At 43.3% G+C, this 60,948-nt stretch overlaps 5 protein-coding genes and 1 long non-coding RNA gene across 8 annotated transcripts; 2 read left to right on the forward strand and 4 right to left on the reverse strand.

Annotated features, from left to right (window-relative positions):
- Nucleotides 1-3,957: 3,957 nt before the first annotated feature.
- Nucleotides 3,958-5,665, reverse strand: LOC130598115 (uncharacterized). Its single transcript, XR_008971945.1, has 3 exons — nucleotides 5,537-5,665; nucleotides 5,269-5,401; nucleotides 3,958-5,158 (listed from the first exon to the last, which is right to left on the reverse strand). It is a non-coding gene; the product is annotated as an uncharacterized LOC130598115 (long non-coding RNA).
- Nucleotides 5,666-7,508: 1,843 nt separating this feature from the next.
- TTLL10 (tubulin tyrosine ligase like 10) lies at nucleotides 7,509-19,262 on the forward strand. The gene is given in 11 exon segments (XM_057407312.1): nucleotides 7,509-7,714; nucleotides 8,646-8,692; nucleotides 8,695-8,763; nucleotides 10,783-10,844; nucleotides 11,156-11,320; nucleotides 12,964-13,098; nucleotides 14,272-14,340; nucleotides 14,342-14,390; nucleotides 18,693-18,741; nucleotides 18,743-18,783; nucleotides 18,964-19,262. Coding segments are annotated over 11 exon segments (1,191 nt in total).
- A 4,966-nt stretch (nucleotides 19,263-24,228) lies between these two features.
- Nucleotides 24,229-29,150, reverse strand: TNFRSF18 (TNF receptor superfamily member 18). Its single transcript, XM_057407235.1, has 6 exons — nucleotides 28,411-29,150; nucleotides 26,276-26,410; nucleotides 25,682-25,769; nucleotides 25,125-25,213; nucleotides 24,799-24,939; nucleotides 24,229-24,579 (listed from the first exon to the last, which is right to left on the reverse strand). Exons 1-6 carry the CDS (start codon nucleotides 28,727-28,729, stop codon nucleotides 24,428-24,430), a joined length of 924 nt encoding a protein of 307 aa, XP_057263218.1. The 5' UTR covers nucleotides 28,730-29,150; the 3' UTR covers nucleotides 24,229-24,427.
- Nucleotides 29,151-34,379: 5,229 nt separating this feature from the next.
- Nucleotides 34,380-42,780, reverse strand: TNFRSF4 (TNF receptor superfamily member 4). 3 transcript variants are annotated; one of them, XM_057407245.1, is made up of 7 exons: nucleotides 42,498-42,780; nucleotides 38,098-38,220; nucleotides 37,657-37,758; nucleotides 37,165-37,231; nucleotides 36,773-37,002; nucleotides 36,347-36,472; nucleotides 34,380-35,620 (listed from the first exon to the last, which is right to left on the reverse strand). In XM_057407245.1, the coding sequence occupies exons 1-7, from the start codon at nucleotides 42,511-42,513 to the stop codon at nucleotides 35,550-35,552; spliced, it is 735 nt and encodes a 244-aa protein (XP_057263228.1). In that variant the 5' UTR covers nucleotides 42,514-42,780; the 3' UTR covers nucleotides 34,380-35,549. The 3 variants fall into 3 exon arrangements, with proteins under 3 accessions (XP_057263228.1, XP_057263227.1, XP_057263230.1); XM_057407244.1 differs by lacking the exon at nucleotides 42,498-42,780 and adding an exon at nucleotides 40,131-40,989; XM_057407247.1 differs by lacking the exon at nucleotides 42,498-42,780 and having other exon boundaries at nucleotides 38,094-39,810.
- A 782-nt stretch (nucleotides 42,781-43,562) lies between these two features.
- Nucleotides 43,563-56,822, reverse strand: SDF4 (stromal cell derived factor 4). The gene is made up of 7 exons (XM_057407241.1): nucleotides 56,588-56,822; nucleotides 55,503-55,871; nucleotides 50,530-50,666; nucleotides 49,957-50,070; nucleotides 47,668-47,826; nucleotides 46,415-46,590; nucleotides 43,563-44,910 (listed from the first exon to the last, which is right to left on the reverse strand). The coding sequence occupies exons 2-7, from the start codon at nucleotides 55,808-55,810 to the stop codon at nucleotides 44,734-44,736; spliced, it is 1,071 nt and encodes a 356-aa protein (XP_057263224.1). The 5' UTR covers nucleotides 55,811-55,871; nucleotides 56,588-56,822; the 3' UTR covers nucleotides 43,563-44,733.
- Nucleotides 56,823-58,018: 1,196 nt separating this feature from the next.
- Nucleotides 58,019-59,417, forward strand: B3GALT6 (beta-1,3-galactosyltransferase 6). Its single transcript, XM_057407242.1, has one exon. It carries the CDS (start codon nucleotides 58,088-58,090, stop codon nucleotides 59,129-59,131), a length of 1,044 nt encoding a protein of 347 aa, XP_057263225.1. The 5' UTR covers nucleotides 58,019-58,087; the 3' UTR covers nucleotides 59,132-59,417.
- The last annotated feature ends 1,531 nt before the right edge of the window (nucleotides 59,418-60,948 follow it).

Below are 60,948 nucleotides of genomic sequence, written 5' to 3' on the forward strand. Positions count from 1 at the left end.
AGCTTTGTGTCAGAATTGGGGCTTAATCATTAATTTCCACATGTCTATGGCCTGCTGTGCAGGGGGAGACAAGGCCAGACTAATAAGCTTCTCTGGGAAAGCTGCTGTATGTTGTACTGCTTCCTATTGTTTCCCTGTGGTACTGAAATAAAACCTACACACACCACAATCAAGCTGCAGCTCAGTTCAGGATGGGGACCACATAGTTCACTAGTGGGAGGCCCAAGCATGTGTTGTTCAACAAACATATCCAATAATTATCTGTTCTTGTCCACAACATGTAAAAACTGGGGTTTTCCCTTGTACAGGTGGGAAAACTGAAGTCTAGACAAGTTTTCCTGTCTCCTGCAGTGGCTTTCTTGCAGGGCCAAGAGGAGATGATGCTTTCTGACCCCTACAACTCTGCTGCACACTCAAGAACATCACAGAATAGTCCAGGTTGGAAGGGACCTCATTCAGTTCTAACCCCCTGCAATGAGCAGGGGTATCTTCATCTAGATCAGTTTGCTCAGAACCACATCCAACCTAGCCCTGAATGCATCCAGGGATGGTGTATCCACCACCTCTCTGGGCAACCTGTGTCAATGCTTCAGCACCCTCCTTGTATAAAACAGCATGCACAGTCCTTCCAGGCTGCCTCCACAAGGCAAGTTTATTCCTCCTAGATCATGCTGTGACCCCCCTGCAAGAAACACTGCTCCCATTGGAAAGCAGCAATGGCAAGCTAGGAAAAACCTGCTTGGAACTGACCTCCAGAGATACTTTGGGAATTAGCTTATGTAAGGGTGGGAGCAGCCTCCAAACGTGATTAAAACATTGTTCTCTGAGAGACGTGTTGTTCTGCCCCTCCAGTTAGCTGTGGGAAAGGGCACTGGGAGCACACACACCACCAGCACATGAGTCACTGCTCAAAAATCCTTCAATGAAAGAGATTGTCCAGATAGCGCTGCTCTCCCACGAGAGGGCTGGAGCTGGTACCCAGCCCTGAGTGCTGGGTTTGGCTCAGTGGCTTTGGGATGGAACAGTGCTGCTCACCTGAACTCCGGGATGATCAGGAGCAGGAGCTGCTAAAGCATCTCTCATAAGCCACTGAAACAGTAGTTTTCATCCTCAACTTGCATCTATTCAGAAAGAGAAGCATTAAAAAGCATTCCTGCAGTAGAGCTGAGATTGGTTTCTTCAGCAAGCAAACATTAGCACTTTTATGTAGCTCGCTTCCTTCCAGAGGATGGTTTGTGAAACCAATCTCTGCTTACAAAAACTGAGGGAATTCCAGACCCTCTGAGACCTGCTGTCTCCCTGCAGCATGTGTGACATTAGTTCTCTATTCCATGCTTTTCCTGGCTGCTGAATAACAAGGCTCCATTGCTTGACTCAAGGTTCTGCATAAGTAATGATGTAGAACATTATTTTTTGAAGGAATTTTCCATGGTTTAATATTTGACTTTTTACTGGGCTTTGTTGGATACAGCGCTCCTTGGATTTCATGAGCACCTTGAAAAAGAATTATAACCTGATTATTGCATCTTCTAGCAAGGAAATAGATGTCTTATATAAATCTTGATATATCTTATAGTCAAGGGACTAGCTTGTTATAGTTGTATTTCACATGGATCCCATAAGGTCTTCAGAAACAGGAATCCAAAAGGGCTTTTCACATCAAAACTTTCCAGCTTTACGCACTTAAACAAGAGACCAAATGCAGCAGCAAGCTGTCCCACTGCCTGATTCCCAAACCTGATGCCTCAAATGGCACCTGTAAAGATGATCAAGTCGCCGAAAGCCTTTGAAGAGTGAATTAAACACGCTCTGTCTCCATCTGTACCTGTGTTGGCAGCCCACATTCTTCTCTATTGCAGTTTTTCCTAGCCTGGTTTTCCAGGATAATAAGGATTACACAGGCACTTTGCCATTGCTTACTCTAATGACTTTTAAAGCTATTGATGAAGTTCTACAAACCTCAGTTTTTAGAGGCCTTTACATTCATGTAACAAAGCAGAATAGGATAGGTAGAAGAGGGAGAAGTGATGAATGCCCCTTCCTCATCCCATGCAAAGGAAAACCTCTGTTGTTCTTTGAATTACATGCTCAGCACTGGAGATTCAAACAGAAAAGGGTGGAGAAATAGCATCCAAAGTGCATTTAAAAAGGGAAACAGGGCAAATACACAGTTGAGTCTTCTCTGGTAATTCCCTATGGAATATCTCATTTCACTGTACGCAAAGCAACACATACGGGCATTTTGAGTGAAGGAAACTCCTCTCTTAGCCCTATACCTGTCAACCTCTCCCCTTCTCCAACAATTAGGCAATATTTCCTAGAGGGTGTAACGTTTGCTGAAGGTATTTGCAGTCGCAGGTTGCAACACTGCCATCCTCCCACTCCGAGCTGCTCTCTATATGACCAGAGAGATTAAGGTTGGGAGGGTTGGCTGTGAGAGGTAATCCAGGAAGGCTGAAGGTAAGGCAAGGTCAGGATCCCGACTGGCTCCGTGCGAGCACTGGAGCTAATCAGAGGCATTGTGTATGAACAGGAAAATAGAATGTTCCTGAAGGTCACCGTGACCGGCAGGGAGGAGTGCCAGGGCATTCACACCGGCTTGGCACGGCCACGCTGGAGGATGCAGGGCCAACAGAGAGGCTGAATGGAAGCCAAATTCCACCTCCCATCAATGTTTCTCATCCCTTTTAGTCCGGGGGTGATAGGGGAGTTACCACATAAGAAAACACAGGCCCAGCTCTCTCAGCCTGTTTCCAGAGCAGAGCTGCTCCAGCCTTCAGAGCATCTCCATGGCCTCACTCCAGCAGCTCCACATCCCTCTTGTGCTGGGGCCACAAAGCTGAACACAATACTCCAGGAAAACTGGAGTGCATTTCCAGCACCAGAACCCCTTGCGTGAACAGCACCAGTCTCCAGGCAGCTGTTGCCAGGGGATCAGACTGTGTTTAAAGCACTGAAGGTTTTCTGACCCTCCCAGACAGGCACGGCAGACTCGGAACAAAGCAGAAGCAATCTGAGTTGCTGAGCCTCTGCTTGCTGCTGTGGATGCACTGTGCTTCTATCCATGAAGTAAGGCAGGCTGTACTGTCCACAGGATGTTTTGCTTCTTTAGAAGCAATTTGTGGCCTGACTAGAAGTCAAGTGCAAGTTCTCTGAAGGCAGACGAGGTACAGTTAGAGCTCTGCTAAAGTGTTTAGGAACTGCCAAGCAAAGGTTAGAATTTTCACACCTTCTTGTTGGCTTAAGATGTAGTTTTAGCCCCTGAAAGAGGGGGCTAAAAGGCATGAAGTTGTGATTGTACAGAATACCTCTAATCTCCATGAAGATACGGGGCAGAGGGGTTTATCAGTAAGATGCTGAAGCTATTTTGTGTCATCTCATGACAGCAGTGCTGGCTTACACACTGAACAGCTATTTGCATCTCCAGTATGATACTTGGATTGAAGGTTCCAGGCCCTTACTCCAAACATGATTCGGCAAATCCTCAAAGCCTCAGTTCTCATCAGACCACCAAAACTGGGATCACCAACCTGCTGTCATCAGATATCCTTTGGTAAAAACACTGAGCTGCTTTGAGGTGTTGCAGAACTACCCCTCCAGACAAGGAAGATGATGCCTAAAATGTTCTTCTCTGATATCAAAGGCTTTACATAAATTCTGGATGCAGAAGCACCATCACTTTATTATCACCAGCAATCACTGTTTGTATTAGTGCCTGTTACTGAGAAAGTGCTACAGAGACATCATTAAACAGAAAGACATAAGGATGATGATCCTTTTGCAGGCCAGGCTGAGATGGCCTTTGTGCAAGATGCAAGGAAGCTACCAACAGGCTGGATCCTTATCAGCTATCAGAGGTGAATATTGTATCATGGTTTAGCTATTGATTGTACTAAGTCTTATGACCAGGTTCTCATCTGATGCCAGAGTTACCTCTTCTTATACCACCCATAGAGCATGAATTCCCCACGTACTGCACATAATTTACACCATTTTCATTTAAACCCTGAGAAAATATAAGCCCATCTCTTTGCTTCTAAAATAGTTCAAGACCAAAATTACTGATATTGGCTGACAAATACCTAATGAAATTAAATTATTTCATACCAACATTTTGACTGTTTCATTGAAAACATGAACAGAAACACAAGCCATCCATTAGCAAGCAGCTCCTTTGAAAAGCAACCATTGCTTTGGAGGGAGAATTTGGCTGAAATGCCCCAAATCTTTCAATGCCCAAACCAAGAGCATTATTTCTGTGACACGTTTGTTGTTGAGCTCAGCTCTGTGCTTTGGCAATAAGAAATAGATGTATTTGTTTCAAATGAAAACCTTTTTAGTACAGAAGTAATCTCTAGGTCTTGTCTTTAGGAAGATGTTTAGCTCATTTGGTGTTCTTAAATGCAAATTGCAGCTACATTCTGGGGAAATCAGTCAGCTTCTACACTGTTAAACCTTCCTTTACGTGGAAAAAGGAAGGTCTGTCTTCTAAACTCTGCTTTGTTCCCTTTGGTACCAAATGACACAAAGCAGCCTGCATCTCCCTGCCCATGTTCATCCCCATGGGCACTGAAAGCAGAGCTGAGATAGGAGCTGCTGGTACACATGCTGCCAACATGCAATTCCCAAAGAAATTAATGAGCCAGATTCAGGATTGTCTCAAGCAATGCAATTCACTGGTGACGCCCGCTGTGAAGATAACATCTGTGGGGGCTCTCTGGAAGGGAATCGTGCTGTTTCATTCCATGCTGCTAGTCACTGTGACAAGTAAAAGACTGTTTCCCCAATGGGTCTTCCCCCTCTCCACCACAAACACCTTCTGGAAAGAGAAACAGCCCAGAGCCGAGTTCAGATGCACAAACTCAGCCTCTGGAATACCCACTCCCCTCTGGTGATGAAGTGTGCAAGCCAAGCCACTCTGTTCTTTCCTAAGAGCTCAGGTCCCAGGAAGCATCTAATCCCATCTCTGATAAACAAGGGAAGAGGCCCTTGCCTCAAATTTATGCAATCAAGCAACAGGAATACGCCCTGCATCCCCGTTTCTCCTTACCCTGATGCAAAACACACAAGCAAATGAAGACTTAAGAGGGCTCTTGCTTAAATAATACGTGTCAAAAGATTCAGTGAAACGAAGATTCATCTTGAATACTGGGAGATTCTATAATTAGACAGAAGAGATGATAAAAGGCTCCCACCCCATGGGTCTCTGTATAAAGATTAGAGAGGGAGAGACAAGTACGTGTTCAGACTAATGGAAGAATACCTTACCAGCACTTCAATCACTGCAGGATATTTCACGTGTCCATGTCTCGGGATAAATGGGACTGTTTAAAATTGGTTAATCTCTTAGCAATCCAGGCAAGGAGGGAAGTGGTAAAAGAGCCCAAAGCTCTGGCAGGATCTAGGAACAAGCAATTAAACGTTAAAAATAGAGAAATCAATATTTACATTCCCATATCAAAGAATAACAAGAGCAGCACTTTAACATCCCGTGTTAAGGCAGAGGAGAGAGACCAACCCCACTGGTGGAAGATACCAGTAGCTGGAGGGGTGGGACTGCTTCATGGTACAACCTTTGTATAACAAGCTCTGGGTTTAGGAAGCAGCTGAGCTGCACTGCTTTCCTGCATGGCTTTTTATTTCCCTGATGCTTATGCATAATGCATTAACCTGCCTTCAAACAGCCTGTCCAAAAATTGGCTGAGTCGCCAATAACAGCCTCTTCTAGAGGAGGACAGAGCGTGTTTTTGTTTGGTCTGGTGCTCTGATGGCAAAAGGAGAGCGACACAAGAGCCAGGCACTGCTCCCTGCTGGAGATCCTCTTCAATGCAACTGTCCCACCATCCTGCAGGGAGCAACTGAAGTCTGCAGCTGGATGTTGACTGTGGAAAAAGCTCGTTCCAGTTGGTTACAAGACATTGCGGAGGCAGGGTTCTCCATCGTGGACGCTGTGCCCTGGCTTGTCTGAACTGGTTGTTTAGTGTGCTCTTTTGGTTTGTTTTGGTTTGAATTTAAGGAGGAACTTTAAGGCAGGAGTCCAGGGATTAGCACTGATAATGCTGCAGTGTGTAACAACACTGAGGCTTTTAGTGGTAGAACCTTTTGGTGCCAAGGATTACGTGAAGCAGGAATTTACAGCAAGTCTTGCCTCAAAGAATTTGCAATCTACTTCCTTTATTCCAAAGCAAAGTGAACCAGGTGTGGGAGCCTGCTGGGAAATCCAATAATTGGGCACAGAGTTCACTATGCACTGCACCTGTGCTCATAGGTGGAGTGCAGCAAAGACATAAAACAACTGCTTGTAAAATAAGAGAGATAACAGCATCCAATACCTTTGCTCCACTTATGGCAAAGGAGTTTTGTCATTGAGATAGAAGTTTTTACTCATGTAGCCACAGGATGTACTACAATAACAATAAAAGAACAGTCTGAGGAGGAGGTGACTCCAGTTTCCTGCTCCTCCTTCCCACCTAATTCCATGGGAACAGAACTAGGACAGGGGGGACTTTTTCTTCTATTCACGTGTTGTTCCAAAAAGTTTGGGGCATGGCCAAGTTGAAGAGACAACAGAGGCATAGCTTCTGGAAGTATTAAACCTTTGTATGTTTTCCATAAGTCTGGAGAAGAGGGTATTGATATCCCAAATATACATTATAAAGCACAGGGTTAGACCTCTGGGCCTGTATCTCTGTACGGGTGAGATGGTACTTGAGTTGTTTCAGCTACTTTAGAACCCGATTGCAGACTGCAGCAGAGAATTGTCTGTGCTGTATGAAGAACATCAGAGACCTGAAATACAGACAAAGCATGAAGGAAAAGTGATGAAGTCTCATTTTGCCTTGTGAAAGAAAAGCTTTTGCTATGTATTATAGAGAAAAAACACTTGACAGGAAGGATTTGGAAGTGATGCTTTTGGTTTAGTTTATCCTTCCTAGAAAGCCAAGAAGTTGGAAGATCTTCACAACTGCTAAAGCTAGATACAAGCTCTGACATTCTCCACCCAACAGCACTTGTTAGGCAGATCCATTCACTTTATACTTAGAAAGTATTATTATCCTCTACAAATCCACCAGCTTTTGAGCCCTGGGGCTTTAGAATAAGCACCAGAACCCCTGCAAGACTGAACTGATTAGCTACCAGTTTGAAGTTTCCCATTCCCACCCCTCCAGTCATTGTCACACCAGTTCACATGTGCCACCCCACTTTGTGCTGCCTGTCAGGGGACCTCAGAGCTGTCACATCATGGGCTTGTCAAAATTCCTATAGGCTTTACAGTTGAAAGAGAATCTGTTTCAATGCATAGTGTATGGCTAATGCCTTTTAGGAGGCTCTTCTTGGTCTTCTCCCTTTGTACCTCCACACCTCTCTAGACCTTGCAGTCTGTCAGACTCTGTCATAGCCACCCCCAGCTTTCCATCTGGAATAACTTGTACTCAGCTCATGCAATGGCTATAAACCCAACTGAAGCAGTTACCTTACAGTGTCTTCTACCAGCTGTCTCCCTAGAGATGGATTTTATGGAGAAGATCCCAGCTCATCTGAAGTTTCTCCATTTCCAATTTTGCAGCTACTTTTCAAGTGCAGCTCAAGAAAGCCAAGAACGACAAGATCAGAACACGGGTAAGGCAAACCCTCAAGAAAAACAGCCAAAAGAAGAGATCCTGAAAGCACCAGGACCGTATTTTTATATCAGTGGATCTAATGGAGCTAGGCTGTAAGTAGGTCCTCCCAGCAGATTCTTATGAACAGCAGTATGACCAGATATGAAGTGATGCAGTATTATCCATTAAATAACTTTCCTTTGATTTCCTATCTTTTTGGAGGGTTAAACCTGGGGAACCATTTAAAGATAAATCAGATAGAAAGTACCCATAGGAAGGCCACTAGTGGTGAAGCAGCTAACTGCATCTTTGCAAGGGAATGAAGTACTTCTATTTGTTTAATGAGAGCTCCTCTGTTTGAGCTGTGCAAAAATCACTTTGCTACACCATGTAGGAAAGCTGCTAGCATCACCACTAGAGCTAGCAACCCCTGTTGTTGATCAACATTCTGTTGTGCTAAATGCAGAGCAAGCAAAAAAGAAGAAGAGATTCCTGCCCAAGAAAAACTGTCACATCAGAAGTTCCATGCCTTCCTTTCTGAGCTCTTTCCAGCATGTTGGCATTCTTCTCTGGATGTTGTCACCACCAAGCACCACAGAATCTCTGCTGCAAGCAGCACTTCTTTGCTATGTTTCCATAGGCTACAAACAGCTTTTTCTATTGCTGTTTGTCATCTCTCCCTACACTCCTCAGCAGAGAAGCTCCTTATTAAGACTGGACTCTGAACATTTCTATTCCATGGGTACCAGCTCCATCCTAATTGGAAAAACCCTGCTGAAATGGTACAAGGTCTCATTAGAGCTGCTGAATCATAATGTTCTTTAGCATCCTCAGCTACTCCCCCGGCCCCTCTCAAGTTCAGACCAACAGGTCCACTAGCAGCAGTTCTAATGAATGCTTTCCACCTTATCCCCCACCCAGGGCCTCCTGGGTATATTAGGTCAGACTGCCATGGAAAATTATTAGGAGTTCAAGGGATATGAGCTAAGTAAGTATTTGTTATTAGAAGGGAGGATCCTCTTCTATTTTGTTTTCCTTATGTAGTGTGAGCATCTATTGCCAGCTAAGAGGCTGGCAGCGTATCTATGACACACAAGAGAGGATTATGCACTGAAATGGTGTGAAATCAAGTGCCAGGAGACCTATTACCATTTCAAAGAAGGTAAAGGTGCCTGTGGGCCCTGAGCAGGAGAGGGTGGTGGGAAAAACTTGGGAATGCTGGAGTTGTGATTCCCAGGGCAAAGGAGGTCACCTGAGGGTAGGAGAAACAGGAAACCTCGACTTCCTGACAGAGTTTGGAGGGGACATCAGAGATTGCAATGGTGATTAAAGGGTTATTCAAGGAAACAGCCTTGGGAGAAAGGATACCACTGAAATGGACTAAGGAGAGTAAAATGAGCAGTAGAGATTTAAACACAAACCGTAAGTCATGTTAGAAACAGTCCTCCCTCCTCCTCAGGCTTGTTGAATTGCTCTTTACCTTTGGTCTGATAGGACCATCCCGACTCCCCAGCTTTCCCACCATTAAAGCATAAACCCAAGGTCTCCCAAAGCAACACCTCTGCCTGGCACCCTCAGAGCAGTACTTTGCACAACAAACACAAACTCCCTAAGCACAGCCCCTGGGGCAATTCTTTTACTCCTAGGGAGCTGGTCAGGACCTGTGCCCTGGCAAGCCTGAGCACCACAGCACATTGCTGCAGGCTTCTCTGTGGTAGAAAGAGTGGTACCACTGCCCTTCCAGTCCATGTACAGCAGCCACCTTTCCCTTTTCCATCCTACCAGCTCTCCTGGCAGCTGTTTGTCAGGCTGCCCCACGACAGCAGTTGGCAGTGCAGAAGGGGTATGTTTCAGTGCAATTCTGCAGCTCGAATGCTGTGACAGCAGTGGCACCGTTGAGTGAGCAAGGGACGTGCTTACCTTTGTCTGGAAGCTTAAGAATGGTTTCAAAAGGCCAGATGCTATGGGTCTGTACAGGAGGTCTATATATAAAGCCTTGTGGAAAGCAATTTAAATGAGATATAATCCCAGCTTCTTATACAAAGCTGGCATTTTACAAGCGATACAGATGCAGTATCTGTTCCCTGCAGTATAATAAAGCCTCCCAAATACCTTCTTAACTCTGCTTCAATGCTGCAAAAGTCTAGACCTCAATCAACAGGCAGGGGCTACCAGTCACTAACATTTTGGGTTGGGGTGGGTTTACATTTCATTCTTTGCATGAATTAACTATGCAGGTTCTTCTTTGTGTACTATATACACTAAAAGCCACTATTAGAATGTTTGTAGAAAGCAGCAGCAGGAAAAGGAAGGGAAAAATAAGGCAGCAGAAGTCACGAGAAGAGTTTCAGCAACTCAACACTACTTGTGTTCTATTAACTCCACTTCCCTGTGCCTCCCTTAGCTGAGGAATGCATTATAATTAAATCACTTCAGTGCTTTGAGATGAGTGAATAAACCTTTCAAAGAGGAATGCAAGAGAGATCAATTATCCCAGGAGCTGCACTTCCCAGCTGCCTTTGGTGTGCACAGCTAGGCATGCAGGGCTCTCTAAACTTCATGGTGCCCGGCCAGGCATGGCATTGTCATGACAGTGTGATACAGTCGTGATAACACTGTAGTACTGGCATGGCAAAAGCACATTTTGCCATGGAGTGATCACTGCATGTCCTGGCAAAGTGGTGATACCAGTTCCTCACACTGACCCCGTGTCATATCCCTGACATTCTGCTCTCCTGGCTTGGCATCTTTATCTTGCAAAAGAACACAGCACACACAGCAACCTTTCCAAGGGCTTCCCTGCCCAAAGCAAGCAATGTTCTCCGTTTCCATTCATCCACACATGTCTTCTTGTTACAAAGGAAGGGTTGGCTTCATTGCAAAGGGTAAGAGAGACTTGCAAGATGATGATCTTACAGGTTAGACTGTGTTTATGCAGCAACCATCGCATGGAGCAAAACAACATCTGCCTAAGAAAACCAGACCAAGGGCCTCAGTTAGACCAAAATGTGGTCTCTGACATGGACAAGTGCTAGGGGAGAAAGTGGTTGGACCCTATCTTAGATCCCATCTTGGTTTCTAGCAGTGAGAAATGGCTTTTGCTCTAAGGGGCTCCATTCACCTTTGAAAACTATTAGCATTGTTTTAAGAGCATATCCTTGTTATTTCTGTGGCCATCCAGCAACCTTTGATGATAAAAGGAAACAATTCCCAGATTACATCACTCTGGCAATAAAAGCAATGGTGCTGCATGAAGGGCTCTTTGTGTCCAAACATAAACTTTGTGTATTCTCCAGTAAATATTAGTAAATCTTTAATTACCTCCTGCTCCTGTCCTCGGAGCAGCTTCTATTCCTCTTACACGGAGCTGCTCTTGGCGTCTTTATCCTCTCCTACAAGCGCCCTCTGCTGCCACTCACCTTAAAACCTGAGAGAAAGGGACAAAGAGATGAATTCTATGGGGTGCCTGAACTGGCTGTGGGTTTGTGTGAGCTCTGAGTGGTCATGGATTACAGCTGCCTGCTGTGACACGTGTTGAAATACTGCTCTCATAGGTACACTCAGCACCCCTGGAAGGGAAGAAGTCTGATGTCTGCTCTTACCTCCTCATTGCCTGCACAGCACCATACCTGTTATTCTTTGCCCAGGGTTATGTCAGGCTGACCTGTGTCAACTATGATGCTGCTTCTGATGATCTGACTGCTCATCTGACCAACCAGGTAAGCTGAGGTCACCCAGCGCAGCAGAAGGGGAGGGTGAGATTGACAGATGGGAAGCAAAAAAGGACTTTTGGAAGGCTAAAAATAAGGGTTTCATGCATGCAAAATCTCTGCAGCCAGGAAATGCACTTGGGCTTGTGGTCAGGCACGGCAATGGAGCAGCACAGAAGCCTTACCAAAGCAGGCTCTGTTCTCTGCCATGGACCAGCTCCCTGCTTACCTGACACTTTCTCTCCCTAGCCCTCTTTTTCCTGCCATTCTTCTCTCTTGTATCTGCAGACCGTAAGCTTCTTAGGGCAAGAAGCCTTTGACTGCAGCTACCTAGCTCAAAGGAGCCTTAATCTTGGCTAAGGATTTTGCTGATCCCATTGTGCTGAAATACAATAATCATAATGATGCAAGACGCAGATGTGTTCTCTGAGAGCCATCATTCTTAAATCGTCATCTTTGCTCGTCCTCCTTCTCAACTGTGAGCTGCCACAGAACAAAACTGTTGTGGCATTTAACCCCCTACAAAACTGAAGCCTTCCTTGCTCCAGTTTTTACTTCAAATGAAGCCTGTAAGCTGTTAGAAGTGGCCCTGATAAAAGAGAATTAAAAGAAGGAAGAAAACAGTTTGCTTTTAAAGCCCTTCTGTGCTCCCCCAAGTATGCTGGGTTCTGAGAACTAGCAAAATACACATTAGGGAGGCATCAGACAAGCCCACTTTGGTTGGAGTTTTACTGTTCCTATAGAAGTGCAGTTCAGGACAGCAGATTATAGCTGCTTCCTGCAATATATGCTACTATCAGTGTGCCACTTGTTTTCCTGGAATAGTTTGTTTGCTCAGCTACAGAGCTATCCCCATGGGAATTCAGGTGCTGGGGTAGGATCCCAGGGCACAGGTGATAATAAACAGAGGACAGGTGCTTATTAGCAGAACACAAATTAACTGGGATCCTGCTGGGAAGAGGGAAAGGAAAGTTGCAGGAGCAGCTGGTAATAGGCCAGACTTCTTCAAATGACAGCTGATTCTGCTCTCCTTCCCTTCCTGCCCTGGCATCCCACCTGGAATCAGCCATTTTCCTAGTGTCTTTCCAAAAGACAAGCTTCAGGAGGCACATCACTAACCAGCAGCTTTGCAACCTCATAGTAAAGGTCCCACAGTTGAGTTGGGAAGCAAAAAAAAAGACTTCTGGAAGACTTAACTCCATCTGACAAAGGGATTAATGAGCAGAAGAGAGAAGCCCTCACCTTGGTTCCCTCTGGTGATCCATCCATCCATCTCTCCCAGATGTAGGAGACTTCCAGGCACTGGAACTGGATTTAGTCCAAAGAACATCATGTCTGTGACTTGAAAGCACCTCTTCCTGTCACACAACACTGCTTTGACCTTGGGTAATTGTCACTACAGCATCCACGTGGGTCAGGCACATTATTCTGCTTGTGGTAGTGTTGTACAACGGGAGTCAAGACATTGGCTCAGCTTTAGCTCTGCTAGTGAGGAGCTCTATTCCCTCCACCTCTATTTTGTGATCCTGGGGCTCATCCCAACTCCAGATGCCTGGAACAACTCAGGGCAGCTGGATGCCTGCCGTGCAAGGCCATTACTCTTCAGTGCCAGAAATCTAATCCTCCCTTTGCTGTGTTTCCCCACCTCTCAGTACATGCAGAACTCCCTGTACAGCCAGCTGAAAGATGAGACCATTTGGCGGATGGAGCATTTCAACAGCTACATTAATGAGAAGTTCAGAAAGTCCAAAGGGCTCCCCAAAGACTGGGGTTTCACTGTGTTTACTGTAAGTGGATGGTGTGCTCATCTGCCTCATTAGGGTGACAGGAATAGCAGGAAGACACATCACTTCCCCCAAGGAAACACATACACTGAGCGAGAAGGTATTGACGGTCCCATAGTACCCATTTATCTGCAGATGCTAAACACAGAAGTGAAGACACAGAGTTTAGTTTTAATAACAAGCAGCTGAGAAAAAGAGTGCAATTGTAAATGTTAGCTCTAAAAATGCTATTATGGCCTTCATGTTCCTGGGCAATGCTGTGGTCCTGCATCAAGTACACATCATAGAGCTCTCCAGCCTGTCAGCCTGGAAAGAGACTACACTTTTAGTGGTCTCTTTCCTGTTTAACTTGGTCTCACCATTCACTCTGTCTGATTTTGCCCCATGAAAATCATGTCAGGGCCTTAAATCTTCTCTAGCATGGAGGAGAGAGAGGAAGATTCAGATTCTGACCACCTTCTTATCTCACTGAAGAAATTATCTGAGTCCCTGAGACTTCATCAGCCTGAGTCTAATGATGCATCAGTTCCCTACATGACTTGCTAGGTGAAAAGGGCACAGGACAGAGCTTTCTCAGGTCAACTTTGGAAATGGGGTAGTTTAAAGCCAAACACAAAGAAAATTAATTGTTAAAATACATCGTTCAGAAAAAAGGCTCAGAAGAAAACGTAGTTGAATTTGCCAAATTTCTCAGGGGATCAGAAACTTTTCAGCCAATTTTAGGGTATCTCTCTCCACTCAGCAATTCCCCACAGTGCATTTCAGCTCCAAACTGACTGAAGCTTAGCATCCCCTACTAGAAGTTGCTGTCACTCACCAGGCTTCTTTAAAACACCATGTCCAGCACAGCTGTGAGGGGCTTCTGAAGCATCACTGTCAGAAATGGCTGTGTTCAGCTCACATCCAGGTGCCCCCAAGGAGTAAATGAATTAACACTGCTAAACATTGTCCAGACAGCTCATTCAGATTAAGGCACAAGGGCTGAGATTCCTCCATGCATCACTGCAGTAGTCTGGAGAACCAAGTTCAAGACAGGGTTTCATTCCACTCAGTCTAGAGAGAAGCTCTGCAGGAAGCAGGGGAAGGACGAGTGTCCCTAAACCTAGAGGACACCTCTGACTTCTGCTGGCTCCTTCCCAATGATCAGTTTCCACCTTTCCCTGTCTTCCATTCCAGAAAAGGATGAAGCAGATCATTTTGCAGTGCTTCCTGGCAGCCAAGCACAAACTGGATTGCAAACTGGGCTCAAAACTTCAATCTCATCAGTTGCGACTTTCTAATTGATGAGAACTTTAAAGGTATGAACACAATACTGTGAAATACTAAGTATAATATTGGCCAGATACCTAACATAGCACAGTTGACACAGGCTCAGGTGCCAGGAACTAAATAGAGCGTTAAATCAGTCAGGATCAAGGGCAGGATTCATTTTTCCCCTCCAGTTTCATTGTCCAGCATCAAAGACATGGCACTTGCATGCTCACGGCACAGAGAAACCCTGCCATTAACAGCTCAGGATGGGAAGAGCAGTGCTCATTGCAGGCAAAGCTGTTGTGTGCAGAATTCCCACAGCAAAGTGCAGTTCATAATGAAAAGTACTGAAATCTTAATGCCCACCCAGTTTCTTCTTTATCCAGAACATGCCAGGTGATCAGCCAGCATAAACCAGTGTGTAATACCTCTACCATCACGTCAAGTACAGTGATCTATACTTGCTGAGTATCCATCAAAGGCAATGAAGAACTCGGCCTCCCCATGCCGAAGAATCAATCATTATTGATTCTGATGTCAGCATCAGCTTCTCAATGTCCACCTTCAGCTATAGGTCAGGACACTGAGTCCACAAAATATGTTAGAATTACAACTCAAGCTTGTAAGGAGTGAGTAAAACACAGACAAGAAGAGCCAGAAGAAAGGGAAAAGGAAATGTTAAATAAAGCAACTGAGGTGCTTTCAATGCAGCACAGTACTTTAAAACCACCTGGCCTAAACATAACAGAAAGCCATCTGGCAGATTCTGCTGTTGCTAAAGCAGAAAGGAACTCAAACATATTCCAGCAAAGGGCAGTGGGAACAGCAAACCCTATGAAAGAATAGAATTAATGTATGCAGCAGTGGGTAAGGCACCTGAACAATAGACTCCTTTGTACAGGAAGTCAATGGCAAAGGAGGGTAAATGGCAAAGACACAGAAACTGGTGCTTCTCAGATTTCAGGGGGAATTGTCTTTTGCAAGGTTGGCATGCAAAGCCCTAGCTGTGTAAACTTTAAGTAGAATAGAAGATCCAGTATCACTCTATTGTGGTAATTCCTACTTGGCTCCTTAAAAGCTTCAGTGTTTAAAGACCATTACATCCCCGTGTATTTTACATATGGGGAGATAAACAGAATCTATTTCTCTACAAGCATTACCTACAAGAAGGATGAGGATTTCTGGACACTGAGTGGAGACAGAGTCAGCTGGAACATGGAACTTCCCTCTGAGAGAGAATAATGTAGAAATAGCCTTATTCTCCCTGACATCCTATTTCATGACGTGTAGAATCTGCTTTACGCTGATTTAACAGTCTTATACATCCAGTCCCGCAGCTCATCCTGCCTTTCCCTCTTCCTTATTTGGCTGAGATATAAATGCCCCCAGCATCATCCCTAATAATTCTTGAATGCCCTGCAGCATAGACTCATAGAATAGTTAGGGTTGGAAAGGATCTTAAGATCATCCAGTTGCAACCCCCTGCCATGGGCAGGGACACCTCACACTAAACCATGGCACCCAAAACAGCATCCTGATTCTGGAAGGTTTTTCCTCCCTCCGTGTTCTCAGAAGCATAGACTATGTATGACAGCAGGCCCTGATGAGAAACCACAGCTTTCTGTAGAGCTTTGCATATTCATATGTAAGCTGAGAAGAAAAAGAAGTGCCTTAAGAGGACAGCGAGCTGAAGTGAGGGATGTGGCATTGCTGTTGGCTTTTTTACCTACTGTTTTCTGAAGTCTCCTTGTGCTGCCTTACAAATGCTTAAGTCACTGCACAGCTTAGGACAGTGTCATTGAAATGCTCAAGGAACCTGCTTTCAGAGAGCATTGCACCAGCCATGCAGAAGGGCTTCTCTCCAGAGGTATGCTGGGAAAACAGATGTGTAAGTTTTTTATCAGCCATAAAGGGATTCAGCTCTTTATCAGCAGAGAACAGAGTGAACATAGATAAGCTATTTGCCAATTTGTCAGAGGTGTACCTAAATGAAGATAACACTCAAATCCCTAGTTAAAGCAGGGACGGTTCCTTTGATTTGAATGACAGAGCTTTTCATTCACCCCCAGAGCATGAGGTACCATATGGATACTGTAGACTTGGCTGTGTCCACCCCAGGTCATGATGATAAAAAAAGCTCATAGGAGCTTTTAAGATTGTGGAAAACAGACCCCACTGCCTCAGCCTCTGGTCTCCACTATCACTAAGCAGGTCCCTTTCTGGGTCAGCAACATCTGAGTAGCCTTTCCAGAGCTTGGTCTGTGACTGTGCTTGTGGCTTCAGCTATTTCCACACAGGATACAGAACAAGTTATTTCATTCCTATTTCTGGCTCTGATATTTCAGTGCTGCTTAAAGCTCCAGTCAGAGGTCAGGCTCCCTGCACACAAGGGCAACAGGGAAGGACCCTTGACAGGTCTTTTGCATGAACCTAGTCTCATCATCCAGTGCTTCTTTGAAAGACTGAACTGCTGCAATAAGGATGATTCTACAGCAATGAGACTACAATAGTAAGCAAACTGGATGGAAACAAAACCACTGCATTCAGTGCTATGCAAAGCACAAGAAACAAACCCTCAGATCCTGGTGTAGTGCAGGACCTGGCTGCAGTGAGCCTGTTGTTCAAGAGCCTTTGGACAATTCCTGTTTAAAGTTTTTAAGCCTACCTGTGATGTCTTGACAGAGCAAGTCTGATGTGACAGAACACGTTGTACTGACAGGCTGCAGGGAGCAGTAACCTCTTCATCCCTTAGAAACATCCCGAGCAGCACTTCTGACCAGAGCCACAGGGCATTCATTATTGTCCTCATCACTTGAAAAGCCTAAAGGAAAAGATCCAGGTTAGAAAGTCAAAGACAGATAATTCTGGGTTTTGGTTTCCTTTTCTTTATCACATGTTTGATAGGAAATTCTGAGCAAGATACCTGCATGGCAGATGCAGAGAAAAGCACAGGAATTTCATTTAACTTGAAATACCCATGGAAGTTATGGATGTTCAAATAGACATGGTGAATCTTGGCCTTATTCTCTCTGCTTTTCCTGGAATAGAACAAAGGGCATTTATTAACCTGCCCTCGTTGTGGAGAGGTTAAGTGCATTTCCAAACTGTGAGACATTCAGACAACACAATAATAGGGAACGTAGAAGATGAGCAGCGTGACAGATAGAGAGCTTTCCTCCTCCTGTCAGCTGTATTTGTTTTAAAGGAGAAGAAACCAAAACCTAATCAAGACAATTATGAAGGTTCATTGAGTCTGTTAGCACAAAATCTTCGGAGCTTTTAAGAGGAAAAAAGAACACTTACTGAGAATGGGTTTGCCAAGAAAAACGGATGTCACTTCGGTGCCCTCTGTTGGCATCTGTAAAGCAGGTTTATCAGCAGCAGCTCCACTTCTCCTCTGGAAAACCAAACACCAACAAAGCTGTGTCACTGCCTTCCCTTGCCAGCCTCTTAATAAAGTATTTCAAAGAAGTGAAAATTGTTGTTGTATTTTCTTCTTGGCAAAATAAAGCGCCAAAGTGAAGGCCATCCCGTTGCCAAAGCAAACTCACTGCTGCTGCAGGAAAAACACAAACCTTTCCAATTATACTCCTAAATCAATCAAAAGAGAGTAAAATCCTCCTGGGGCTGTTACACAATTAAATATCCCCCCTTACAAACTGCTGATAGTTCCTACATGTGCTATATGCAGGATGCAGCACCATATGGTGGAGGCAGGAAGTGAACAGTTTCTCTTGCTATAAGGGAAAGGAATAGTAAATGGAATTACAGGCAAGTCAATTGTTTGGTTTCACACAGGCTTATAACTGGACACCATATTCTGTGGCTTGTACCTTCAGCCCTTGGCATTTCAAAGGGAAATGGAGATGAAACGAGTACAGATATGTCAAATTAGTGCCTGAAGTGGCTTCTACTGGAAACTAAACCAGGAAATCAAGGCTAAGGGTTCACTGAAAACTCATGTTTGCACAGTTTTGATCCCATGTCCACTTCAGATCGAGTCCTACATTTCTTATAACAGTACTTCACGGTATCCAAAAAACTCAACTACAAATTGTTATGGAAACTGGTATGTTAAGAAACACAAGTGCCTTTACATACCTATAGAGAAGAGTTAACCTAAAGAGCACCAGCTGAAGACATAAAACAATGTGTGGTGCTGTTCTCACATAACTAAATGAATGCAAAAATGGGATTTTGTTTAACTCATCCACTCTGTCCTGCCTGCATTCTGTACTGGGGATTTTGTTGGGATTTATTAGTGCTCCTACCTCTCAAAGTGGTCACTAAGTCATCCAGAGGGCATTCCTCTGACACCAGCTTCCTGACTGGCATTCATCTTTCCTAGGTCTGGCTTCTGGAGATGAATACAAGCCCAGCACTGCACACCAACTGTCTTGAAAGACATCATCCCAGCTATAGTCTATGAGAGCCTTGGTAAGTGAACAAGTCACAGTCTTAATAGTAATAAGCCACAGATCACAGGCTGGAAACATCTTCCCCTCCGCACCCCTCATCCTTTCCCCAAGCACAGCTGCTCTATGCATACGCACGATGGCTTGGGTGTATTCTAGCACCAGTGTTCAGACCATCCCATAACTGCATCTTCCTTTCCAGATCTGGTTCTTGAGTTTTTCAACAAGTGCCTCAAAGGCCACAGGATTTTGCCTTTAGAAACACTGTCATTTTGTGCTTCACTGCATCACGAGGATGATGCAGACCTGGGCCAGAAACAACCCTTAAAGCTTCAAAGTGGCCTGTATAAAGGCCAATACATGCTGCCAAACAGACAGTGCCAGCCTGGAGAAAGTGCTGGAGAACTCTCCACAGAAGCCTGGTTGAACAAGAGAGGTTGCCTTGTTGGCCAGAAAGAAACACAACACTGTCCTGACTACACTACATGTGTGGCTCTTTGACTGGCATAGAACACCCCCCCCAAACCATTGCAGAGCAAAAGGGTTTTCACAAGGTCAGAAGATAGAAAACTAAAATAAAAGCTAAATTTGAATGTGTTGTGCATGTCCAGCTCCTTTCCACCTTACATAGACAAACAGGTATCAACCTCAGCTGGAAAACCAGGAACTTAAACTTCCTCTTTAAACCAGGAACTTAAATTTCCTCTTAGTTACAGTAATAAAGACTCTCTCGCACAAGCTACACACTGCAACATCCACAAGGGTCACAAGATGGCAGGATTACACTGCCATTGAAAACACGCATACAATGAAACGGTCATTGAATTCCCTGTGCCTTGGGGAATTCACAGGCAGCACCACAATGAATCTCCCAAAACCTTTGCCTATGTCCTGGTATTGCCAGGTTCCTGAAGGGTAAGTCAACTGGAAAGCCACATTGTCTTCTCCCCCCTCCCCAGCATTATTTACTGCTAAGGTTTCCCCTTTTTTACTCATCCATTCCTTGATGTCTAGCATGGCACAGACTCTTGGGCAGCACTGTACCTTAGTTGTGCCCAACAGCATGCTTGTCTTCAGTTTGGGGGGAGAAAGCACAACAGAGCACCTACTCTCAAAAGCTGCTGATTTCTGACATTCCCTATACTTCACATCATTGTCTGTAGTTAGCAGGTACAAGCTAATTTTACAGTACTTAGCCCAGGTGGTTCTGCTCTAAGGATTCCATATAGATTGCAGAAATCCATTCAGGGCTCAGCACAGCCATGCATTCCAGAAGCCCACACTGAACCTCACTACATACGTGTAGCACTGAAGAGGAATCATAGAATCACAGAGTGGTTTGGGTTGGAAGGGACCCAACCCCCCTGCCATGGGCAGGGACACCTTCCACTACATCAGGCTGCTCCAAGCCCCATCCAATCCGACCTTAAACACACAAGCTTCAGAGGTGGGTCATTGGAAGATCCCAGAACGATCAGAGGCTTCCCTCCTGAAGGCCAGTTTCCATTCCCACCGTGCTGAACACTTCCCCTTCTTCTGGGAAGTGACTCTCAGCACAGCTGAGTGATGTCAGCTTTGAGGAAACCACAAAACCTGTTACATTAACAGCTACTTCAGTTGTCAGTGGTGGTCCCTTTTAAAGAGCATTGAAGTACACGTGCTAAAAGAGCTGGCTCTGGAGACAGTGAAGGATGTCATAGGATCCCAGACTGGTTTGGGTTGGAAAGGACCTTGAAGCTCACCCAGTTCCAACCCCCTGCCACAGGCAGGGCCACCTTCCACTCCCACAAAATGGTAACAAACCTTTCATCACCCCTGGTAGCTCAAGAACTTCTTTTACATTTTGATTCCTCATTGGACAACTCAAAGACAAGCTTAAGGTAAGTGCTGGACAACTCCTAATAAAACAAGGACTAAGTGCCACCAACTGTCCCACACACAATTACATGGAAAAATACCTTTAAAAACACAAAATACACTTTTTAAACTTCACCTACATATAGGTGAACATCAGATATCTAACTTTGCTTGATCACTTAATCTCTAGGAACTTTGGGATGTTTTCCAGGGATATTTTGTTTTCTCTTTTGAAGACTGAAGGAAAAGAATACTGTTAGCCACATTTCATTGAGAGAGAAGCTTCTTTTAACCTACAGTCCATGTACGAAGATGAAGTTTAAATCAGAACCTGAAAAAAAACCATAAACTCTGGGATTTGAGCTGAAAATTCAGCCATGATCTGGTTCAAACACTGTAGTAACTGCACACTGATAAAATAAAGCCATCTTCCCTCCTGAATGGAAACTTCAGTACAGTGTTTTACAAGCTCACTGTTCTGAGCCAACAGCTTTCATTTCCTTTGATGTAAAGAAGAGCTCTTTCTCTGAAATTCTCCAGGGCTTCAATGATTCACACTTTGGGTTTTTCCCTCTGAATTGGCCTTTAAGAAGTCAGGAAATTGGTTGCTTTTCCCATCAAAAAGCAGCCCCAAAGTCAGGTAGTTGAGGTAAGCAGGAAGTGGAATCATTCTGCAAGGTAGGCACACAGAAACCCTAAAGGCCCCTGTGCAAGTTTCCAATGAATAATATGGCTCTGATCATCTTGTTTCAGTATTGAGTGTCAGCAGTGTCAGATATTCAACACCCACAGCCCAGGAAGCCTTGTACACCTCACCAAGACTTGCTGCTTGCTGCCAGAAGCACAGACAGACACTCAAATCTTTCATTCCTCAAATAGTTTGGGTGGGTGTTTTTGCCCCCATGTTGCTGCTTCTCTGCCATTGTCAGGAACCGAATTGGGAAAGTAAAATTAAGTGTGCTCCAGAACACTGGGACAAGCTAACGAATAAACTCCTGCCTTTCCTAGCTGTTTCGTTACATCACAGAGGCACTTCATTCCATTTTCCAAGTTTATTTTACCTTTACAAAAGGTCACAATCAGAAATCTTGCTGAAAACATCAGAAAAACCCCAGGAAGAGTCAATACACAGCCAAGAATAAATATGGCCAACATAGGAGCAGTAAGAAGTGTCTTTCCTAGCCAGGGTTTAGACTTCAGAGTATATTAAATCCCACAGCGAACTGCAAGGCAGAGACAGTCTCACACTTTAAAGAAGTTATCCTATTAATCCAATCCAATGCTTTCACCTTTCCTTGGCTGAATCTCCAGTTCATCTCAACTAAGAAAACGCACATTTCCTGATGCAACAGAGGAAACCTCTCTTCTTTTAAGCGAATTTCACAGAGATACCTATGGGAAAAATTATCAGTAACACCAGAAAGAACATGAAGAGGATCAAAGAAAACAAAATACATTGAAAGGACTAATTATGTCTCACACTATCTCTGCTCTCGTTCTACATGAAGGCAAAGTGAAGGTATAGAGATGCCAGATGCAGAAAACGCAATCACAGAGAAGCTGGAAGAGTCAAACTAGAACTACAGAGGAATACATTCTAGTGAACAAGGATAACCCTTTGCGCTGCCTTTTCCCTTACACTTATTTCAGCCAGTTGCAAGACTCTGATGCACAGAAGAGAAAAAGCAAAGACAGGATAACTCCTCTTGACATAATCACTGAAGAAATGCTCAGCGATAAAACCATGCCCATGAATCATACAATTAATCCTCCAGCTCTATTCAAGCTTGCCAAGACTTCCTCTAGAGAAGGCTTCAAGACAGACCAAGTGGAAAGAGTTCCGAGAGAGACTAAGAGGTCTAGAAACCACAAGTAGGTGGTTTCCTTCGTAAAGTAGGATGAAAGCCTAGAGAAGCCGAGAAGAGATGATTATAAATGCTTGAAAAGATGCTGAAGAGTCAATTCTTCTTCATAATGGCTAATATATACTTTAACTAACAGAACTTCTCTCCTTCTCTGACTTGAAATCAGTTACTGCCTGGATTGCATAGAGAGGTCATGAAGTCACCGGGTAGATCATTATCCAGTCTTCACTAAGCATGCCTTGAAGCACAGAAGCTAGTGATTAGCTTACCAAGGTAATAACCTGTCCCACTTCTTAGAATTCTCTCAAGTGCTTTTGCATCACACAGCTATGGAGCCAATAGCTCCTGCTCCACAGCTGCTGTAATTTCATAGAGCCCTACTGAAACCAGCACGTCATTCAGACTTGGAATAATCCCCTTGGAGTAGTTAGTAAGGTGATTAACAGAAATGTCACTATTCTGTTAGGATTTCATTTCCAAGCCCTGTACTATTTCTGTTATCTGTAAGGCAATGTGAAGAAGCTGATGCAATGGCTGTACTGTGAGATATTTATACCCTTCCATGTGAATGGTGACTCAAAACTCACTTGTGCAAGGAGCCGATTTGGTCATAAGAGTTGACTCCAAGCAGCTTTCACCAGAAGGCCAAACCAAGAAAGCATCCAGAGCTTTGAATCTGTTATTGCAGCCACAAAACACATGTGGCTGCAATAACAGTGAGTTTTAACTAGCTGAGTCTTAACTAGTTGAAGCCACAGGCTAGATTCTTACTTGAAATCAGTACCAATTCACTGCAAGTAAGCCCAGCTGAAAGCCTGCCCCTTTAAATTCAGACAACACAATTCATTACAGCCATGTTAGTGCTCTGTGAAGCTGGAGGAGCACTAATCTGACATTTAAAAAAACTCCAATTTTCTGTAGGGGGAACATATTCCATCTTCCAGTGATCAAGTCACTGGAGCTATGCTGGTATACACCAGCATTTGTTCTGGTTCTTTTTCTTTTGGGATACTTTTCGTGTATCAGGAACAAATGTTGCTCTATTCTCTGTTCCCCACTGTCTTTTCCTAGTGTATAAACTAGGTGAGAAGAGAGCATTAAACCAAATGTCTTTCTCTAGACCGTGTGATCCTCATTTGAGTCTCCCTTTTGTAATTCAGTATTCCAGGTACCAAGGGTTGCTGAGTTAGAGAAGAGAAGCAGGATAAATGTCAGTCCTTTCTCCTCTAGTTTCCTTGGAGAGAATGAGGGGATCACCAAACTTGCATAGAAAAACCCCTGCAAGCACAAATGATGTGGCTGTAACAGTCTCACTCTGCACTGAGCCTGGTTTAACCAACACCTTCTGTTAGCATTGAAAAGGACTGAATGGATTAAGAATAATGGCTCTTCCCTTCACAACAAAGAGGGCGATTTCACACAAATAAAAAGCACTGCCTGTGCACAGAAAAGTAGTAGATATGCTTGCTAGGAACACCACCTTATTCGCTTAGTATGAGCACCAGGACACATCCTGGAAATACAGATAGCCTGTGAAAGCTGTAGGTACCACTGTACTTCCCATGGGACTGAAGCTGGGACACCGGCCTTCTATATGGGTATCAATCTGTGGGGGCACCACGGAGACATGTGCAGGAGATGCAAAAGGGAGTAACAACAAGAAGGGCACCTGGCCCCAAAGGAAGTTGAATAGAACATCAATGAAATATCCAGCAACCCAGGAGACTTGCACTAATGGAATGCTGTTGAACTGAATGTCAGCCTGAGCAGGTTCCTTTTGCTTCTAAACACTAGGTTTGTTGAGAGGAAACACAGCAAAACTCTCCCAAGCCCATTCCTTATTGCTATGTATATGAGGATGCTTTATGCACCCAGACCCTCCCTTCTCTTTGGAAAAGCTGAGCTCAGCTTCCCCTTCTCACAGCACATTGCAATTCATCTGTTTCACTGCAGACTCTGAGGGTGGAAGTAGCAGTGCTTTTCTTCTGGTGTTTTGTCTCCATGTTCTTCTTCTGGAAGCTGGCAGCTGTAAGTCTCTTCTCTGTGGTGGGACCGTTGTGGAGCCATTGGCTGCTTAGGGAAGATATGTTCCAGATCTGCAGTGAGAACAAGCAAAAGGACTTGCACATTCAAGAGGTCTTCATACATGACAGTTAGCTGCCCATTACCTTCCCTCTCTGAGGAAAGGACAAAGGTACGGGCCCAAAAGTCAGAGTAAATATGTATTTACTCTATTTATTCAACTCAGTTTACTCCATTCTGACTCACTGTTCACCACTGAAAAGCCACACACAAGCCCACAACAGTGCACTTACCATCAGCTGCGTGGTATTTTTCTTTCTTCAGTGACCATATGCAGAAATGCAAGATGAAGGTCAGCAAGATGAGAACAAACAGAGCCACTGCAGTCAGGATGGCCAGGATGGTGGTAGAGAGGGAGTCAACTGTAATGAGACCTGCAAGTAAATGTATTTAATAAAGATTAAGAAGATTAATCTTTGCCCAGGTCAACAATTCTATCTATATTAATATTACAAGAAACACAACAGCTCTGGACAGTACCTATGCAGCAAGTCATCAACTGAAGCAGTGTAGAGAAACACTATAAGCTCAAAGAAATCAAACCATTGTGAGAAAGTACCTTGTTCCAGCTCCTTAGGAAGCAGGCCACATATTGTATTATGTGTACTGTTCCCTTGCTTGACTGTTAGAAACCCAGAGCTTTCACAACTAAAAGAAGAGAAAAAAAGTCACATTTAGAATGTCCCTGCCTTGTCCTTCATTCCTCTCCAGCCTTTCTCTTGGCTCCCCCATTCTTCCTTTCTCCACTCTTTCTTTTTTGGCTTTTTATAGCAGTGCAGGTAAAGTTATGGCTGCTCCCCAACAAGATAACAGTCTATTACAATTCCTTATGTACATACATATTTTTTAGTCCCTTGTTTCAAGTGATGCATGGTTTTGCATCACTTTGATCTGGGCTTGGAAGCAAGTTGAATACACAGGAGTTTGTCTTAAACTCTGCTTTGAGAGCAACAATTTATAGAGCCAAAGAGGAAAGACATATCATATATTGCTGAATTAAAAAACCTCAGTCACATCAGTGATCTCTTCTTTGATTACATTTTGTTTTCTAATTTAAGTATTAGAGAGTTTTATCATGCGTATCTCTAAAGAGGAAAAGCACCAATAAATACATACTCAGTCCAGTTACGGCACCAGCCATTCTTCACACTAGAATAGGTTCCCATCTCACATGGTTTACATCTGAATGTGAAGTCTACATTGCCTATACGAAAAGAGAACATGAATTATCAGTGATCAGTGCCTTTATCAAAGATGGGGATGCAACAGATTAGAGCACAACCCACTTCCTCTGCACTCTTTCTGCATTATGAATCAGCCCCCCGGAGAAAAACATAAGCAGTTCTTGCCATCTTTATGCTTAGGAAATGTATGGGCAGATCCCTTGCAGAACTGGCACAGAACAGTCTGATCTGACAGCAGAGGGTGTAAAGATGAAAAGTAACACAGAGTAAAAGTCTTCTACTGACAGTTCTAGAAGCTTGGAGGCAATACTGAAGGTCTGAGTGTGAAAGTCTCAAATTTAAGAAGGGAAGAGCTATAAAACAGGAAAGCAAGAGGTTTAGTCACAGAGACCACAGTATAAATGCCATTTCTCTCTGCATCACAAGCCTTTCCAAGAGCAGGTTGTAGTAAGTGAAGGAAGCTGCTGCTCAGCAGCCACTTATATTGAACTCTACATTTCAGAGTCATTAGTGTTTCTGTAGTTACCAAGCTTCACCAGCTCCTCGCCTGCTGCACACTCAGGCAGTTTCTGGCAGTAGAGACATGCACTGTCAACACAGCTGTATCCCTGACGACATCTGCAGTCATGGTCCTGGGTATTTTGACATGTACTGTTGCCTCCTGTGAAGAAGAAAGAAATTAAGATTTGCCTTTGTCATAGAGGCCAGAAATTAACTTCAGCATTAGTCTTACTGGCTTGACACAGGTGAAGTAGCTCCTTAGTGTGCTGTGGTGGAAAAAGCAGGTACCAGAAAGGTGTGACTCCCGTGCATAGTGGATAAAGTTTAGAGTACTCAAATTCAGCATCACTCAGATTCTTACACCATGATTACCTGACTTACCAGTGTAACCCTTCTCTCTCATCTGGAATACCAGCATAGGTCACGGTAGACAGAAGTAAGGCAGCAGGTTTGCTTTACTACAGTGTTTAGACACTGTGAGATGAGGAGGGCACTTTCAGTGCCCCAAAGCATTACACATTAACTATCCATGCAGTCAGCTCTCAGAACACTGTCAGAGCTCTTCTCAGTTAGGCACAGCCATCTTAGAGGAGGGATGCCCAAAAGATCCTTGGTCAGTGAAGCTGGAGCTCCTTTTCCATGTCTTTCCTAACAACAGCAGCTGCTTCCTATAGTCTGTTGGCAGAAGTGGGCCTAAATCCAAGCTACAAAGCCAGCACCCTTCCTACCCTCTGTCCTTCTATTTCTAGAGGAGTTCCGTTACGACCTTTTGCACTCAAAATATCATCTCTAACTCTGAGAGGCTCCTGGGTTCCTGAAAGCAAAGACTGATTACATATACAAATCCCATCAGTAAACAGCATCAAGCATTCCTTCGGGCAGTTGGAGACCAGCTAAGGAAAAATACTGCTCAGTCAGGAAGCTGTATAACCTTAAAGAAAGAAAAAAGCAGATGGAAATGCCAGCTAGTTCATTAGTGTGCTCAAAAACCCACACTGAGGAGCACAGAGCAAGCAAAGACTGTTTCCTCAGGTGGGTGATGGAATGCACAGGGCCACCAGGGAACTGCCCACATCTTCCTATGCCAACTGGCCTCCTCTTACTGTCCTTCAAACCCCAATGAAGTTTGGCAACATGGAAACAGCTTGGGGCTGCTTCTCTCTATGTACTGCCAGTGGGTGAGCCTGGTGTTGATCTCACCAAGCAATGACTTACTTCCCTCATGCTGGGTGACATTATCTGAGTGGGAAGGGAAATACCCATGGGTCTCCATACTACTGAGGACTCTGTAGCTCTTCACCTATTTGTTGCTCATGGCCACAAACTCCATGTGTCCACTCACTGCTTCCACAGAGAACTCAATGCCCTTGTTGGTTAAGGCAGATATATTGAAGCTACTACTAGGTGAGATGCTGACTCCTACTTCAGCATCAGTGAAAGATGCAACTTCTGAGCTGCTCCTGTTTGCTGACCTGCAGGACAACAGCATTACCACACTACCTAGACAGGCTTCCGGCAACTCTTGAGTTGGGACAAACGGAAAAGGAAGGAGCATTCCTCACTGTAGGTCATGCAGCCCTAATCTGACTTACAATTACAGGCAAGGGAGAATCCATGACCACCATCCCACCACCATTCTAAGATCAGGCAGAGACACAAGTCAGAACAAGCTGTTGAAACTAATGATCACCTGAAACTTTGGCTGTGCATTTACTTCTGGGACACGCACAGGTCAGCAGAATGGAAGGATTAAAGAGGGACCACAAATTGCAAAGGGCAGCCTTACAGACAGCAGCACTCCCTGTGTTCCTTCTGAAGTCTAAATGGCCCAGACATTGAAACCATGCTTGAATGGCTCAGATTCAGAATTAGGTGAACTCCTTCTTTCCTTGTGGGCAAAACCAGCCCACAGAAACTTAACTTTCAATTTCCCACTACAGAATAGCAAGTATAGGCATGTTTTAAATCCGAAACCCGAGTCCACTCTGAAGTTTACAGCTAAGGTACATTATGAATTTAGGGGGCAGAGGAAAGTCCTTGCCATTTTGTTTTGCATATACAGTTACTCAAGATACATCCATATCCACATTCCCCACACTCAATTACCTTGTTGACATAATACTGATGAACAGAAAGAGGACAGACACATCATTCCCTTACCTGTGTTCGAGGTGCATTTGGGGCAGCATTTCTTTTCACCTTTACTGATGACTCGCAGTTCACCATCACTGCACGCTGTTGCCAGAATTTGCTGTGTCCACTGCCATAGGCACATCAGCACCAGCAAGCAAGCTCGAACCTTGAGATGATCACTTGTCTGCTCAGCCATACCTTGAGCTATACAACCCAAAAGCACACAAGGATGAGCTTCCCTGCCAAAGCACTCTTCCCCCTCACACTGTGGGTAGGCACTGTGCTTTTTGTGGCTGCACTCTTCCTGTTTCTTCAGGGGCGGGGAAAAGATTTTGCTTGATGTCATCAAAGTCTTAAAAAAGCAGGGCTAAGCAACCATGCACCAGTGTCTCCATTAGGGGAGCAGCAGGTTGAGAGCAAGATGTAGCATCACATATTCCCATTTTTAAAGGATTTTGCAAGTTGATATACACCTGAAAATTAAAGCAAATGAAATCAGTGTGTGAATGTCAGCACTCTCAGACTATTTCATTCTGACTTAAAGCCCACAGAATGGTTTGGACTGGAAAGGACCTTGAAGCTCATCAGGCAGGGACACCTTCCACTAGGGCAGGTTGCTCCAAGCCCCATCCAACCTGGCCTTGAACACTGCCAGGGATGGGGCAGCCACAGCTTCCAATTCAAATCCAATTCCTAATCCAGTTCCTGACCTAACGAATTTTGAAACATTCAGGGATTTAACTATGTAACTGTATATAGTAACTGTATATATAGCAGTCTTTAAATTGAAAAGGGGAGACTTAGATTAAATATTAGGAAGAAATTCTTCCCTGTGAGGGTGGTGAGGCCCTGGCACAGATTGCCCAGAGAAGCCGTGGCTGCTCCATCCCTCCTGATGCCTGAATTTCCTCATCTTTCCAAGTACAGCATTAGCAACAGATGAGCCCATGTCTATCAGAAGGGACAAGGACAGCGTAGACATTCCAGATAGAGGAATCTGCCATTACTCCAAAGCTCAGAGATGTACATTAATAACTAGAACTGCCCAAATACCCAACATGAACATTAACCAGATTTCTGCTCAGCATTGTGAACACAGCAGCAGAGAAGGGAGCTCTAAAGGGCTGAAGGAGACAACTGGCAGGTGGCACACAAGGGAACCCTATGCAGGCACTTAGTGCATGTGATACCTGATGCCTGGTGTTTATCAGAGTAGGAACTAACAATTTATTTCCTTCTGCCTTTTTTGAATCTTGTTTTTCTTCTGTCTCTGCATGTTTTCATTCTTGTTCAAGCGTTAGTCGTGCACAAATACTGCCAGATGATGGAACATTTACAGTCAGAACACAGATAATAGCTGCACATGCCAAGTCTAAAATCTCTAAAGTCAGCAGTGACCTTTCAGAAATAACCTGACTATCTGGCTTTAAAATCTTTGGGGGTTTTCTAGAGCTAATCTCACCTGTCTCTGACGCAAGGTAGTGACATTTCATGTCAATCTTCTCATTCAGTCCTGTGTGCGATGTGTATCACTGCTGGCAGGTTTCATGCTGCTGCCTGTGTTCAACATTATAATCCCAAGGGTTAAAAGGCCACTGAAAGCAATGTGGTCTTCAGGGTTGTTTGAGTACATGTATCTTGAAGTGCCTTCTCCTTTGCACGGACAGGAAGACACAGCAGAGTCTCAAAAAGGCAAAGAGAAGAACATGGAGCCGAGGTGTTCAGAAACGCCTCCGGGTTCAGAGTCCCCACTTATCACTAAAAAGAAACACCCAAACTGTGTCTTTGAAGAAAGACTCTGTAAGGGGTTGTACTAGCATTTGAACCAAGGGTTGCTTCCATGCCAAGCACTAGTTCCTCAGTTTTGGGTGAGAAGGTCTATAATCTTTTGTAATTGTCTCCAATAAATGAGTCTCAGAGTTCTGAGCATGCAGCCTCACTGTATCAAGAGACTTGGAGAAGATGGGCTGCTTCTCCTTCTTTCAGCAAAGGAAGAGAAGCACAGAACCACTCCAAAAGCAGAAGAAAGGACTATCTTCCAGCCATACCTGCCCATACCCATACAGAGCTCAGAACAAATCAAGGCCAAAACATAACACACTGTGATGGAACAGAGTAAAAGATGTTACAGATCTCCTAAACCCCTTCTCCTTCCTTTGCGCTCCACACAGGAGCACTTCTAGTGCTAGGGATGAGATCTGAAGGAAGAACCAGTGGATTCTTCCACCCACTGGAGTGCACCAATGTGGCAGCTTGCACCTCTGCCTTCAGAGTAGAAACTCCTACAAATAGCTGCAGATCAGGCTGTGCATTCTACTTTTGCCCACCCTAACAACATCCAGCCACGAGCTGAACATTATGCACATCGCCTCATTTCAGTTCCCTTTTTGCCTGGAGCAACTGAAGCCATCAGTTTCCCTGTCCTAATTACCAACCTTCTGAAAAGAACAAAATAAAGACAAAAAGAGCATAACCACTTCCCCAAATAAATCATTAACTCACGCAAGTCCAGTGGCTTTACTCACACTCCTCAGACTCAACATGATTCATGAGAAACCTTTGTTACCAGGGAGAGAATTTGGTTTCCTGAGGCTGCATGCTCAGATTTTGCAGATTACCCATAATGGGTGACTAAAGGAGCCATGCAGTCCTACTAGCAAGAGGTTCACATGAATTCTATGTAATTTCTGAATGATTAATGATATTTGGTAAACTGATGTATAAACTGCCTTGTAAGCTCCAGCTTGCAAATCATTTTCACCCTGCTTACAGAAGACTCCATTGCTAGCTACAAGATTCATGTTCTAGTTGCACAAAACTTGCCTATGCTCTTGAGAAACAACTGTCACTCAACCTTTACTTAAAAGATTACTCAATCTTTACCATGACACCTAGAAGAGTTACACACCATGATCTGCCACAGCAGGGGTGCAGTCTGGTACTACAACAGGCACATGGCAAGGCTGGTGCATGAGGGCATCAGCTGTCCTAGAGGATACCACATAAGTAGTGACAGCTCACACAGGGCTATCAAAAGACTGGGGTAAAAAAAAACCTTAAGGACAAACGATTTAGCTGCAGCCTGAAACTAGAAGACAAAATCGTTGTGTTCCTTCCAGCTCTGCTGACATTTAGGCCAGACTTGAGGTTTTGCAGTGAGTAGGACTGCCTACCCTGTGGGCCCATAGAGTATTTGCAGTCCCTCGACCTGCCCTCTTTTGGCACGCAGGGAGAATTACTGCCCTGCAAACCTGACACAGGTAGGGCTGGGGCCACAACAGTCAAACAACATGGCAAAGACATGGGTCATTCATGCAGTGCCACATGTGGGTTCCCAAGGCAAGTCATTCGCACCCCGAAACAGTGAGGGCTTTGCAAGGAGGCCTGGATCTAAGTGCTAAGGATGCTGCACTATGCACTTGGCAGCTCTGCCTTGGTCTGTCAAATGAGGCTCAGTCACCTCTTGGTGAGCTTGGCTGCCAAAATGGTGACTCCTCACAGACAACCCCAGTGGCACAGGGGCCAGGCAGCAGCATAGCTGACGTTTCAGAGATGGAACCAAACCAGACAAAGGTAAAACCACCAACTCCCTGACTCTACCAACCTGTGTATTTCCTTGCCAGCTTCACACCACGCATGCCTGTCAGTGGCCGCGACCTTTATAAGTCTCTCATGGCAAATCTGAGTCACTTTGATGAGCTTCTAAGTACAGGAAAATGTGAAGAGAAAATGCAGGAAATGAAAGATCTGGCCTAGTCACAGTAGAGGAAACTTGCCATGTATTTGCAGAGGAAAACCAAAAAACCAAAAACAACCAAGGAGGAAATGAATATAGAAAGCACAAACTTACAGATCTGTGGTTTGTCTTTTTAACTGTAGTAACTACTGACGCTAACTACCATACGTGCAGTCTGAGTGTTCAAGAACTTCAAACCCAGCTCATTTATGTATTTTATCCCCACTATGGCTCTCAAATACCATCTGCTCTTGTCTTAATCCTTCTCCAAAACTGAATGCAGCAAAGCAATAAAGCAAACCAAACCTCCAAGTTGAACAAAGAGCCTTTTTAAACTCCAGGCAGCCATACGTGATAGCCTCACAGGTAGGAGAAAAAATACTGTAGATAGAAATCCTGAAGACTATAGGGGTTGGGGTTTTTGTTTGGTTTCCCTCCCAGTTCATTGTGGCCATCTGATCTAACCTCTGTCTCTACGTAATTCCAAGGAGACAGTGTAAGGGGCTGGCCCTGTGGCCTGTAAACTCGTAGCCAGTGCAGTTGAAAAGAAGTTATTCAGGAAATAGAGTTATTTCTCTATTACACCAAATTCAGGTGTTATCCTCACCCAGAAATACTAAAGGAATTATCACTCAGTTTTACGGATGGTTCTTAAAACCCTCAGCAGCCCAAATTTGTCAACAACATCCATGCAGACAGTTTGACATGTGCTTAAGTGACCTCCTGAATCAGGCTCTACGGCAACCAAGATGCTTTTCATTCACATACCACCACATACCAAAGTATTCACATTGCCAGCACAGGTCACAGTAAAACCAGAGTTACCATTGGTTTGCAGAATAAAAGAACTGACACCTCAAGCTTACTGCACTACACTGCAAAATATTTCCAGTACAGCCCTATCTTTACCAGCTTAGACGAAGCTGCACAACTTTGACTATGTCTCTCCCAAGTGCCTGAAAAAGGGGACATCTGAATGGTTCAAAAATAGGAACTTACTTCATGACACGGGCACATATCTTTGAGAGGGGAAAGTTTCATTTACAGCAAGTAGGAAGACAAGTGTGGGCAGAAAGCACCACGCTTTTCAAGATTCTCTGCCTATTTTTAACTACTTCCTGCCATCTTAGGGAGAATTGGAACAAGCTCCAAGCAAGTTCTGCACAGAAGAATAACAAGTCTGAGCATGACAATTAAATCAACACCGTTATTCCTTTATTTAGGGTGAAATACCTACATTAGTTTATTTAAACCTGCAATCTACCAGCACCCACATCCTCAAAAATAATTAAATCATAAATGCCTTCAATCCTATCAAGTGTTATTATGGTTTAACTCTGACAGGATTATACATCTTGGCACAGGGACTGGATGCGGTTCTACAGCAGCACAGCCTGGCTTCCAGTAGCACAAAAGCCAGCAATTCCAGCCTGGGTTGATTTGCTGTCACAGGATCAAGCCACACTGCACTGTCTGCCCATTTCCCAAAGGCTGATGAGCAAATGCAATGTGTCTCAGCTACCCTGCCTCTGCTGCATGCTTCCAGGGCCAGTAATGGTTCCTTCTTCAGCCAGAGGGAACCCATGCCCTGGTTTGCAGGAAAGCTCCCCATTTCCTGATGAGGTGGTAGGGAGGCATAAGAACACAATGCACTCGGACATCTTCCTGTGCAGCTGAGCGAGAGGGCAGGAAACAAGTGAGATTCTTGGAATGAGCTGATAAGCCCACACCACAGAGGGGCTCTGCTGCCAACAGCTCATCTGTTCCTGTGGGCTGCATTTCCATCACATAACCCACAGCCTCAGGTGGCTCAGTAGTTACCTGCACCTTGCTCAGTTACGAGCATAACATGAGCTTTATGGTCTCTGAAGTGCAGCCTACAAACTTGATAAGCATCATTTCTGAGAATGTGCTGGGTGCTCCCTGGAATGCATCTCTCTGATGTATCCACTGCACGCTGCCATCCAACTCACTGCAAGATGACAGCATTAAGGACACAGCACGCTTTCGAAGATCTCTACATTCACCACAGGGACTCTGCGTTACGAAGGGGCTGAGCATTATCATCTTGATCATCCCAGCAACATTCAGCTCTGCCGCCTGGCCAGACTACAGAGGAAACCACTACATACAGCATTCTAAAGGCAGCGTGGAACTCAAACCCTGCTAAGCCACTGGACTGACTTGCACACACCAGAATTATACACAGCGTAGTAACTTGTTGCTCATTTGTACTCTCCAATCATACACAAACACGCACTTCTAGCTGGTACTACCATTTATTTCAAGAAGTCACTATCACACTTTGTATATAATACAAATGTTTATATACATTGTATATGCACTTCAAAATAGGAAATCATTGCTAAGTATACCATATGTATAACATATAAGAATACATATGTTTAACAACATGTTTGTAGACACCAGTTGTATTCTTGAATACATTTTCTGCTGCATATTTTGGCATATGCTTTGGTCCCGTGTATATAAAATACCTGTATTCAATGAGTACTCTGCCTTTCCTCCTATTTTGAACAAGTTTCCACTACTAATGTTCTCATCAAAAATTACCATTCCCTTTGCCTTCTGGCGATCCACATATTCTACTTTATACACACATGAAGATTTCCATGGAGATTTCCAAACACTTGGAGATCTGGATATACTTGGTGATCATGAGTAATTCCATTTGTTGGGAGGACAGCAGGGATGCTGCTCAATATGTTAACATGACATTTTCTCAGTGGGTGTTTGAAGAAATGCAGGGAAGAAAGAAGTGGCATTGAGCAGCCATCTCTCGATAGTCACTCAACAGCTAGCACCAGGATTGTGGTGCTACTCCACTAGACCAAGAAGAAATAACCTGAAGAAATGGAAGCAAAAAGGAAGCTGGCTAGGTTCATCAGGGGAGATTCTTCACCTAATGTAAGGAAAGTTCATTTGGGAACCAAACTGAAACACTGCAGATACCTGTACTGAGAAAAGAGAGGAAGGCTCTGCTTAAGCATCTCAGAGCTGTAAGACAAGATACAAGTTCAGTTATAAGGCAGGTCTTTGGCTTTCCCTGTTTTGTGTCTGCTCAAGGATCAGCTCTTACAGCTTCCTCAATACTTTATTCAATTCCAAGACAATTCCCTATCCTTATATACAGAACTGGCTAGAAACGCACAGAGGACTATAGCCACTCAGTCCTGGCAACAGGGATGCTGTGCACAGGATCTGCTCAAGAGAAAGAATCACATCATTCCACCAAGAACAGCTACTCCCATGGCTCCTAACACCAAACGGGCACTCAACGAGCCCCAGAGGAACTAAAGTACAACTAAACAGGACATCCCCTCCACATCCAGCCACAGAACACTGACACATCATGTGTTACTACAATCCATTAGCTCAGAAACACAGGAAACGGTAACAGAACGTGGAGTCAGTTTTTGATGAGACTAGAATTGAAGTCAATTTGTTCTTCCTGGATAGGAAGTCGGCAGCTGTTTTCTTCTGAAAGACAGGCAATAAAACATAAGATACAATAAATAAGTGTACAGAGCAGAAAGAGCAGGGAAAGAGAAGCCAGGGACTTTCCTAGTTTCATGGATGGTGAGGCACCTACAGATGACATTTGGGTCAGCGCCTGTCTTTCCAGTCAGGGCTAGGAAACATCAAGTGTCAGGAACAGTGAAAATACACTTTACCATTACTCTATGAATGGAACATGAGGCAGCTGTGGGCTGACTCAAGAGCTAAACTACTGCTTGATTCTGAATACAGAGGTCAGCTCTTCTCAGTCAAACCTTTCTTCTGTTTGCAGGAGATACTTTAAGGCTGTTCACTTCTATGTCGGCAAAAGATTTCACAATACACTCTTCTAAAGTCTGTTGATTCTGGATCTTCTCTGTACTGAATAGAATTTCCTGCACAAAATCATTACATCATTTTTGCAGGGACTAAGGGCTAGCTTAGAAAGCTGGGAAGAGCTAAAAGCAGAGAGAGAATCCTTCTGCATGACAACGAGCAAGGGAATCCATGCTCTATAAGAACTGAAACATTGAATTGAAACAACTGACATTCAGTGCATAAGGACTACATAGAGGATCAACTACTGTTGGATGTCACTGTGCTACCTGGCAAAGTAGGCTTCATTGTGACTGAAACAATTAGTAAAGTTCAAACAAGGGGCCCTGACTATTCTCTCCTATACATTTTTCCATATAAAAAGAAACTCACCATTATGGTTGTTTCTATGGGGCCTCCTCTTGGTCTCCTTTTTGGCTGCTTGGATAATCAACAGGAGGATGGACATTCCACTCACCATGAGCAATATCAGACAAATAAAGATAAGTGATACAGACCCTGTAAGAAAAACAGAAGAACACCACACTAAGAAAGATTCATGGCTCTAATGGGAGTTTCCATGGCTTCCCAGATTCAAAAGGAACCTAGATGTCCCGAAGTACCCCTGAACCACTCAGCCTACACAAAATCCCAGCTGCCAAGCTGACGGGGAAGTAACGTGAAAACCTGTGTCTCACTGAAGACTGTATAAAATACAGATATAGCTTCTGAGAAAGAGTGTGGTTTCATTTCCATTAAATTCCTGGCAAGCTCTAGTAATAAAGAGAGAGACTACACTTGGTCATTCCCTCTCCTTACCCCAGTCAGTCGCCATGGGGCTGTTTGTATCCAAACAAATGGAAGGAATCAGGCTGGGTCTGGATGGTGAGAACGCTGCAGTTGATGTATTATTCTTGTGGTGTGTGGTGGAAAGGTTCAAAGCAGGTGTTGTACTCTGAGAGGCAGTTGCCTGTGGGATCTGGCTGCTGCAAACAGCATCATCTGTTTTCGTCCCTGGTCGAAGAGTCCTTTTCCCAAGAAGGCTGCAGCTAAAGATGTAAGACAAATCAGTGTTATTTTCAAACAGTTGTAGTAATGACTTTAATGCAGGTTTTCTCTACACACCATGATTTAGGCAGCAACTGCTATAGAAGTAAACTGAAAGTAAGCATAGAATGTTGCTCTGAACATACTGGATCAGTGATACATACTTGGTCCAAGGTTGACACTTCTCATAACCCCCTATGGAATAAGACCCTTCAGGACATGGTAAGCATTCTAGAAAAAAAGAAAGAGGCAGAATTTGAGGTCAGTTAGCAACATAATTGTACAACAGCTACACAGTAACTACACTGACAGCTTATACTAGTAGTCTAGCTTTTAGACCAGAGCCAAGAAAACCCATATAGCCTCTAAAATCTATAGCCACTGAGTCAGAAGTATCATAACACGCTTAGTGGTCCATTTTAGTCTGCAATGGGCAAGGTTTCCTGATCTCTCTACTGACTGATTATGGATATTAACAAGAGAGCATTAAGATTTCTGACAGCTCAGGAATCACAGAGCAACAGTCCACACAACCACCCTGCTGCAACACTCGTGTGGAGATACCAATGAGACAAATGACAATAGCTTTTACATTAGAAATAACAACCTTCTTAAGTGGGAGCAAGAGTTTGGAGTCTGACACACCACTAACTTACCATGTCTCAGTTTGCTTCTGGCATCTGGCATATAACCTGCCACACACTTACAAATTCTGTCAGAGGTCTTCTCACACTTCTTCACTTCCACACTCCCCTTTCCTAGCAACAGTGGAATAAAGGGCAAGTGATAAACAAGAAGTTAAGGAATTAAATAACAGAATTATTCAGTGTCTATCTGTTGTGTGCAGAAACAACTGCAGAGAATAGTTTATTAACAATTCTGAAGACACCAGTTTTCAGGCAGTACAAGCCTGCTTCTCTCTGAAGACTCAACCATCAGCTATTGAAACGATAACCCAGTTCTGGACTTGGCTGTCTCAAGTGACAGGCTTTACGGCATCATAAGCCTTTGAGGGGCATGCAAAGAAAAGAAAGCATAGGAAGACCCGATTGCTTCCCCAAAACCCAAAATCAAGGGCCCGCTATAAGCTGACTTACTAGTGTTGCAGACTGTACAAACATGGCAGAACTCGAGATTGTGCTTACTACTGAAGTATTCATCTTTACAGGGGACACAGACTGTGTCTGTTGTTGAAGTGCAGCGGTAGCTCATTTCTTCACCTAAAACAAGGACAAGGAAGCACTGATTATTAGCTGAAGGAAACGCTCTTTGTTTTCATGCATTAAAATGGAAGAGTGCCCAGAAACTAACAGTTCCATTTACAACTCTGGCTGAAAACATTCAGCAGATTTAAATAGGCTGGAATCCGCAAAAGTTTTGACCCATTGCATCACTGCAAATTAAGCAGCTAAAAGGGGCTACAAGGGCCTGATGACAGGCTTTTAGCTGGAAATATGGCTGATCTCCAATGTAATACAATGGCTTTAAGACCGACCCTACATTCCCTTGCAAGACAAATCAAGCAATTCAACCCAAAGCGATCCCAAACAGGTACAGAAGATGGCAATGGACTGCTCAGGTTTGCAGTTAAAATTCATTAGTGAAGCAGCCAAGAATAAATGGTTGGAGAATCTCCTGCTGACATTCTGAAAGCCCATTAGGCACGAAAGAATGTGGTTGTATTTTAATCTGTATTGGCACCTAACAATATCAAAGATGTTACTAGCTCCATTTCACGAACAGCAAGACACAATGCAAGGCATTTGTTACCATTCCAGACAGTATGCCTGTATCATAAGAGGCATATAGAAATGAGCTCTGAGAGCTAGCACCAACAAATTCCAAACTGAATGATACTCAGTACTTACACGGAGGTTCAGATTAATGTGCTAGGATGACAAGGTCTGCGTGCCCAAACTGAAACAGCAAGTTACCAGTGGAGTTTGGAAAAGGTGTCAAGTATGTTCCTTCTATCTCACTAGCTTCTCTCCATGCAGGAATGACAGACAATTTTAATTACTTGGGGGTTTACAGTTGAGCTTAAATACATCCTTATTCTCACAGACCTTTCCTTTCATTTTGGTTCTCCATTTCCCCATTCTGCAGGTAACAATGAGCATCAAGTCTCTTGCTCACTCTAATTTTCTCCGTGTTTTAGTGAGTACTATCAGTGGCAAAACACAGGAGGTTTTTAATGACTACAATATTGTAATACACTTCTATATCTTTATTCTCTACACAACCTATGACGACACGTTTCCCCAACAGCGGCAGATTTGCCAACAGACACAATTTACGCTCCCCCAGGCACGTACATGTACCCTTCTTTTAATACAGTCAACACTGACAGTACTACAAGTAATCCCTTACGTTAAGAGGGCTGTCCTCCAAAAGCAGTATTACCTGTTAACTGTTGTTACTCTTCATCACCAAGTAATTTCTATAATGAAATCCCAACTATTAGAGTATTTGAGGTTTGCTATTTTGCATTCGTGCCTCTTAATATTGCACTGCCTTCAGAGATAATCAGATTGTGGGGAAATAACATGCAAACCCCAAAATTCAGCCTCATTCAGTTTCGACAAGAACGGAGGATGCTCACATTTCCTGTCAAGTTATGCTTTCCTAATCTCTGCTATGAATCAAGCGTATTTTTTTCCTTTAAAACCCACCAAGTCTTATGTAGCATAAACTTTGCTTTAAAAGATAAGCTTCAAAAACATCTGCAGCAACAGAATTAAATACCTAAAGTTCTCCATTAGACAAGATTTCTGAGCTTCTTTATGCAATAGGTAAAAGACAGTAACATAAATGCTCTTGAGAGCATTTATATAAAACATGAACATCTTTTCTCAGCTAATACTCCCACAATAAAATGCACCAGACTGACACATTAAGGAAGCAGTCACACAAAAGAAGTTAAAGAACATGTAGCTCTTCCAAAGGGGGTTCCTAAATTTAGTATGTTATGGAAATAATCTTTGTCAGTCTAGACTGATTGAAAGTCTCATCAAATGCTTTTTCACCATGTTATGCTTCCTACATCTGAACGATATTTCTGTCAAGCTGTATTTTATTAACTGATAGCTATTATATTGAGCAAGTATAAGCAACATCCAAAATCACTTACCAGGGGCACACTCCTTGCAGCATTTGTCACGAAAAGGATATTGATGTTCTTTGCATTTCAATCCCAAGCAGTGACTAATACTGACTGCCAGCAGCAACAACCAAACAGTAGAAAAACGGGAGTAAAATCTTACAGCTCCCATAATACTATTGTCCCAGCTAAATTCTGATAGCTGCAAACTCTTGGAGAAGAGATTCTAACTCACTGGTGATCAGAACAAGTTCATATGTCAGTTGCTCGGAAATTCCCAGCTTGTGTTCCACGCCCCCATCCTTTTTCCCACTCCCACCCCTCCCTTACCTATTTTTGGCAGTTCACAACTAAAATATACATAGGCAAAAAAGACAATATGGTGAACAGCATTTGGAAAGAGTTTCTATTCGTAGCTTTAAAACAGAGAGCCTTCAGCCAGGTACATACCTCTCTACGTAGAACAGAATTAAACACAGCCCTTGAATGCCAGGAGAGCTAAAGAGATGATCCATGTGACTGTAAAGAGGAGTATTAAAGCAATACAGAGGTAATGCCTGAAAACCTTCACATATGAAAGCCACAGGTAAAATGAAACAGAGCCCACATGGGCTTCCTCCTTAAAAGGCAAAGCACAGATTAGCTCCCCTTGCTCTCACTCTTAACAGCAGACCCGTAACTTTCACTGCGGCATAAAAACCCAACATTGTTAATACTCTGTTGTTTCTCTTCTCAGGAAGAGTGTGGAATCACAAATTGTCAGTCATCTTGATACTGCCCTCAGGAGCTAGCAAAAGCTACAAAGAAGCATTTACAGTCTCCTTTTCAACTCGGTATCAGACACCCTGCATTGCTGCTAAAGAAAAGGAAGCTCCAACTCCAAAACGGATACTTTTGGAGAGAGAGACGCTATTTCCTCCCATGGAATTAAATGTTCCAGCAGAGGCGTGCTGTATGACAGCAAAGGATGCCATATTCACGTACCAGCTGCTTCTGATGTCTATTTTGTTCCACAGAAGCATGTTAACTCTGGAATACAAACCCCAGGCAGATTCTCCATCCAGCTGTGCAAGCCAGCAACAGGATAGCAAAGGAGCATGCTGGCAAGGCAGTCCTGCCCTCACCTACCACAAGCACATGGAAAAAGTAGTGATCACACTTGGAACTAGGGGTTTTAATCTTTCCAGGCTCACTATTAGAATTTTACTCATTTGATCTTATTGATCTCAGATCCGAATTTTAGGTCTTCTAGTTCTAAGAGACCCGAGCAACTTCTATGAAAAGGCCCACGTTAACAAGACATCCTGCAGTGATCAAAGATGCTGTGTTAACAGCAGTTAAACACAGCCAGACCCACTCTTCCCACTGCAAGATTACACTCAATGCCATTTAAGTGGGTTTATACCTCATTACTCAAATCATTCCCTCAGCAATATTCAACCAGACTCCCTCCCCCAGCAATCTTTCAGACTTTACCTAGTGAATAATTACTGACTTACTGAATTAGAACCTGAAAATGCAAACTGCCATGATGTTCACAAAAAAGGTAAGGTTAAAAACTTGTGCACATTTAAACTGAAAGCTCCCAAAACAGTAGAGCAGCCATGATGACGCATTGATATTTTTGTTACAGATACTTAAATACAAATTAAATGCTCATTTAATAAATCCATCTTCAGAATTCAACCTTTACGTATGGCATCATTAAGTGTTACGAGGTTTGATATTGCCAGATCCCTTTACATGGGGGATATAATTTACTATTATTCAAGTAAATAAGACAGGGAGAGAACACGGTGATTATCTCATAGCATTTCACATCTAGCACACTCCTTGGCTGGATTTTCACCAAAGCAAACTAACCCCTCCCAAATGCTGCCTGGCATTCCCACAGGGATCATGTGCACCACAGGCTGCTCTCAAAAGAGAGCCTTGATGCAGCTAGTTGGGTTGTAGAAGGGAGCATCATAGAAGTGACTTGAACCACGGTATGGGTCAGAAATAAGACCCATTTCTGCTTTCATTTAATGTAAGTGTATCATTTTTTACTACAGATACTTATTCTAGCTATTCTATACAAGCTTAAAGATGAAATTGAATCCATGAGATCATAGCCTTCACATACCAAGTCCTATTAAGAGTAGGCAGATTATCTTTCTTCAGGTACACAGGCAAAAAGCATGAAACTCAAAAGCACTCCTTAATAAAAGGCTTTAAAGAGAAAGCCACTGGATTCCTTAGGGATTACAGGCAAGTAAGGGTTTTCCAATGGGAAAGGACCCAGCAGAATCTGAGAAAGACTGAGTGCATATAAAACACTTGAAGGTTCTTTAAAAATAAGTCTACAGACAACCTGGAATAGTCTGAATTTCTAAGACAGGAATAAATTTCATGTACCTCCAAATCTCACCATGCAGTCCACTTTATCCTTACAGCTGTTAGTTAAGAAGTGATCCTGATTTCTGGCAGAGAAAAACAAAACACGGTAAGGTGCGGAACTCCATGCATACACTAAAAAGGGGGGGGGGTTGGCAGCTGTTCCTCAAGTTTCAGATTTATCAGCTGCAACAACACTACATACTTCAGTATTTTTGCAGTTGCTAGCTAAATACTGTGGTACCTTGTATTTCCCAAGGGGTTCCATGCTCACATTATCAGAAGATTAAGACTGTGTATGCATAATCTTTGCCTCTATTGACAAAGTTCCTCCTATTTCAGCTGCAAACTGGAACTTGCTTTCTGAGCAGCAAGTGTGACAAGATGGAACTTGTCCATTCAAATTATATCTAACTAACTGAACTGTACAAACAACTGGAGTATAACGCAAGGACGCAGCCCAGACATTTATACAATTATCAACTGATATTGCTAAAACCTTTGTCTTGACTAGATTGTGAACAAAACACTCGCAAAACTATGTTCACGCGCTTCATTTTGTTTAGTTTGAAGTGCAGGTCACTGCGTATTTTAACCAAGGCTTTATAAGTAACAGCAAAGCAAAAGCTAGACCTTTTGCCAGTCAGTCTAAACCAGCCCTCCCTATGACTTGTATTAAGCATCACATTTTTAGACACGGGTTTGTCTATACGAAAATCTCACTAACCTGCAACCAAGTGCACATGGAGCGCTGGTAACGGGTGGACGGGAGCAGAGTCTGACTTACATGGCAGATGCTCTGAGCTCATTTCAACATGAGCTTATCAGCTGAAGTTATCCCATTTACCCAACCTTACAGTTCTTTCAAAAGTCTTATTTTGTACTCTGGAGAATTCCAGTTTTTCCTATTCACTGACAAACCTAAACCCAGCAACATTTCCAAAGCACAGAGAAAAGTATTTAATGAGAAAAAGATAGAAGTGTATATAAAAAGACTCTGATACAAGCCACTTCACAAAAATAACCAAAAAAATCCAATAAAAAAAAAGAGAGAGGGAATAGTGAAACAGAAACAGACAGCAATACTTATATTTACATTATATTAAGAGAATAAATTTAATCAAATATAACATCTCACTTGGTTTTCAGGCAACCCTTCCAAAAGAGGGGTTGTTACAGTAAAGATGGAACCAGAGTAAAAATACATTTTCTGTTTTAGACAGTAGTGGATATGACCCTTGTGTTGCAAGATGCTTTCAGAGACTACCCAAAACCAGACAGATTAAAAAGGTTCCCAAGCGCTGACTGTACATTGCTCTGGCGGGAGCAGTTCAAAAGCAAAGCCTGTATTTCTGCCAGCTTCATCATACACAAGTTCATCAGCATCATTCATTTGGACAGAGGCAAGTAAGTTTAGTAGGTTTAACAATGAACTCCAGTCAAGTAGTAACCATACACCTAAGGGAATCCTACTGCTCTCTCCAATGTCTTTAAGTCCACAAAGAAACCTTCCACATCGCTTCATTTTAGAATGAAATCTGATTTTGAAATACATAAGCCGTTTTCCCACATTCCCAGTGCAGTCACAAACTCAAATCCTGCCACACTATAAAACCAGTTTTCCTTTTCAACCAGAAGCAGAAGAGCTTCTCTCCAACATTTAAAGTAAGTTCTTCCCCACAGCTCCTAGGAATAGTTTAGCAATGGAGAGAGAACTTATTAAAAAGTATTAAATCCTCAACAATACACAAGTAGGTTGAGACACACTGAGAAAAATCCTAGCAAATCAGTCTACACATGGATACTCTCACAGGGCCAAAACACATGTATGTGAACCACAACTGCCTTTACGAAAGCCAGCATCTCTCAGTGTTATTTGTGATTTCCATGGATCAGCAGCTATGAGGGCAACAAGAAGAGTTAAATAGTTAAGCCTCCACCAAACATGATTAACCAAAAGCAGCTGAAACTTCAGCGGGATTAACTGTACAAACCAGGGTGAACTCATGTAGTCCAGGACCCGCCCCATCATTTACGGTCATTTTCTTCCCTCATACTGAAGGCAACAGTGCTGTAGATCTTATGTACGGACGGACTATGTTTTAGTCTAGGACAACACACTGTAGGCATATAACACAGATAGCAGCAAAGTAACTTTCTGTCTGTTTGGGAGTTGGACTTCTTTTCCTTTTTTTCCTGTGGTTTTATTTTTTTGAAAACAAGAAAGTGCTTCAGAGCTCTGGAAAAGCGAGCAGGATCAGAACTCCTCATGGACATTACGTGCATAGTCCATAAGCTTGCTGCCTGTGAAGTACTCGCTGTATTTCAGGATCTCTTCCAGCTCTAAGTGATGGTTTTGATTTTCATCTGCTACTGCTATCATTTGCTTCGCTTCATTTAGGGCATTGTATTCATTCATAGGATCCATATATTCCTAAAGCAAATAAGAAAACTATTGTCAATGACTAAGCACACGTTCCTACACATCAGAATGATGAACCTTAGCTCTAGATAAGCTTCAGCAATTATGAGACCAACTAAGCCATCCCAAAGTGAACATAAGTCATGGAAAAAAGTGGTAGCACAGCTTTTTAACGGGCTTGCTTCTGTTCTCTTTGCTATTTTTCCATTCATTGCTCCCTTGGCTGTTCTAACAGAAATCCAGATTTTCTCACAGCTTATGTCAAAGTCTACAATAAAAATATCTTTGACGTACTGGTTGCAAACTGAACTATCAAATCTGGTGGGGTTTTGTGAAGAAATGCCAATTCAAAATGAAAAAGTGGCATGCTACTGATCTGCATGACCAATACAGATGTATTTTCTTGTTTCTTACATATGTTTTTAGAATGATGTTGGATTTAAAACTGTCTTGCTTCATTTTAAACCTACAGGCAGACATTCTGAGGTCAAGTCTCAGAAACAAAGCATTCTGCTCCTTTACCTAACCTGAAACAGATAAATCGTTTCCAAGCAGTGCACTTTTAGCTCATGATGTAAAAGACTTAAGATCATCTTCAGTTCTTTCCAGACGTGACATATGTAAGAGCATGTGTCTATGTGCAGACACGTATACAAAGACTTCACACTAAAATGGCTATTTTTAGAAGAAAATTATCCATTAAAAGGTTTTAACATTGACTATGTTACAAAACAACTGTTTATCCATACTACCACTATGTTCATACCCACGTTATTTGCATCCTGAGCTTTTGACTTTCAACATTCACCCTGTCTCAGGGAGAAGATGAACATTTGAGAGGTTCTCCTTTCACCTGCCTATGCTGCAGTATGAATTCTGCTACTCAAAGTATATTCCTGCAGCCAGAAAGGGAAAAAAGCCAGAAGTGAACCACAAACCTCTTCCATTGGCCACAAAACTGCCACAACTACAGGGTGCAAAGTATTTTGTGTTGTTTCATAGACTCTTCTGCAGACAGAATTAATAGAAGAAAGGGTTTTGAAAAACACTCTAAAAGAGATCTCTGCTATTTTCTAGGCTCCTGGGCCCCAAGGTTTGCTGGTCATTGGGGCTTTTATGGTTTATTTTGGGGTTGTTTTCTTTAATACATAAGTTGCCCGTTACTCCTTTTGCAGCTGAAAGTATGACTCACTGCCCATTACCCAGGGCACCTGATGAAGGTTGTGACTTGCTTTCATATGCTCCATACCCATGTAAGTGTCTCTGTGACAAAAAAAAACTAAAAGCATACCTGTGAATAACAGTTAGGATACAAAAACTTCCCCTCTGCTTTAACAAAAAGTATAACACTATCTGCAAGCACTACAGAACTATACTATAATCCATAGTAGACACACACACTGCACTGTTAATTCAAATATTTTTGGACTTCATACTCTCTAAAACAGTTTCAATCCTGTATTTAAAATCCTGCTATTGGCTTTATAAGCACTAGAACTGTTTGAGGAAGACTTACCTCCAGCTCTTCCATTGTGACAATACCATCGTGGTTAGCATCAATCACCTCCTCAAATTCCTTTCTCCTGTCTTTTACCCAGTCATCATCAATATCTTGAGCTTGCTGGTTCTCTACAGTACCAACAGGCAATGAAATGAACTCTGAAAGGGTGAGTTTCTTATCTCCGTCTTGATCTACAACAGAAGGACAGAGGAAGTGAAAAGTGTCTGCTGAATGCCCACTGAGAAATTCCTTCCTGTCTGAGATGTCACTGGTACAGTCTGCCTGGTTCCAGCAGTCCACAACCCTGACTGTAGCAGAGAATAGTTTCCATTTATAGCTTTGGATAGCCAAAACTTCTCTGCGTTATGGCATACATACAATGTTTTAGAAGGCTAAAAAACATAGGAACAGACGAATCAATAAGAGGCTTTCTGGATTTGAAGGACACACCAGGCGGCAAGTTAAGCCTTTTTCTTTTTTAATCTACAATCCACGCAACAGACATTTCTTGCAGCTGTATCCAGTCTCCCCTCGTGTTACCATTCACATAAATTACCCCTCACAAATGACTGTACTGGAGTTGGTTTGGCTGTGTGCTTCACATAAGTATCACTGGAAAGTCTTCATATTTTTGAAGCTAACAACTAGCAAGGTCATAGCTCTCTTTCTCTTTACTCCAGGTGTTCTAACCGTTTAAATAAGCATCACTAGTGACTCAATAGGAAAAAAAAGTGCCAATACTTATGAATTTAAGGAAAAAAATACTATTTTCTTAGGAACTTCAACCATTACTTTCCACATTCAGGACTGTACATCCCAATTCTTGCTCAGTTGCTGGGCTGGGGAAATATGAAACTATAACTGCCCTCCTCATGGAGCACTCACATGAATGTATTTTACAGTATGTTACTACTTACAAAACCTTTTCTACTGTTGCTACAGTGACCCTCCAGTGCAGAAGCACTTCAGAGTGATGCAGCATCAGCTGAACTTCTTTGTAGAAGTATTCAGTGTATCTTTCTAATATACAATAAATATTGTGCTGTTCTTTAACATCCAGAGACTAGTCTTGAGAGAGGCACGGACAACTCCAGAGATGACAGCATTAACAGTTTGTTTTTCTTACTGACCACATTACAAAGCATGTAGAACAGAGCAATTAAGATATGCCAAAATTTCAGATAGACCCATGACAGTGCAATGACCTAACACCTACCCAATAAAATGGTTTGCAATTAAACAACTCTCAAGAAAGAGAGTTGGCATACCTAAATCTCGGATGATTTCTTTCACCATGAACTTCAGCATCCCCCTACTATGCTCTGGATGGAGAAATGACAAGAACTCTTCTTCATTCAACATCAGATCAGGAGGTGGGTTGTCAGCTTGGTACCACCGATCCTTCAGGTTATCTAGAACTTCCTGTGCTAGAAATGTAAGAAGAAGATTAAAGCTATCATGTTCAATCTACTTAAAGTTCTTCAAATATAACTTCCTCTGACACTGAATTGTTTAAGCAAGGATGACCAGCTCAACACCCAGGGAAAGCAGGAAAACAAAATGCAATTAGTTTAGTCTAGTTTGTGCTAGCAAAGGTCCTTTAACCAAATAACCAAACTGAAATTAGGGATGAAAGCAAAGATTTAACTACACCAGTATCAAACCTCAGCATATCAAGTGAAAAGTATCATCCTACCAGCACTGTTAGCTGGTTCTGGTAGGAGGTATGAATAATCCAACTTGCTCTCCATTCTTAATTTCATATTTTGAAGCCCATTACCAACAGAAAACTTTTGCCTGCCTGAATACCAGTAGTACCTTAGTACCTTTCTTCTGAACAAAACATCTTTTTTTTCTACATTTTTTCTACATTATGTGTACTTAATGGTCCCGAACATAACTAAACAGGGAAAAAACACCTGTGTGCAGGGTATTCTTTTTCTGGTGTAGGCATTTTCTAAATGACACAGTGGAAAAAATACTGCCTGTAACACACGCTGCGTATCTGCAAACTACACTAACAAACACAAAGCTGAAGCAATTGCTGCTCGCAAGTCTTAAAAACACTCTGAAAGACTACAGTCTTCATACAAACTTTTTTTATTACTTTAATAAACTATCTTAAATAGCTCCTGCATGCTCTTGGTTGCTGAGTTTACACTACTAATTGCAATAATACAGTTGCAATGAAGAGTTAAGTCTTCAGTGAATGTTTTGTTGTGAAGAGTGAAGAAAACCTTCAGAGACTGAATATGAATCTTAGGGCAAGCTTGTAAAAGGCAAGTTTTAGTTACGCCAAGGACATAAGTAACCACAATAAACAAATCACTTGCTTATGGTCTTCCAGTGTAGCCAACCCCAACTGTTAGAAGTCACAAGTCAGTCTCCCTTTTGCCTACCTTTCCTACTCGGCCTTAAACGAAACTCAACTGTCAGTCATCACTGAAACCTTTATTTAACCCTAAGTTAAATGAAGTTGTGTCCCTAGTTTTGCCCTGGCACCCAAACTGCAGCATGCTTCTGTGCAGGACTCAGAACATACCTTAAGATCCACAAGTTGTTCTTTTTTATTATACGGGCCAAAACAAAAGTACCTTTACATTGCATTATAGCATGAAAACAAGTTGTGCCTATCCTCCTCAGCAAGCAGTAGACAACTAATGTGACTTTCCCAAACAATGCTTGCTACCTAGGTAGAAAGAAGATTATGTACCCATTTCCCTTAATCAGCAAATCTTTAATCTGATGAGCATTCCTGTAAACTGCAGTTAACCACACTGCCATAGAATACGCTGCACAGGTGTTTTCCCTGCCAGAAAACTCAAAGGCCCATTTGCATTTTAGTTGCTTTTTGATAAATGGAAAATATAACAACATAACCCACTTTAAAATGACTAATTCCTGCAAGGAAAGGCTAAGGTTGCGTGCTTTACTTAACAGTAAGTTTAAAAACCCTTTTAGATGGCGAGGCAGAGAGATTACTTTCTTGTTGCCAAGTTTATAACAAGCCAGATTCAATCGAAAGTTTCAGAAGTAATAAGGAAGAAACAATCTCACTAACCTAAAAAATCATTCTCTATAAAGAAAACTCAGATGAAATAACTGCTAGGCAACCTTCTGCTATTCCAGTATGCTCTGCAGTGCCTAAGCCCGCACCTATTTAAACGTAACACTGGTAGCACATACACCCCTTCTCAATTTTAGAACAGAATTCTTTATAGCAGGTCCCTTTCGTTTGGAGCAAGAAGGGTCCTAGCTCCTCAATTAACAATGTAAAGGTTCACAGACAACACAGGTCTGACAAATTTTGGCAGACTCTTAAATGTAACTACCTGAGAATTATTCAAACAGGCAGTAACAATTAAGCAATTAATTTTTTTTTAGTGTTAAGGTAGATTTGAGTTAGAAAGAAATCTAGTGTTTCTGTGTAATGATTTACACAGTCTGTATTTGTGAAGAAGCAGAATAACGAAACATTAATCTCATTTTAAGAACAGTTTTGACACTCAGGTTTTAGGAATGTAAAAGAAAAACATACACCAACGCTCTGCACTTACTTTCTTCATCTATTTTCAACTCTTCATTATTTTTGATCTTCTCTGCAATCTCTTTTTCATTAAAGCCTTTGCTTGCCAAAAATTTAATTTTATATTCATCCCAGGACACATGGCCTGTAAGAAAGAGCCATATCTCAGACACAGTATCACATGCTTAACAACAAACTTTCTTATCACTTAAAATAGTAGGTGCTAAATTCTTTTGGCTCACCTCTATAACCATCACATTAAGCTTTATGAATGGCAATATGAAAATTATCACCTAATTTATGTTTTAGGCCACACAGGCCTTGTGAAAATAAGCCATTTTTGTCACCATCCTTACCCCATCCCTGGCAGAGCCATAATTTCCTATGACCACAAGTGAAATAACACAACAGACAATACAGAACTACCACTCTGACTGGAGCACGTTACTTCTTTGCTTTATTGTCTTGTGTAGGGATCAAATCTCATGATTACATGCAGACCAAAAGAACTTGCATTTTGTCACAGCACATTTGAAGAGCAGGTTTGGCTACTGGCAAGAGACTGAAGACATCATCAGGAGATGGAGGAAATCATTCATCTTACCATCACCATCAGGGTCCACAGCTCGGAAGTGCATTTTATTCTCTTCCACAGCTTCCTGGAAGTGTTCATCTGTCTTTTCCATGATCCAGCGCTGCATCTCTTTGGCACCTATCTTTTTATCATTATTTATATCCACCCTGCAGATGAACAGCAAACAAGAATTAGATTTGGAGACTGACGGGGACAAAGATGTAATGTATTTTTAGATTGTAACTTATATACTTTATTCAACAGTAATATAGGTTGCTATAGAAAAGAGTATTTATAACCCTCTCTGAGAAGGTGTTTATATTTCAAAGAATGTACAAGTAGCAAGTTAGTCCTTTATTTCGTAATTAAACTTAAGTCATTACAACACCTAGGTTACTACCCAGTGAAAAGCATTCAGCCATACTTCACTTTGGTGTAAGTTAACTCATTTCAATATTAGGTTTTTCAGTAAATTTCTGAAGTACAGGAAACCAGAAATACACCAAATTAGTTTATTTCATATTAGTTCAGAACTGCCAACTGCCAGCTGCTGCAGACTGTCATGACTGAAAAATTTCTTCTCTAACATTACCTCAATTTATCTTTCTAAGTCCTTTTTACCTTTATCTTCCAAGAGCTGCCTCCCTGTGCCTGCCTAGGTGTCAACTGCCACAACCATTAAAAACAAGCAAAATGGTACTTCTGCCAAGAAAGGATGGACCAGGCAATCCTTAAGGTCCCTTCCAACCTGGTATTCTGTGATTCTATGAAAATATAGAGCAAGGACTTCCAAACTGTTTAATACTTTGAGCTACAGAACTAAACTTCTTCTACCTGACTGACCGCTTGGCTTTGCGAGCGAAGATTTGGGAAGGGCTTTAACCATGAATACTACAAGCACGATGACCAAGGGCATGTGGGGTATCCAAATCTGGTAGGAAAAAAAGGCTGCTTAGGCAATCAGGAAGTGTCCGACCACGACTGTCAACTCCTGAGCTAACTCGAGCTACCCATGCGCTGGTCCGCCCACATAAAACGTTGGATCTGCAGCTTCCCATGTGCTTTGTCACCTACCGCTTGGACCCTCACCTGTCCATACAGACAAGTGAGAATAAGCCCTTCCAGCCTGCACAGTGGATTTAGGTGAAACGCAGCTAAATTATCAGTAAACATCCAATCTGACAACCCATTTTATTCCTTGATGGACTACCAATACTGCTTTATTGTACTCAGATGCACTGCCACACCAGCAATTCCATTAATGGGTATTTCATTAAAATGCAATAATACACAAATTACAGTTGAAGACCAAACACAAAACCATAACATGCCACTTCAAAGGTTTGTTTTTTTCTGAGGATATCATTAAGTATTTATTCTGAAACAATACATTATTTAAAATCAAAAAGCCATCACTAACACTTAGGAGGCAAGATTCTATTTAGAGCACACCAAAAACACTCTTGTTCAATTAGAACAACAAACCACCATAAACACACACACAAAAGAAGAGGGGAAAAAAAAAAAGCCAAACACACACACAAAAAAAACAGCTTAACTTTGGCTTTTTTATCTGTTTGTGTTGCTGTCTTAGCAGTACTTAAGTGTTATCATTGAAATTCAAGTTATTAAATGTGATTTCCTTTTAAATGTCAACTAAATGTTAAAAGCTTAAGCCAAATAACTCTAATCTTCTACAATACTTAGCTCTAAGAATAAATACAGAAAGAGTGGGTTTAAATATTGTATCACATCTTTCCTCACACATACGAGCACGTTCATTATTAGTAACTTTTCAGTATGACAAGACCAGTAAAATGGCCACACTCCACTCCCACCACCCTGCACGTGCACGTGAATAAATGTGGAGCGTGATATGGAACAGGTATCGTCAAAAATGAGCAGAGAAAACAAAGCATTTCTCCCTCAACATTTAACATCCTAGTTTCCTTAGATCAAAGCTATCAAACTCACTAGTCTCTAACTGTACTTTCCATATAAATGACATTGTAACTGGGGACAAAGGTAAGAAACATCCCATTTATTGCTCTTGTAGGTCATGAAAGTATACCTCTGTTCTGCTACCAGAGAGCACAAGAAGTCTCCAGTGACTCAGATTTTCATGAACTAAAAGACATTCACTGTACAAGGGGAGCTGAAATCCTTCTGCTGGCCATAAACAGCACTTCTGCTTCCAAGAGTCATAAATGACTGTATGAAATAGCAGATGTGGTCCTGCTGCGAGGTTACCACCTAAGGCAATAAAAACAAAAGACTGGCCATGCTTCCTCAGGTAACCATCTCATACAGAACAGGCTACTGAAAACGATTCCACTAGTAATGGCAAGCTTAGATAATTACACATGGCTGAACAATCTCATACTGGGAAGTAATGGAAAACCGATTTTAACACTGAGATGGGCAATCAGTTTTCTAAGGCAGACAGGCCTGAGCACACAAAGGATGCGAGTAAAGAATGGTACCTTCTAACACGCTCCTTAAAAAAAAAGGCCAAAGAACAAGTACTGGTAAGAAAGAATTTAAGATCAAGAAAACAAGAGGAATCCAAGCAAGGGTATCTTGCCAATTTACAACATACTGGGGGGAGCAGGAAGGCAGTGTTCTTACCCAGAGGACTAACGATAACTATTTCCTTGAGTATCTAATGTGTATCACTTTAGAATTGGTTTGTTTCATCCAAATAATGAAACACAGATCCAGGATTTTTTTAAGAACAGAAAACAAAGCAAAGCTCTACTTTAGATGGTAGGTTGCAAAATGCATTGGATGTACATTTAAATGTGTGGGTTAGGAAAAACACAAATCAGGATGCACCCGTCACTTAAAAGCTTCCAATGGCATAAAGCATAAACAGGTTTTTAACTGATTAACACAAATCTGTAATCTAAACCAAAGATATTAAAACGGGAATACTTAAAATGTCACTTCATTCTTTATTCTACCTGCTATTGTCCAACATTGGCTGTCATTACCAGCACCTTCCCACCACAGACAGAATGAATACCAGTAGAAATAAATGCTGTGGCAGACTACAAGGCAAACTGAAATTAAGAAAGGGGGCATGGATATTACCCAAACCACTCTCCCCTTGTAGTCCAAAGACAAAGAGTCCCAGCTGTGGAGTCTATCAGAGCTACACTTACAAGCACTGGGGGATTCAGGAGTTCTGCTTTAGGAAAGACTAAGTTTATGACTTTTAAACAAGGGGAATGAAAACCAAAAAGCCTCTGTACACCACAGGAGCAAGCAGAAGGCTATTTAAGCCTGCGTCCTGATGAACGACCATCAGGGTAAGGCACTTGGCTAACACAGAGCTTTCCATTTTTAAATCGCCACTAGGACAGCTACCCAATAGCTGAAAACATCAGCAAAATGCAACTGATAGAAGGCTATGCAACTTTCAGACTCACAGAGGTAACTCCATCACCACAAATACACTCTGTCAGAAAGTACACACATTACAGACTTCTTCACTTCATCAGTTTTGTTCAGTACATGCAATTTAATTTACAAGTTGTGACCCTCAGAAGCACCAAACTGAAGCCTAGTACCCAATGCCATTGATTTAGCAAAATCAGCATTACCATAAACACACCTGATTGCTTTCAATATCCTTCCACCTCCCCTGCTATCAACACCCACCTTCACAAGCCAAACTACACCATACAGTAACACAATAGAGAACCCACAGATTCCAGGCTGATTTAAACTATATCAGTGAAGACAAATTTAGACTTACTAGTTTTCCACAGACGTTCATACTATTTCTCTTTTCAGCCTTTAAGAGTGTGTCTAGAAAGCAAGTGAATTCCTCAGAGTGCTCTTCTACATTTCTAATCTGATCATCTGATGGAATGTAATTATATCCGAGTGAAGTTGATCTTGAATCCAACTGCTTTTAAGCTGCTTAAGACTCTTTCATCACAAAGAGGCAGAAATGGAGTTTGCAATTTGTGAATGACAATCACTAACCACCCGTTAAGTGTTTCCAATAAACATACAGCAATAAAGAAAATGAAATCTTTTGAGCACAATCTTAATTTTTGGATATATCCTACCAATGAAGTGAGTGGTCAGAAGCGCAGACACAGTAATAAAGGATTCTGCTCTATATGAGAAAGGCACTCTGGTTTGCCTGTTTGATTTACCAACTTTATTCAGGAGAACACCAATGTTATAACTGATATTTTTTCACTGTTAATGAAAAGTTTGCATTCAAGTGCATCCCCACACCATCATGGGCATTAAAAGCACCGATGTAATCGAAACTGTTCTAATAAAATTAATCCTCCATTGCAAAAAGGCAAACAAAGCAAATTCTGCCACCTATTGCCTAAAATATGCACTGACTTCGATTTCCAATTCCATTACTTTAAGTGACCTCCAAGCACCTGACAGTTCATCAGCTCACACAAACCTTACCTAGCACAAGAAACGCTTTAAAAAAGAAAAAATGCTTGAATGTCTAGAATTCAGTATTTTTACACCAAGATATGGACACAGGCTTTGAAAAGGCTACAAAAAGAAAAAACTAATCTTTCTATTCTCATGCTTCATTCTCTTTTCTAAATTCTAAAGAATTAAATGTTAACAACGCTTCATACAGAAAACTGTCACATGGATTTCCACATTCTTGGTATATGCAGTTGGGCACAAGTATTTTTACCCTTCATGTACTTCATTCAAACACTGACACTTTAGACACTCAGCATCTACTAGGAAGTTTTATGAACAAAAGCAACTGTTAGTTTATTTACCACACTCTTACCCATATATCAGTATGTTTTATCATACCATTCCATTCTCACTCCTGAGGACGGTTTACACAGATACGGTAATACCTTAGTAACAAGAACACAGTGCTTACAGTATTCTGCTTTCCCCCTCATCATCACAGGTTTTGAGCACTACAGAAAAACTTGCAAATTTTACTTGAAATCAGAGAGAGGCTGCACTGCTCGTGGCAACGTACATAAACTTACTTGGAAAAGATGACCATGAGCTTCTTCCTATTTCTTCTAGGTTCTGAGTCTTCCTCAAACTCTTCCATCTCTTTTCCTAGGAAAACTTCTTGATGAAATTCCTTGTTAAGGTGTCCATCCATCTCCATTTTGACCCCGTTCAAGTGATCTGGGGGCAAGATCTCATTCTCATCTTTACTGTCAGCGGGCTTTTCTTTGAGGGCTGAATTATTTGCAGGCCTTGCATAAACATCCATGAGGAGAAATACAAACAGAAGGGACAAATACAGAGATCCCAAACTGCAGAGAAAGGCCTGTCTTGACATCATTTTTTTTTCCTTTTAATTCAAAGTATTGGCTGCTTAAATCTCTCTGAATGGATTAAATGATCTAAAAACAAAAAGGAAAAAGCAGAGGCAAATTCAACTCCAGAACATTATATCATTAATAAAACTTCTAAAATCCAGAATCTATACACACATTTCCTATGAAAGAATTAAAAAGCCTGTTAAATAATAAATATGCAACAAGTGATTAACTGTGCTTGTTTTCAGCCTGGACAACTGTAACCTCTGTCAGAGGACTACAAGAAAGATGGAGGGGGACTTTTGACAAGGGCCTGTAGGGATTGGCCAAGTGGGCTTTAAACTGATAGAGGGGAGATGTGGATTAAACATTAGGAAGGAATTCTTCCCTGTTCAAGGCCAGGTTGGACACAGGGGCTTGGAGCAAACTGCTCTAGTGGAAGGTGGCAGGGGGTTGGAACTGGATGAGCTTTAAGCTCTCTCCCAACACAAAACATTCCATGAATTTGGAAAGTCTGAGAGACACAGGGTTATAAAAGCCACCACAGAAGGGGAGCTGGAAACACGCAGGAAACAGCCGGCAGGAAAAAGCAACCAAAGGGGCGGACCTGTCATGCCCTGCCTGCCGGCGTCTGAAACCCTCTGCCACAGAGGAGTTCGCACACACACACAGGACCCCGTTAGAGCGCTGAGGAGCACAAACCCCCCACAGCCGGGAGGCCCAGCCCCGGGACAGGGAAAACCCACCCGGCCAGCGGGCAGGAGCCACGGATGGAGAAGGGGAGCCTGGCACGCACTCACCGAGAGCTCCGGGTGCCCTTTTCCTGCAGGAGGGGGAAGCAGCCTCCGAGAAGAGAGACGGAACGGGCCCGGCCTCGCTGCCCCGGCGGCTCCGCTCGGAACGACCCCGAGCCCGCTCCCGCCCGACGAGCACGGCCTGAGGGAGCGGGAGGGGGGCGAGGGCGCTGCGCGGGAACTGCGTCAGGACGCCGCGCGTGCGTGAGGGGCGGCCAGCGGCCATCTTGGAGCAGGGCAGAAAGCGCCCTGAGGTGAGGCAGCCGCCATTTTCCTTCACGGCGGGCCCGGTGAGGAGAGCGGGCAGAACTCGCTCAGTGCTGAAGAGCTGAACGTCCTTCCTCACATGGAACCAAATGGGTTGGAAAAGACCTTGGAGATCATCAAGCCCAACCGTTTGCAGCACTGCCAAGGCCACCGCTAACCCATGGCACTGAGGACCTCGTCTACACAGTGTGTGAACACTTGAGGGTCAGTGACTCCAGCACTGCCCTGAGCACCCTTTGGGGAAGGAATTGTTCCTCAGCTCCATCTAAACCTCCCCTGGTGCAGCTTGAAGCCATTTTTTCTCGTCTATTACTTGTTACTGGAGAGAAAAGACCAACCTCACGTCACTACAACCTCCTTTCAGGCAGTTGAGGAAAGCAGTAAGATCCTCCCTGAGCCTTCTCCAGCCTAAACTCCCCAATTCCCTCAGCCGCTCCTCATCGTTGTGCTCCAGGCCCTTCACCAGCTTTGTTGCCCTTCTCTGGACCTGCTCCAGTGCTGAAGACAGCCTCTCCAAAGCTACCTCAGCAAACCGTGCTCCTTTTTACCTCAGTTAACAATAAAGCAGAACTCCAGGCGTTATAATTCCCTGTCAGGACGCTTTTCCCTGGCCATACGTCCATCTCCAGCTTTGCGCTTATTTCCCACCTATTTTCCTTGGGAGCCCTTAAATTACTGTTTTCTCTACATAATGCGGTATTGGCAGTCCTTATGGAATCAGGACGTTACCTAACACGCAGCTCCTTTCACAAGACTACGTGCTAACTGTGCCACAAGGACGAGCAACCGCCACGCACCACAGGGTAACCACCTTTGCTCCCCTGCCTTCCACAGCGCGCCCGGAGCCACAATGGCACCGCCTTGGCTTCACATGCCCTGCTCCAAGATGGCCGCCGCAAGGCGCCGCTGTCTACGGTCAGGTGGTGCGGGGCGCGGCCACGCCTCCTGCTCCTTCCCGTACAAGGCCAGCGGCGAGCGGAGCGGCAGCGGCGGCTGCACACAGCGAGCCCCGGCGGGAGGCCCAGCAGGTACGCGGGAGCCGAACTGGTCCTGTCCCGGCGCTTTCCCGAGGAGAAGCAGGCCGGAGGCATGAAACCACCTCTGAGGCACGGCGAAGCGCGGTGAGGCTTCCCGCAGGAAGCTTGTCCCCTCTCGGCGGCCGTACGCGGCTCGGCCTTCTGCCGTTCCCGCCTAAACCTTGGTGAAGGGGCCTGGAAGGGAGGTCGAGGTCCCGCGGCCATGAAGCCGCTGCGGCTGCTGTGCCGCCACAAGACGGCCCTAGGCCTAGGTGGGCTCTCGCTCTTCGCCGTGGTCCTGCTCTACCTGGCCAAGTGCACCTCCGAGGGCCTCCGTCCTCTGGCAGCCCCCCGCGGGCTCCCGCACAACCAGCCCGCGGCCCTGCCTCCGCGGGGTGCCCGGGGACCGCACCCCCCCGCAGCCCCGCCGCCCTCCCCTCAGGAGACCGCCTTCGTGGCCGTGCTCATCACCAGTGGCCCCAAGTACAGCGAGCGGCGCAGCATCATCCGCAGCACGTGGCTCTCGGGCACAGGGCGCCCACCTCACGATGATGTCTGGAGCCGCTTCGTCATCGGCACAGCGGGGCTCGGGGCAGAGGAGCTCCGTAGCCTGGAGCTGGAGCAGAGCCGGCACAGAGACCTCCTCCTCCTGCCGGAGCTGCGGGATTCCTACGAGAACCTGACTGCTAAAGTCCTGGCCACGTATGTGTGGCTGGATCTGCACCTGGACTTTCAGTTTGCCCTAAAGGCCGATGACGATACCTTTGTCCGCTTGGATGTGCTCGTGGAAGAGCTGAGAGCCAAGGAGCCACGTCGTCTCTACTGGGGCTTCTTTTCCGGCCGCGGTCGAGTGAAATCTGGTGGCAAATGGAAGGAGAGTGCCTGGGTGCTCTGTGACTACTACCTACCCTATGCTCTGGGTGGTGGTTACGTGATTTCTGCCGATCTGGTGCACTACTTGCGTATTAGTAGGGACTACCTGAACATGTGGCAGAGTGAAGATGTCTCCCTGGGCGTGTGGCTGGCTCCCATTGACGTGAAGAGAGTGCACGACCCTCGCTTTGACACTGAGTATAAGTCACGAGGTTGCAACAATAAGTATATAGTAACTCATAAGCAAAGCATTGAGGACATGCTGGAAAAGCACCAGACCCTGGCTAAAGAAGGAAAGCTCTGTAAGGAGGAGGTTAAGCTCAGGCTTTCCTACATGTATGACTGGGGAGTGCCTCCTTCACAGTGTTGCCAAAGGAAGGATGGCATCCCTTGAAAGGCTGAGGAAGGAGAAGGCAGAATGGTGGTGGACTCTTGGTCACTGTTGGGGAGAATCCCAGTAACTAGGGCTTAAAGATTACTCTAAAGATTTTGCACGTTTCATTATGTCACAATCAATGAAACCCTGAAACTCCTAAGAGCTACTGATGTGGGATGATGCAGAGATGCTTAAAAGAAAAAAAGAAATAGATGACAAAAAGCATGGAAAGGCTCAGATGACAGGATTGAAGGCAAGTAACAGGTTGCAAAATTTGGATAGTACAGAAAGTTTGGGGGGGGGATAACTTCAATGAAAAGTCGCTGGAAAATTTATTTGTTAAAGAGCATGACTGGCCTTTTTGCTGGCTATAAGATTATCAAACTAGCATCTGCTGTTTATTTCTTGGCAAGGAAAAGTGGCAGCTTGGCAAGGTTTGAAGGTTCTAGTGGGGCTGCAAATCAGCTGCTAATGCCAGTGGGAGCAGGTGGCTGGTTATTGACACAAGCAGTCAAGTGAAGGGAACAGTTTTATGGAGGATATTTGTGTTAGGGGAGGGAGAAAGCCTCTTTCTCTGGCCAGTGCTCCAGTTTACAAGAATGGCATTATTAGACCTGTATAACTTGTCTTTAAGCTTTTTGTTGTTTTAAAGAAATAATGTATATAAATTACCTGGCAGCTACAGGGTAAGTCAATATTTAAGAAGGTGGATGACTTACGGTATTTGGCAGATATAGAACATATTATCTCATTTTGGGGGCAAATAATTAGGCTATGAAGCTAGCCTTGTTAGGCATAGGTGTTTTTTTGCTTATCCTCCTGTATATGAAGAAACATTTCCTCTCCCACCAGTAAGTAATCTCACTGCTGACTACAAGGTCAGACACTGTAAAGTGTAAATTAGCAGGATTAGATCGGTGGAAGCTGTGGGTACTTCAGCTAAGAAAGTAAACTCTGAGTGTAGTCAAGAGAAATTGGTTCCCCCACCACCCAAATTCCTGTTTGGGGAGAGCCTTGTCTCTCTTTTTGGGAGATACATTGCAATCTAAGGAAAATAATCCAACAGCACCAGCAACAGTCACCTGTAGATGCTCAAAGCTCAACTCTATGAATTCCCTCCTTCTCTCCAACAGAACTTTTAGTGGAACTAAAAATAATAGCACACAAGGTCTAAGTGCTCAATTGACTCATCAATAAGTGGGATCATGACCCTTAGTCCTGTCTACGCTACAAGTAATTCTTGTACTGACAGAGCTGGACAGTAAATGCAGACAGGACAATCACACAATCTCACCATGTTACTTATCTTCAAACCCTGTTTATCATTCAAACACTTTTGAAAGGCAGGTGTTCCAATACACAGAAATCCTTTCTTTCTCAGCACTAGTACAGAGCAACTGACTTCCAGTAACCTTTGTCAGCATCAGATCTTTCAGTGTAAGCAGAGTTTTCACTTTTATGCCTTAAGGGCATTCTTAATGATCAGTTTTACTGTTTGTTGCACACTGCACTTTGACACAATTCCATTTCCTCCTCCCCCAAGGTCAGTGTCTGCAGGAGGACACTAACTGCAGAATAATTAAAAGGAAAAGGGTGCTAATATCTTTCTAACAAATTAGCAAGTTAGCAACTCATACCAAAGGAATCAAGTATGAGGGGGGTTTGTTACTCTTCTCTTGGTATAATCCAATTATTGACAATTAAGGAAAGTTTTCTGCAGAGGATAATTGTCTATGTTGAAAATTGGAATGATTCTTTGACTTCCTTCCAAAACAAGATACCGAAGAAAAAGTAAGTTATTTTAGCATGTGTCCATTCTAATGCATGCTTATGTA

This window comes from Pezoporus wallicus, unplaced genomic scaffold, assembly GCF_028554395.1.
Source record: "Pezoporus wallicus isolate ANWC-B61680 ecotype Strahan unplaced genomic scaffold, APGP_CSIRO_Pwel_v1 contig_14689, whole genome shotgun sequence".
Lineage (NCBI taxonomy): Eukaryota > Metazoa > Chordata > Aves > Psittaciformes > Psittacidae > Pezoporus > Pezoporus wallicus.

Bases quoted from the DNA above. Each gene is read 5' to 3' on its own strand.
- TNFRSF18 (XM_057407235.1), bottom strand. From the start codon at position 28,729: ATGACATCAAGCAAAATCTTTTCCCCGCCCCTGAAGAAACAGGAAGAG. The intron at 25,770-26,275 runs GTAACTACAGAA...CTTTTCGTATAG, and splicing joins CGAGGAGCTGGTGAAGCTTG to GCAATGTAGACTTCACATTC. The intron at 24,940-25,124 runs GTACTTTCTCAC...ATTTACTTGCAG, and splicing joins TCCTAAGGAGCTGGAACAAG to GTCTCATTACAGTTGACTCC.
- B3GALT6 (XM_057407242.1), top strand. From the start codon at position 58,088: ATGAAGCCGCTGCGGCTGCTGTGCCGCCACAAGACGGCCCTAGGCCTA.
- TNFRSF4 (XM_057407244.1), bottom strand. From the start codon at position 40,272: ATGGGAGCTGTAAGATTTTACTCCCGTTTTTCTACTGTTTGGTTGTTG. The intron at 37,759-38,097 runs GTAAGTCAGCTT...CACTGTTGCTAG, and splicing joins TTGTACAGTCTGCAACACTA to GAAAGGGGAGTGTGGAAGTG. The intron at 37,003-37,164 runs GTATGTATCACT...TTACATCTTTAG, and splicing joins AAGTGTCAACCTTGGACCAA to CTGCAGCCTTCTTGGGAAAA.
- SDF4 (XM_057407241.1), bottom strand. From the start codon at position 55,810: ATGATGTCAAGACAGGCCTTTCTCTGCAGTTTGGGATCTCTGTATTTG. The intron at 50,667-55,502 runs GTAAGTTTATGT...GTTCATCTGCAG, and splicing joins CTCATGGTCATCTTTTCCAA to GGTGGATATAAATAATGATA. The intron at 46,591-47,667 runs GTATGCCAACTC...CTTCTGTTGTAG, and splicing joins AGAAATCATCCGAGATTTAG to ATCAAGACGGAGATAAGAAA.